The sequence below is a fragment of the Ambystoma mexicanum genome, chromosome 1p (genome assembly GCF_040938575.1).
Source record: "Ambystoma mexicanum isolate Mex_15411 chromosome 1p, UKY_AmexF1_1, whole genome shotgun sequence".
In the NCBI taxonomy this organism is placed as follows: Eukaryota; Metazoa; Chordata; class Amphibia; order Caudata; family Ambystomatidae; genus Ambystoma; species Ambystoma mexicanum.
In genome coordinates, this window is record NC_090921.1 from 1,332,304,844 (window position 1) to 1,332,376,932 (window position 72,089).

The following is a 72,089-nucleotide window of genomic DNA, read 5'->3' on the forward strand; positions in this document are numbered from 1 at the left end:
CATAAAAGAGAGGCTCCATAAGGCTCCATAATGGCTCCATAAGGCTTCTATAACCATAGCGGCCATTGTGGATCAATATTTTAATTCATTGAGCGGGACACGCGCAGTGTCGCGTTCAATGAATGAAAATACTTTTTATTAGCACCCTGGGTTACTGCTTTGGTAACCCGGGGTGCTAATGGCTTTAACACCCCATTCCAAGGGCTGGTACTGGGTTAACGGCCCGGCACCTTCGTTAACTGCCCTTGCTTCGCTCTGGCCGTTAACTTAGGCTGCCGGGCTGTTACGTCCTCATCCCCCCGTTCCCGCCCTTAGAACAGGGCGTTAATGCCATAGTGTTGATTTTCTTCTCAAGAGGTTAGATGCCCAACACAGTGGTAAAAGTCCATGACAGACCCCATTCTGGAGAAGGAACAAGTTACTTACCCTTAACTGTTGTTCTCCAGCATGTGTCTAGCATGGATTCACATGCTCATAAATATTCTCCGTCGTCAGACTGGGAATCCTCAGTAGAAAATAAAGAAAGCAGTCTTGCTTTAAAAGCTTGAAAACTCACATAACTAATAACTTTAGTCTGGGTCATACTGCACCCATCCAATGACGACCGTCTGCCTAAGCCCGACCCCCAGTGACCATCTTTAGATTTGAAAGCACGTGAAGTGACGGTATGTACACAGAAGAGCCACAGAGGGGAAGGAGGGAGGGTTCACATGTGAATCCATGTCAGACCCATGCTGGAGAACAACAGTTACAGGTGGGTAACTTGTTTCTTTTCCAGCATGGGGTCTGCTGTGTATACACAGGCTCATGAATACGAATAAACAGCAGTATATAACACAACCACAGGATGGGGCAAGGCTCAACAGAAGTACAACAACTTACCCCTGGAACAGACTCACCTCAAACAAACACGTTGCGTAGCACCTCCTGGCCGACTCTGGACTCCCCCGTGGAATCCATGTCGACGCAGTAGAATTTCGTAAAGGTGTGCACAGCCATCCACGTAGCAGCCCTGCAAATGTCCAGCAGAGAAACACCAGAGAAAAACGCTGTTGTTGGGCCAGCTAGGAAGAGGTCTGCTGGCCAGAGGATGACAGTGCATGATGCAGTCAGAGACACCTGGATATGGAAGCCTTCGATTCACAGGTCCAACATTTACAAAGAGTTCAGACGTCTTCTGAAAATCCTTTGTGCATGCCACATATAACTACCAGGCATATGCAACGTCCAGCGTCTGCAGCAACCTCTCAGCGGGCGAAGAAGGATTCGGAAAGAAGACTGAAAGCACCAAGAATTAGTTGAGATGGAATTCAGAAGGAACCTTTGGTATAAAGGTGGGGTTGACCCGAAGCACCACCCTCATATCATGGAAGGACAAGTATAGGTGCTTGCAGGAAAGATCCTGAATCTCGCTGACCCGCATTAGGCTAGGAATGCCATCTTGCATGAGAGAAACTTCAGCAAGGCCAGATGCAATGGTTCGAATGGAGGTCCCATGAGTTTAGTGAGTATGACATTGAGCGTCCAAGACGGGGCAGGAGCCTTCACTTGTGGAAAAGTCCCAAAGAGGCCTTTTAGAAACTCTTTGACGAGTGGGTGAGATGCCCAGTGATGGCCTGCCTGGCGACCTCGTGTCCTGGGAAATTGCTGCCAGATGCACCTTGATGGAGGCGTGGTGCAAACCAGCCTTGGCTAAAGACAACAGGTCCGGCAGAAGCTGTGAGGCTGTGATGCGCAGAGGTTATAGTCTTTTGCGCCCTGCACCACACAGTGAAGCGTTTCCATTTGAGGCCATAACACGACAGTGTAGAGGACACTCCAGCCTTGACCAGGAATGCCCTACATTCTAGAGGAATGTTATAATGCCCAAAATCTCAGGCGGCAGAAGGCAAGCCATGAGGTTCAATGACGCTGTGTTGTGGTGCCGTATTGTTCCGTCTTCTCTGGAGAGGAGGTTGGGATGAGGAGGCAATCAGATGGCCAGCGCTATCGGCATGGGGAACAGCTCTGGGTACCAGATCTAGCAGGGCCACGCCGGGGTGATGAGTATCATCTTGCCACAACAGCATTTGAGTGTGTTTATCACACGTAGCAGCAGAGGGATTGCCGGCAACACATACAGGAAAAGACCCTCCCATGTGAACAAGAATGCATCTCCCAGGCTGGGGAAACCTGCTAGCGAAAGCCTGGCACTTCGAGTTGGCTGCTGTTGCAAAGAGATCGATCCGGGGTCGGCCCCACATGCTGAAGAGATGTGAAGTCTGGGCCTGGGTGTCACAACCCCGATCCCTGGCTATGGGTCTTGGGAACCATGGCCTCCACCTCAGTACCGTTCCAAGGCCAGAAAGGCCCACACTAGCCCGTCGCGGGTGCCTTGGACACAATCCTGGCGCCGTTTGCACCAGGCGTACTTGGCAAGTATGGTTTCCAAAGGACAATGGGGGAATACGGCTGCCCCCACAAGGATTATCGGGGAACTTCAACAAGCAGGCTAGCTTCTGGGCGGGGTCCACCCCTGAGGCACCTGGGATACCTGCCGGGTATTTAACCACCCCTGACCGAGGCACGTGCTTCGCGTTATTCTGCTTTGCAGCGTGACGTTCGCCGGGTCCTGCTCTGTATCCTGGCCCGCTCGGGTGGACAGCCTGGAAGAACATCGCTATTCTTACCTGCTCAGCTCCAACTCTTCATCCAGTAGGAGCCTTCGAGGGTATCTCCATCGGTCCTCGGCTACATATTCAGGATTACGAGAGGCAAGAACAAGAAGCTACTTACCATCTCACCTGGAAGGCCTCTGCCATTACGAACCTCACCTTTGGCGCTCAGTCCCCCAATCCATCGTCACTTCCAGGAATTCTCCGCGACCTGAAAAGAAACAAGGCACAGGTCAGCTCATTTGCAAGGACGCTTTCAGCGCCGCATCTAACGCATCCTTACCTTCTCGCACTCTGCAATCAGCCTCGGTCTCCATCAGCCTCAACAAGACAAAAGAAGAAGGTTACTGGGACATTCATCAACATAGACTTTTTTCAAAAGAAACATTAAAAGACTTACCTGAAAGGAGGAGTCGCAGCCGGTCTCGACTCCAGGCGAACACCAGTGAAGTAACTCGGCGGACATCGCCAACAACAACGCGCCCCTGCCAAGCGCGGCAGGACGGAGATTGCAGCATAACGGAAATCAAGAACTGATCCCAGGGAGAATATCGGGGGAGTTGCAGACCTTGTATCCTTCTGGATACAAGGTGAGCGTTACAGAACGCGAAGCCATACTTAATAATCCACATGGGCGTCTAGTATGGAAACCTCAGAGACAGATCAATTGGCCAAATTGTTGGGGCAGTTGCGCACAGAGGTCCACTCGTCGTGGCAGGAAACCAATGCCTTGAGGAGAGAACTAATTGTGATCAAGGAAAGGACGGACGACCTTAGTAGACAACTTCTTCAATCACAAGCTGGGCAAGCCCTGTTGCCTGGGGTTGCCCCCTCTACATCAATGCCAGTTAGTCACCCGGCCCAGATCAACCTATGTGGAACTGTGCCACTACCCCCTCCGGAGCGTTTCTCGGGTGACCCCCGACGGTATGCGACCTTTATGAACCAGTGTCGCCTTCATTTTCTATGCAGGCCTGGGGCATTCCCAACCGGCCAGTCGAGGGTGGCCTTCGTTCTTTCTTACCTCAGTGGGAGTGCAGCTGATTGGTCGGTGCCATTCATCAGTCGGGATGATCCCCTATTGCAGGACTTTGGCGGGTTTCAGCGGGAGCTGGAAAAGCTTTTCGCCCGACGCCACCATGGGCAGGCGTTAGATAATGAACTTCTGTCCCTTCAAAAAGGGAACCAGGACCTGCTAACATATATCGCCACTTTCAATAGACTGGTGGTAGAGACAGATTGGCCAGAAGACTACCTTGTTCCATCGGGGCCTACGAGGTGAGTTAAAGGATGTGTTAGCTCAAGTGGTGGACCCACCCCGGGATTGTGCTGAATTCATTAGCCTTGTACTGCAACCAGATCAATGATTGCAAGATCAAAAAAATGATTGTGGCAAGGCTAAGGCCCGTCCTGTGTTTGTGCGACCCAAGGACCAAGTACCCCGAAGGTCTGAAGGTTCCATCGAACCCATGCAGATAGGAGGAGTCAGACCTCCTTCAACCAAAGTGAAACGGGAAAGAAGGAGAGAGTGGCAGTTGTGCTTGTATTGTGGCAAGGTGGGCCACTTTCTAAAGGAATGGCCTGTCAAACCGCCTAGGAGAACCGTTGGGGCTACCGACAAGGAGAATCCCGGTGAGGAGTCGGAAAACTGCCAAGCCCGGCAATTGTAGGGATCCAATTGTCGAGCAAGGAAATTCATCTACAGACCTCCCCTTTTGCTGTGCCTGTAATCCTAATTCCTCACCAGCACCAGTCGGTCATGCAGTCAACAGAAACCTATATTGACAGTGGAGCAGTGGGGAACTATATTGATAGGACGTTGCAGCAAAGATGGGGCTACCACTCTGCCCTAAGCCAACCACCAAGACGGTCACAACTGTTGACGGCACCGAGATCGCCTCGGGACCTGTGTCTGAATGCACCACAGAACTCACTCTCTTGTGTGAGGATGGACATCGTGAAGTCATCACCTTTGATTTAATCAAGGCACTGCAGTTCCGATTAATCCTGGGAATGCCGTGGCTAGTCGCGCACAATCTGCGAATCAACTGGCGTGCCCGTGAACTGGTTTTTGGCCATAGTTGCACGCACTCTTGCTACCCTGGGGGTCGGAAAGGGAAGCACGCCAAATCCCCAGTGCATGAGGATTCGGTGAGAGTCCTGGGGGGGTCGCTACATTGCCTGTCCACTATCAAGACTTTTGGGACATTTTCCAGAAGGAACAAGCAAATACTCTTCCCCCCTCACAGACCTTACGATTGCCAGATCGATCTGTTGCCTGGAGCCCAGATCCCGTGTGGACGTATCTATGCGCTCACAGAACAAGAAAACCAGCACCTGAAAACCTAAAGCAATACCTGGCCAACAGCATCTTCCGCCCGTCTAAGTCATCGACCGCAGCCCCGTTATTCTTCGTGCCGAAAAAGGAAGGGGACTTGAGAACGTGCATTGATTATCGTGCCCTGAACCAGATTACCATCAAAAACCGCTATCCTTTGCCGCTGATTCTGGAGTTGGAAGACCAGGTCAAAGAAGCCTAGATTTATACTAAACTGGATCTTAGAGGGGCCTACCACCTGGTGCGTATTAGAGAAGGGGACGAGTGGAAAACGGCATTCTGCACCAAGTACGGCCTATACGAATATCAAGTAATGCCGTTCGGGCTGTGCAATGCCCTAGCCGCATTCCAATACTTCATGAATGGCGTGCTTAGAGAACTCATTGATGTCTGCGCTCTAGTGTACATTGATGACATCCTGGTGTTCTCGACATCGGAGCAAGAACATATAGGGCATGTACGGGCCGTCCTGACCAAGCTTTGACAACACCACCTCTACGCCAAGCTGGAGAAATGCTCGTTCCATGTCACGGAGGTGGAGTTTCTGGGTTTTGTCCTTTCACCAAGAGGAATACGCATGGACGCTCATAAAGTTGATGCAGTACTCAACTGGCCAGAACCAACTTCCATCAAGGGGATCCAGAGTATGCTAGGTTTTGCGAACTTCTACCGCCGCTTCATCCCCGGGTTCTCTCAAATTGTGCACCCAATTACTTCACTCTTACGGAAGTGTAACAAGACCTTTCGCTGGACAGAAGAGGCGGAGAAGGCGTTCCAGGAACTCAAAGCGAAGTTTATCACAGCCCCGATCTTGCAGCATCCACACCCAGACTTTCCCTATATTGTAGAAACAGACGCATCCAGCATGGCGATGGGTGCAGTACTGTCGCAGAAGGACCCCGCTCACAGGCCAACTGCATCCAGTGGCCTTTTGGTCGCGGAAGTTCATGTCGCCGGAGCTCAACTATGCCATCACCGATAAGGAGCTACTGGCCATTAAGGCCGCATTCAAGGCTTGGCGATATTACCTATTGGGGCCAAGGCATACCATCACAGTGATAACTGATCATCGAAATCTCCAAGATTTGAAGGACGCGAAATCTCAGTCCTCTCAGCAGCTACGTTGGGCTCTTTTTTTTGCAGAGTACGATTTTGTAATCATATATTGACCTGGGGTTAAGAAGGGCAAAGCAGGTGCCCTTTCGCGGATGGGCACCGAGGAAGCGGCACTGGTACCCCCAATCCTGTGGCCATTATCCCTAATGACAGAATCCTCGCCATCACCACCACTATGACCCAGGATGAGCGCTTATACGAAGTTCGGCAAGTGCTAACTCAGGAACAACTACAAGAATGGGGCTCCAGAGGCGAGCACTTTCGTGTTAAGGACCAACTGCCGTACTATAGGAACTGGTTCTTCGTGCCGGTGAAGGAACTGCAAGAACAAGTTATATCTGAGTACCATGACTCTCTTATAGAGGCACACCCGGGAATTGCGAAGACCTTGGCCAAGGTGAAAAGGAGTTATTGGTGGCTGACATGGCGCAAAGACGTAATTGAATTCGTCACGTCTTGTGGAATCTGTGCCCAGAACAAATCCTCCAAACAGAGACCCACAGGACTCCTCCAACCTCTGGACATTCCGCCGGCTCCGTGGCACATGCTTTCCCTAGACTTTATCATGGACCTCCCTTCTTGTTACGGCTACGACACAATCCTAGTGGTCGTGGACCTATTCTCCAAAATGGCTCATTTCTTCCCATTCAAGGGTTTGCCCAATGCCTCCGGCCTCCCTCGGATCTTCCTCGAGCAGGTAGTGCGCTTACATGGATTCCCTTCGGCCCTAATATCTGATCGCGGAACTCAGTTTGTGTCCAACTTCTGGAAAAAATGCTGCTCTCTAGCCCAGATAGACATCCGACTGTCCACTAGTCACCACCCTCAAACAGACGGTCAAAACGAGAGAACGAATCAGACCCTTCAGCAGTACATACGCTGCATGCTCCACCAAACCGAAGGGGATTGGAAGGACCTCTTATGGATTGCCGAATATGCCTACAATAACTCTTTACACAGCAGCACGGGACAAACACCGTTCTTTACGGTTTACGGAAGACACGCGCGCACGTCTGAACTAGATATTCCAACAATTCTGGAGATGCCAGCCATCACCACTCTCCACACGACCATCACCCAGGCCTTCAAGAGGGCTCAGGAACATCTGAAACTAGCCAAGGCACACCAGAAAAAATATTCAGATCAACATTGCATCAAGGCTCCGGACTACCAAGTAGGGGACCAAGTATGGCAAGCCTCAAGACACATACCTATTAAGGGGAAAAGGACATTTCGCCCATGGTTTCTAGGACCGTACCCAGTGGAATCTGTCATTAACTCAGCTGCTGTTAGGTTATCATTACCTGCCCACATGAAGATACACCCAGTATCCCACGGGTCACTTCTAAAGCCAGTAAAGTTGGGAACCCGGCTCACTACACCACCAGGGCCTATAATCTTCCATGGAGAACCGGAGTATGAAGTAAAGGGCATCCTGGACTCTAAGTATGTGAGGAATAAACTGTACTACCTGGTGGACTGGAAAGGCTACGGTCCGCGGGACAGAATGTGGGAGCCCAGTGAATGTATCAATGCTCTGCACCTGCTTCAATGTTTCCATCAAGAGCACCCAGACAAGCCAGGCCCGGACAGGATGGTCACCGCGAGAAGGGCCTTGGGGGGGAGTGCTGTCACGACCCCGAGCCCTGGCTGTGGGTCTTGGGCACCATGGCCTCCACCTCAGTACCGTTCCAAGGCCATAAAGGCCCACACTAGCCCGTCGCGGGTGCCTTGGACACAATCCTGGCGCCGTTTGCACCAGGCGCACTTGGCAAGTATGGCTTCCAATGGACAATGGGGGAATATGGCTTCCCCCACGAGGATTATCGGGGAACTGCAACAAGCAGGCTAGCTTCTGGGCGAGGTCTGCCTCTAAGGCACCTGGGATACCTGCCGGGTATTTAAACCACCCCCGACCCGAGGCACCTGCTTCGCATTATTCTGCTTTGCAGCGTGACGTTCACCGGGTCCTGCTCTGTATCCTGGCCCGCTCGGGCGAACAGCCTGGAAGAACATCGCTATTCTTACCTGCTCAGCTCCAACTCTTCATCCAGTAGGAGCCTTCGAGGGTATCTCCATCGGTCCTCGGCTACATATTCAAGATTACGAGAGGCAAGAACAAGAAGCTACTTACCATCTCAACTGGAAGGCCTCTGCTATTACAAACCTCACCTTTGGCGCACAGTCCTCCAATCCATCGTCGCTTTGCGGAATTCTCTGCGACCTGAAAAGAAACAAGGCACAGGTTAGCTCATTTGCAAGCACGCTTTCAGCGCCGCATCTAGCGCATCCTTACCTTCTCAAACTCTGCAGTCAGTCTCGCCATTCTCCATCAGCCTCTACAAGACAAAAGAAGAAGGTTACTGGGACATTCATCAACATAGACTTTTTTCAAAAGAAACATTAAAAGACTTACCTGAAAGGATGAGTCGCAGCCAGTCTGGACTCCAGGCGAACTTCAGTGAAGTAACTCGGCGGACCATGCCAACAACGACACGCCCCTGCATGGCCACGCCGGGGTGATGAGTATCATCTGTGCCTGCGGGAGTTCCCATTCGTGGCAGGATCACAGCTCCCTGCTGAGGGAGTCAGCTATGGTGTTTTCGATGCCCACCAGATTAAATGGGACGAGAAACATGTCCTGAAGAATTGACTAGTGCCACAGGGTCTGTGCCTCCAGGGAAAGAGTGGGGGAGTGGGTCCCGTCCTGCTTCTAGATGTAAAACATAGTGGTGGTGTTACCCATGAAGATCCTCACCAACCACCCTCGCAGAAGAGGTAGGAAAGACTTAAGGCCCTAAAACATGGCCGCAGCTCCAGAACATTGATGTGCAGAGCCTTCTCCTCCGGCAGCGAGAGGCTTCTGGCATGGGACTGTCCAGTGTGAGCCCCCCATCCGTCCAGAGAGGCGTCCGTGGTGACCAAAGCCTGGAAATGGGGGACCTGGAACGGTGCTCCTTGTGTAAGTTGCTTGCGTACTCCACACCATTGAACGGCTTGTTTGAAGTCTTGGTTGAGGTCAATCCGGTATGTCTACTTTCCTGTGATCTGGAGCGACCTGGCATCCAGAAACTCCTGCCGAGGTCTCATCTGTAGCCTTCAAAACCGAATCAGGTGAATGCAGGATGACATCATGCCCAGCAGGGATTTGACGGCACGCACCACTGCGGATTGAACCATAGATTGCGATTTACCTTCCCCAACATAGCTGCCACTCTCTCCTCTGAGGGGAACACCAGAGATGTCACTGTGTTGAGGTGGGCACCAAGAAACAGAGCGTTCTGTGATGGCACCATGTAGGACTTCGGACAGTTGATGGAGAATCTGTACTCTGTTAGAAGGCGTATGGTCTCCCTGGTGTGCTGCACCACCAGGGCCTGAGGGGGCGACCGAACGAGCCAGTTGTCCAGGTATGGATAGACATATATGCCCTTGAGACGTAGATGCATTGCCACCAGGGCACAGCACTCTGTGAATATCTTTGGTGCCGATTTCAGGCCAAAGTGCAGAGCCTTGAACTGATAGTACTGTACCAGAACAACAAATTGCAAGAACCTCTGATGCTTTGTATATATGTATGGGGATGTGGAATTAGGCATTGCTTGGAAATCCCCTACTTCCAGCTGGCCGAGTACTTGCTGCAACATGACCATGCTGAACCTTTGGGACGTCAGGTACTTGTTGAGGCGTCGCAAGTCTAGGATCGGATGCCACCTCCTGACTTCTTCTGGACCAGAAAGTATCTGGAGTTTACTCCGGAGCCACAGAGGCACAGTGGGATGGGTTCTGTTGCCCCTTTTCTGAACATGGCATGCACTTCCCATAGCAGCTGGGCCATGTGCATCTTCTTTTTTGCTACAGCGGGGATGCAAGGGCACCTGTGTTCGAATTCCAGGGTGTGCCAAGTATGTCCAGCATCCACTCATCAGTGAAGATGTTCTTCCACTCGTTGATGAAATGCGTCAGACAGCCCCCGACTGGGCTGCAAAAGCGGGGATCTGGACCCTGGGCTGGGTCAGGCTTGCTTCGGTGTTTGCATCCTGGCTTGTGGACGACATCGACACTGTGCCCCTCTGCTGAAATGTGTGGCCTTTAGCCATCCTTGACATCTGAGTGCCGCTCCATTTCCCATTTGGCAAAAACCTGAGTTGGCAAAATTCAGCGCCACTGTGATGGCGCGGTCTGAGGCCACTTTGCCCTCCTGGAATAGCGCTAAAGCCTCTGTCGTTTTGTCATCAAGCAAGAAATCCAGGATCGGGCTCAGCTTGAACCGCAACTCCCTGTCATGGTGGCTTTCACCAGTGAGGCAGTGTTATAGATGATACGTTTGCCCATTGCATCCAGCTTTTCCCCTCCTGGTCAGGGGGAACATGGATTTGGAGGACAGGTTTGTTGACCGCTTACTGGCAGCGGCAGAAAACAGAGAGTCCGGGGAGGGCTGTGATCTGAGGCATTTAGAGGCTGAGTCAGGCACCCTGTACTTTTTCTCAAGTCCAGCCCGTTTTGCTGGTGTAGAGCTTGGGGGCCTTCATGAGAGCTAGGCCTTCTTCCCAAACGTCATCCACTAGAGGAATGGATGTTATGGTCTTCCTGGATGACGTACGTCTCTGCTAAAGAAATCCCTCCTTTTTCTTTTCCTTGGGCACTCAATTGAAGAGTGTAGATGCCCTTGAAAGTATGGAGTGGAAGGAACGCACCTCATCAGGAAGCGATGCTCTGTGGGATCATTGGTACCCAGCGGTTTTTCATCCAGTGGCACAAAGTTATCAAACTCATCTGTCTCCGTAGTGCCTGTATCCATGCCCCTAGTGTCTGTATGGCGTGGATCCACCACTCGTAGAGCCCAAGTGGAGGTTGGCGTTGGCTGCTCTGGTGTTGGAGGATGCTTTGGACCCACATGGTGGGGTCTGTGCTGTGGTCTTGGTGGGCTGAGCCTGGGAGAGATCTGCACCGGATTCATCATGGGGGGGAGCAGCTGTTGTATTTCTGACACCAAAGTGAGCAGTGTGCAGTTAGAATATCTAGAGAAATATCTTTCGGGCTCTGTTGAGGTACCTCTGGGGCTGGCACTGATGGAGGTCTAGTGCACCTTGCTCGGATTGATAGTGGGTTCTGTACCACTAGGGGGGTCTCATCACCCATTGGATTGTCCCCTCCCTGATCCGAGCAGCAGCCTTCCTGCTAGAACTCTTTGTCCGTGTAGATCACCATGACACGATTCCTTGCTACCTCCTTTAGACCCACCATAAGCCTGGGGAGAAACTCTGTCGGTGGCAACAGTCCCTTTGATCTTCCTGCCTCCTTTGGGAAAGATTAAATGACTGGGGCCTTCACAGACTGAGTAGTCGTGGTCGAGGCAGTTGTAGTCGTGGCTGGAGCAGTAGTAGTCGTGGGCCAGGGAGGTAGTGTTGCCCCTCAGTGCAGATTTTGATGTTGCCACGTTCGTCGACGGGACAGTCATCAATGGAATCGCTGATGGGATCGTTGATGGGGTCACCAACGGAGATTTTGCAGCGGTGGTCAACACGGCAGTCGTCGACAGGGTCGTGGATGTGGCTGTAGTTGATGATGGTCTCGCCGACAGGGTCTGTGCTTGTGAGACGCTGACAGTGTCATCACAAGTCTTGGATGGAAGTATAGACTAGGACCTTGGAGCGCCCTCCTTGCGAGTGTCTTTCTTTGGTCTATCCTTCGACAAAGGGCGATGCTTGAAAGAGAGATTCAGTCACTTTGATGACTGTTAAGATGGATTTATGAACTCTGACCTGGTGGACAGAGGTTCAGAAGGCCAGCCTAGTTTCTTGGAACAGGGTAACCTTCTGGACAAGCCAGACCAATAAAGGTAGCATTGGCGGCGGTCAAGACCAGGTCTCAGTAGGGGTGAGGGTGATTGAAAGTCCACAATGAGCACACACAGTAAACGACACCACAAACTACTCTTAGTCAGGTGTATATATCAAAAAAACATATACATTTAATAAAGGCCTTTTAAGTCAAACACAAGATGAAACCACAGCAATATTAACAATACTAACACAACACTATACTAGGAAACATATATACAGTAACTATTGGCCTAAAGTAATATTAAACAAGTAGAGATCCACAACCTGAAACATAAGGGATTCAGACAGTGCAAAAATACTTTAGGCAGTTCTTCAACAACCCAAATCCTAACTAAGAGGAGGACCAATCCCTACAAAGTGTGGAGCCTTGTGCTCAAAAGTACGTTCCGCCTGGCAGCACTCGATTGTGCAGTTAAGTACAAAACGGGGCTCTTCAAGGGGCTGTAGTGGCTCAGGAAGATGGGTGAGGTGATGAAGAATAAAGTTCCACTATTCAAGGAGAGTCTTCACAAGAGGGCAGTGGTGATTTCCAGGAATCCTAACAAAGGATAGTGGCCCTTGGGGGACACTTGTGCGTAAAAGTCTATGGATGCGCCAGGGGCCCCCAGTAAGTGTTGCAAGTACTCACCGACCCTCGATGCAGTCTGGACCAAACGCCAGTCAAGTCCAGTTTGCACGCAGGTTCAAGTCCAGCAGTTGCGCATCTCTCCGGCTTTCAGGTGCTGCATTCCGTACCTCAGTCCGTGGTGGGACAGTGGCCTTTACTCCGCTTCTGGGGAAGGGATCAGGCCAGTTCTAATGCACATCGTCTTACGGCACAAGAGGGCACAGCAGCAAGGCAGTCACCACGCTTGTCACCACAGCGGGGCAACACAGGACCGCACAGGCTTGGGTTTAGGCAGACTCTCTTAATTCCATACCTAGGAATGTTAGATGTACGAAACTCAGCAGGAGAGTGCCTTCTACCAAAGGTTTATGGTTCCCAAAGTCTCCAGTCGAAACTCGAGACGGCGGCGGTTCCAAGGCAAAGGTCCCATTCGAGCTGGTCAGTACACTGGGCGGTCCAGGAACACTTCCGAAGAGGCTTGTTTGCAAGTTAAGCCGGCGGTGCTGAGAGTAGTTAGTCCCACTACTCCAACAGATCACAGCAACATTGCAGGCCTTCTATGATCGATGAGAAACAGGGGCTTAGACGGGACAACAACGGGGACAAGTTGCTAAACCTTCCAGGGGGACACCAACAGTTCCACTGTTCTGCTTCTTCAGTTCATGATACTGATATTTACCAGCATCTGACTTCCTGGTGCCACCAGGAGATTACAACCCCGGTGGCCCGGAAAGCCAAGCGCCAGTAAATTGTAAGTTCCCATTCCCATAGATTTCCATAGGGTTAACGGTGCCGGTGCTTGCGTGACTTGTCTGCCTACTGTGGCCGCTGTGCCCGGTAGGGTCAGATTTGTCGGGCACAGCGGCTCCGGCAGGCAGACCTGTAAAATGCCAGTCCAGAAACAACAGTGCCGGTAAAATTACCGGCACTCTTGCTTCCAGACCGGCAGGGTCATAATGAGGCCTGTTGTGCACAGATAAAATGTTGCCAAGAAATGGCAACGAAGTGAAAGACTAAGGGAAACAAAGTCTCACAGTACTGACAGTCTGAAGGGCATGTCGGTTTCCCCTTATCAAGATGAGCAAAAGCCCAGTGGAGTAAAGCAGAAGGGTGGGCTCCACTGGTAAAAGTCAGGCTAGGATGGTCAGAGAAAAGCAACAAGTTGGGGGTTTCATAACTGGAGGGAAAATTACCCATAAATGGACTTCTTTTCTTCCCTAACAATGGCACAGCACCCACCGGCAGGCTTACCATGGACGGGGAAGGTGATAGGGAGCGGGCGTTCTCCAACCTGCGACCCGCGGCAGCAGCAGCCTGTGTCGTCCGGACTTGGAGGGGCATGTTCGCACCCAGAGGCCATGCTTGGAGCCCTTTCTTCCTTCAGCCATGCCACTAACCTGTGGTAATGACCTCGATTCGTCTTGGTGGCGAAACCTCGGCAGATCTTGCTCCTGTCCTCGTCATGATCAGGATGCAGACAATAGAGGCACCTCATGTGCTGGTCTTCGACGTAGATGTTCCTCATGCCACATCTGGCACAGAGCTTGAAAAGACTCCTCCTGCCTTCTTCCGCCATGGCGAGGCACGAACTAGGCCTCAACTAGGCCTCCTGAATTGGGAAAATGAAGATACAATAGTGTAGCATTCGACCTTCACCAGCAACTTGTCCCCGCTGCCGGCAGTGACCAACGATCAGCGAACGAGAAAGGCTTTGACAAAAATAGAACAATGTATCCATGGAAAACATACAAATATGGAAAAATAGCACAAAGAGCAACTCAAGAGGACTCCCAGCACTGAAGCTTGCAGTACAAATCTGAAGATGGCCACCGGGGATGGGGCTAAGGGAGACCATCGTCATTGTACGGGTGCAGTATGAGCCAGACTTCAGTAATTGGTTAATGGGAGAAGGGCACTTTTCAAGCTTTTGAAGCAAGACTGCTTTCCTTTTTTTCCGAGGATTCTCGGCCTGACGACAGGGAATATTCATGAGCATCTGAATCCATGCCAGACCCCATGCTGGAGAATTGCTCTTCTGCTCCAGCCGAATTCTTTTGTCTTCTCATTTTAAAGTCTGAGAGGCAAATAATGGAATGCAGATGGCAAAAGAAAGGAAATGGAAATGTACAAAGTCTGAAAGCATTCCTGATTTAAATAAAAGACTGAGGTGCATATATTTGTTATATCAGATTGGAGGAGTGGTGAGGAGGAGTGAAAGGTGAGCATGGTTAGTTCCTATGAGAAAAGTATATGTAGAAAATGGAATTCTGAGGTAGTCAGTTACATTTCAGGCAGAGTGATGTGCCCTGCCCACAAGGTCTCTGAGGAACCTCATATTGGTAAATCTCTGCAGATACACTGTGGGTCAGTCTTCCAGACACAGTACAGAGTGAGAGGCATGCAGACCCTGTATTGGACATTGTCAAAAAGCTAGGCACTGTTGGTGATATTGCTAAAACAGGAGGGTCTTTGGAAATCAGAAGGCTTGCCAAAATGTGACTGCCTCTTCTGCATCAGTAAGGCTGGGGATAAGGCAGTTACATTACTAGCAGAGCAAGATGTGGCCAACATTTCCCAACCAATATTGGCCTTTTGGAGAACTTGATTATTGGGAAATCTATTGAATAACATTATTGGCTATTAGTACCCGGTGGGGCATGGCCTAGTCCTCCGAGCCAATGAAGATGCTCCCAGTGTGGAGATTACCATACGGTAATCCCGCTGCTCCGAGCCTCCTCAGTGCTGAAGGCCACCATCTTCCCCCACCAATAAAGTGCTCCCTGTGTCCTTTTCCACCCCATCCCAAATCCCTTTTACAGATATTTCCCCTCCTCCCGTCCCCACTTACCTTGTGCTGCCTGGTCCCTCGCTGGTGCCGGGAACAGCAGCTATGCGAATGATCGCCATGGAAAGTGAGAAGGGACTATTGATAGTCCCTTCTCCCCGTTCCAAGGCGGCCATCTTGTTTGTTTCTTTTCTTTTCACTTTTGAATGGCCACCATGGAAGGGGAGAAGGGACTAGCGTAGTCCCTTCTCCGGATCCATGGTGGACATCTTTTTTCTTTTTTTTCTTTTTACATTGAGAAACAACTGCGTCCTTTCTCAACTCGAAAAATATATATTAGTATCCGATACATCATGCTGGATGCTAATAGCAATACTACCCTCACAGAGAGGGCATTACCAGGCCTGGTAATTCTCTCCTGCTGGGGTATTATTGCTTAAGTATGTCCCAACAGGAAGCATATGAGAGACGACAGAGTGATAGAGAGTGTTGTATCTGCTGGTGTTGTGGGCTGGAGGTTTGAAGAGTGAGAGACAGAAAAAGCCTTAGAGCCTTGAATCCTCTGGTGGAATGGAAGTAGGATAAATTGATGTGAACTGGTATTTTGTGGAAATGAGTGACTGCCCAAGAGGCAAGTGCTATCTTAAAGCTTGTAGGATTTTGGCACATTAAGTCACATGTCAGAATTTCTTACCTCTTCTCCAACACCCATCAGCCTCTTTCTGAGGCTCCTCTTCCATTTTTAGTGTTTGGGGGAAGCAGTCCCCTCTATATAAATAGTAGAGAATTGCAATCCACTTGCCTAACATGTACCCTCAACTTGAGACTTGCATGAGTGAACAGAAACTATTAATACATTTATGTGTGAGCTAGAAGGACGGTTTGAAACTCACTTTCCATGTAAGCTACCTTGCAACTTGCAAGAGATTGGCATGTGTGTCATCCTCAATGGCAAATGTAAATTTCAGCATCCATTTTACACTTTGCTTTCGTGAAGGCTGCCACTTTCCGTAGTACTGGTTTTGATTATGCATCATCCCTACATACATGTGATCCCTGATTTTTTGTCAATCTGTTCTTTTTTGGCTTGTTTGCGTTATCTAAAGATGAGATGTTAATTATAATAAAGAGAAATAAATGAAACTTGGGAACACATCCTTAAATAGTGCTTTAATCTTTTTATAAACAGTGTAATTTTTAAGTTTGGAACATGATTTATTAAAACAATATTCAGCTTTATCATTGACTTCGATTTGCAAACTCTTTGGTATTGGGCCAAATACTAAATATGTTATTCGGTACACCCCTACTCTAGAAATCCTGCAGAGAGCTCATTACAGGCCTGTAAAAGGTTTAGGGCAAAGTCGCTAAAAAGTTGAAGGGTAAAACGTTGTTGTGCCTATGCCATGGTGGCAGACAGTGCTGACACCTTTAAAGCAGAAGTCCTGGAGGCCATAATGAACCAAAGCATGACTCCAAAGAGACCTAGTCTGAAAGTGCTCCCAATTCAGGGAAAGGCCTGTTGTTTCCACATGGGGTGAAGATCAACCAACGCACACTGCTTCTTTGAAGTCGAACCCTGTCTCCAAGAACTGCATTCAAAAGGTTAGAGGAAAAAACATGGCATGCATAAGACTGGTTTGTAGAAACCATAAACTCCACTGGCAAACATGATGAAAAGGCATGCAGAGGAGCAGTCAATGAGCTGAAGTCACACTGAATGCTGTAGTCTGGCGTTGACACCAAAAAAACATATGTCGCAGCATTAACTAACAGGGCCTCAAGAGAACATTCATTTGAGGAATACAAGCAAGTATGGGACTGTTCACAACACACCGTGTGGAATTAACAAGCAATACAAGACCTGCAGCGATACATGCATGTTGTGTAAACATCTTATTCCCTTTCAACACCGAAAACACAGATGTAGATTACACTGAGCTGGAAGAATACTTATCTATGAGTATCAGTTACAGACGCATGGACAGAAAAAAAGGTTGCAAACTCTCTCACATATATGGCAGTCTTGTAAGACTCTAACACTGAAAGGGGAAGTTCGCTCAGAAGTGTTATTGTTCCAATTGATCGGCCGTGTATTTTTAAGCATACTGTGATCGATTTTAGAAAAATGTCCTATGCATCTTACTTTAGTTTTGCTCACATTTACACATGTGAAAACAACGGGTTGGCTGCCATCTTGTGCTAATCATATCCGTTGATACATCGCCCTAAGTTCAAGTGCCCTTGCAGCAAGAATATAGATCGCCTGCCCATCAAACTGACATCACTAGACACTTACGCCCCTTTTCACAACGCCAATGCACGTCTTGCATCAACGTCTTCTGTGTGCAATCTATTGACGTGTCTCCATGGAAATGACAAGACGCCTTTTTCCTCGACAAGCATAAACAAACCATTTTCGATCACACAACATTAGAGTTTCTTTTTCCTTTGTGTAAGTGTATTTCATTTCGAGTCTCTGTGACTTGTTTCTGCTCTGTTCAGCTATCTTCCTCGTTCAACGCCCTGCAATTAGGTACTTACACTATCTGAATTGATTAAACTCATTAGTTGCTTTTTATTTAAACATTTCTTATATTATGTGCAAATGTCTTTGCCAAACCATATTTAACTTGTATTTTTACAAAGCTTATTTTGGAAATGTGTGAATGCGAAATTTCATAGTTTGTGCCTATTGTTCATATCTTTTCAGTATGTTTTTTTTTTTTTTTTATAACATGACAGTGTGTTCTCTTCTCCTTCTTTAACAGTAGTTCTTGTATACAAACAAGCACATTCTTATTTTTCTGACTGCTGACTTTGTACTTATTCAATATTCAAGAACTATGGCAACAATACAGCCATACCAGTATGAGCACAAATATTCAGAGGAGGAATTAATTGAAAGAGGAAGAAGCGGTAACTATGGGGCATCGGATGAGAGTCGTGATGATCAATCACTGGAGCCTGAACCCAGTCGCATGGAAGACGTTTATACCTGGTGTACCTGCGATCGTTGCAAGGTTATGCCAACCGATGTGGATAACTTCTGCTGTCGAGAAGACTTTGGATGCTTGGCCTACATAGCCGAAGAAGACACACCACTGCTATGCGTTACAGAGCTGCAGGACTTCAGGGCAGCATGCCTCACAAGATCTGTGTTGCAGATCATGATGGTCCTTATGCATGAACTTCGAGTGACAGTTTGCTCTCATAATCCAAGTAACGAGTAAGTTTACTCTAGATCTGATGCATGTTTGACAACTGAGACGGCTAACATTTGATGTTGTTCTCTCTCCTACATCATTGTAACTTCCATCGATCACTGACAAATGTTTTTTTTTCTGTGAATTCTGTACATTTCTCATACTAATGTAAAACCAGAGTATTCATCACTAGATTTAACATCCAAACAATTATGTTTCTTTCACTTTGAACTTAAAAACTACATTTTCTTGGGCCCCAAACTGTTTTTGCTTCAATGGGCGTTCATTTTTGTAATTTTTCTATACTTCAAAACACAAGTACTTGATTCTGAAAGCTACTTTTTTTTAAGGGTAACAATGGCATCAAATTTAGGGGCCGTCTCAAACTAAATAAGTACAGTTTTCTGGTTCATTCTAGTAAAATATTTCTGTTTCTCTTTCACAGGTGGTACTGACTTGTGGCCTATCGTGTGTTTACATGGTGGATTCATGAAAGGCTTGGATTCCGCGTTCGACGAGTAATACCTGCTTGTGTCGATCGAGCCATTCATGCGAAATACTGTGACAACAGACAGTATAAGGAATTTTTACATACAGTACCCCAACCGCACCAATACAATTTGTAGTTTGTTTGTGCCATCTACATTACCAAAGTCAATCAAAAAAAGTTAATATGAATAGTTGTTTGAATTTTTCGGTAAGTCAACAACACGTCCAACCGTCTAGGAGGAACATGAAAGAAGTTTGGTAGTGTTTTGCACTCGCCTCATGCCCATCCATCCCCTCCAGAGTAAATGGCAGTTTGCACCTATGTCTGAGTGCTCCTGAAGGGGCTGGGTGGATGGGGACGCTCAAGGTGCCAAACACCATGTACACCTCAAAGTGGTCTACTGCACTGCGACCATTGTCCACATGGCCTCCCTAGACCCAGTCTCTCCAGACTCCCCTTTGAAGACCCGTCCCTGCAATCAGCATATATATGTATCCCTTGAATATTGTTTTGGGCCATTTGCGGTCTCCTCATGCCCATCCATTACCCCTCAAGTATCAATGGCAGGTTGCATCCCTGGACATGCGCTCCTGAGGGGGCTGAGTGGATGGAGACGCTCAAGGTCACCATGTACACCTCAAAGGGGTATACCACACTGCAACAATTGTCCACATGGCCTCCCCAGACCCGATGTCTCTAGACTCCCCTTTGAAGACCCTGTCTCTGCAATCAACATATGTATGTATCCCTTGAACATTGTTTCGGTCCATTTGTGCTCAACTCACATCCATTTATCTACCTCCTGTATCAATGGCAGTTCACACCTATGACCGTGCACTCCCGAGGGGGCTCAGTGGACGGGGACGCTCAAGGTGCTGAGCACCATGTACACCTCAAAGGGGTCTACAACACTCCAACCAATGTGTACATGGCCTTCCCAGACTTGGTGTCTCCAGACTCCCCTTTGAAGACCCTGTCCCTGCAATCAGCATATGTATGTATCCCGTGAACATTGTTCTGGGCCTATTGTGCTCGCCACATGCCCATGCATCCCCCTCCAGTATCAATACCAGTTCGCACCTATGACCACACGCTCCCGAGGGGGCTGGGTGGATGGCGACGCTCAAGATGCCGAACAACATGTACACCTCAATGGAGTCTACAACACTGCAACCATTGTCCACATGGCCTCCCCAGACCCAGTGTCTCCAGGCTCCCCTTTGAAGACCCCGTCCCTGCAATCAATGTATGTATGTATCCCTTGAACATTGTTTCGGGCCATTTGCGCTCGCCTCATGCCCATCCATCCCCCTCCAGTATCAATGGCATAAGGATATCAAACATTGGCATCTAGGCTTGGTGGGTGTCAACGAAACTTCACACATTCACATACATAACCACTTTTCTAAGCCTTTATAAGGTCGGGAAGGGGGCTTTCCCCCCCCCCAGGCACTTTGAAGTAAGGCGAAATGCATTTGAGGGAATGTGATGAGCCAGGGGGGAGGGAGGACAGTGAAAGGGACACCTTTCCGTCCAGCAGGACCCCATGGTTGTATAACCAATTATAGTTTAACTACATGGTGTGACCCAAGGTGGCATTGCCATTTTACTTAGATATTAGTATTCCTAGGTAGAAGGGAAGGCTTGCATGGCCAATGCGGCATAACATGCACTAGGCTGAAATTCACGAGGTCACAGAAATCTCCAGCCATGCCCGAGCTCCTTTGAGGACAGTTCGCACTGCCACCCGCCACACTGTTTATTCATTGTTCTTGAAAGTGTTGCAAATATGTGTTTTTCACCCAAGAGGAATGTGCCCTACAAGGCCGCGATCAGAGACCGGCACCTGGTGTGCAGGTTATCTCACGTTGGCCAAAGCTGACCCGGCCCTTTCCCGGTGACCACCAGTTATAGCCCATATAACTGACTAAACCTTAGCTATTCGACAATCAGATTCTAAAGGTAAAGCAAGCTTGGGAAACACCATTCCCGCCGACGTATGGTAAAGGTACATAGCTAAAAAGTATCAGCTTCCTCTGCGCTTCGCTGCTGTTGAGTTTCGGCTAACGCCGGGTTCAAATTCTCAACTTTCCAAATGGTCAACTCAAGATATTGAGTGGGCAATGAGCAGGTTGACTCACTCGAAAGCACCAGGGCCAGATGGCATACCGCCCTGCGTATACGCGGCAAATCCAGCCTTATGGGCAGGAGTTCTTAAAATCTAATTTGACCTAATTGTGTCATCTGGTAACATCCCGGAGGAATGGGGAACCTCAGTAATAGTACCAATATATAAAAAAGGAGACCAATCTAACCCTGACAACTATCGTCCTATCTCCCTAATTGATGCTGTGGCAAAAATGTTCGCCATTTTGATCTTGCATGAGCTGGAGAAACATATCAACCTTCACAGCATCCTGTCCAAATCTCAAACAGGATTCAGGAGAGGTATGAGCACTGTGTTAAATGCAAATATAATGTCTCACACATTAACTGGCACCAAAATTAAAGGTGCATGTCCTGTGTACATGGCATGTATTGACATGTCCGCAGCATTTGATACAGTTGTAAGAAACTTGTTATGGGGCAAAAGGAGCAACCCAGGAATTCCTTTGGCCTTGTTCTATTGGATTGTATTGCTGCATAATCATACACCCTATAAGGTAAGGGTAATGAGAGAGGAGGCTCACACTGAACCAGTTGGGATGCTCATAGGGCTCAAGCAGTGCTGCAATTTAGCGGCAGCGCTTTTTAACCTTTACTTGTGTGACCTTGACCATCAGTGGAAAGAGGCAGGAATGTATGCTGTAAAAGTAGGGACTCTGCGTCTGCACTGGTTAGCTTTCGCAGATGACACATCTTGTTGGATCTCACACCATCAAGTCTACAAGCAAAACTCAACTGTTTTGAAGAATTTGCTCATACTCACAATCTCAGGCCCAATGCCACAAAAACCAGCATGATGGTGTTTAGCGCAGCGAAAAAGTTGAAACATTACAAATCGAAGATTGATGGAGCTACTATATGAGAAATGCATCTTCCATCAAACTTTGGAGTGGCAGGCTGCATTTGAAAGCTAGGTCTTTATCATGTCAAATGAAGGTGATCTTTGCAAAGTACTCCAAATTCTCCCTGATTCCTTTACGCGACTTCCTCCTTCTCAAAGTAGAAGCTGTGCTGCTTTATGCACTTGACATGTGTACGTTAGATTTGCATAAACAACTTGATAGTATCCAGGGGTGCTTAATAAAAAAAGCACTACATTTAACTCTCTCGATACCCAACTGTGTAATCCGACATAAGTTTGGGCTGATTTCATTGTCTTGCAGAGCTGAATGGCGAGCTTTAGCTAATTATTCCAAATTTCTCAACCCTCCTAAAAATTCTCTGTATCAGGATTTGCAACAAGTCCTTCAAGCAAATGGTGCGACTTCCATAATGCAATATGAGACGAGAATGCAGGGTATTCTTGAAGACCTCGAGGTGACAAATTTAGACTTATGCCTTAGACCAGCATTTGTGAAAAACAAAATGTATTTGAGAGGAACTGGAGTCGTATGTTAGATCGGCTCAAGGAATATAGTTCGTACAGGGACTATGCGAAGTACACCCGGAAAAGGGTGCCATGTTGGGCATATATCAGTATCTTTCCCTGTATGCAAACCCGTGCGTACTGTTTGCATTTCAAATTTAATCAATTTCCCACTTGTGAATGGTGTAGATATTGGGAAACTAGCAAGTGTAAAGATCAACAAGAGAACTGTCGATGTCAGGATTGTAAAGAGCCAATAGAAACACTCAAGCACTTAGTGCTTGAATTCCCACAGTTTAGGGTTCCCAGAACTAAATTCTTGATGAAATTTGTTGAAATCCTCTTTGAGGACTCTCTTGAACTCTTATGGGCAAGGATGATGGTGGGTAATCATAAATCTCTTATTTTTGCCTTCGTACACGTATTAAAAATCATCGAATTCTATCTAACGATGAGTTTGTAACTGACTGTGAAAGGAGAGATGTCTTACACTGGCATTCATGAGTTGTAAGAACTTAAACATCTATTATGTGTATGCAAAGCCCAAATGTCATACCATCGCTATATGAATTGCTGGTCTTATTGGCATCAAGGCAAATATTAGTCTTCTTAGCCTATTGTAATGTATAGTTACAGTTGATGATGCTTCTGAGACACGCACGTAAGGACAAGTATGCAACGATAATGAAACGATAGGCAAATTCGTAATCAATGAAAATGAGCTCTTATTTGTTGATGTGTTGTATCATGCTTGTAATCATTTAAGGATTTAACATGTATGTAACGAGCAAGAAATGAAGGGGGTCTTACATGAATTGTGTAACAGCTTGTATTCTAACCCAAATGGTAAACTGATTTCTAATGTTTTTATGTATGTATTCAAAATTGTATATATGAAAAAGTCTTTGTTTTGGAAAGGTTTACTTTAACCATAAATAAATGAAAAAGATTTTTTAAAAGAAGGTAGGCCAACAGCCTGAAAAAAACAAAAATAAACAAAAAACCTTAAGATCCCCAAATTCCATGACACCAGGTGCCCTCTTTCCACCAACCCCAAAGTAATAAGTCCGGAAATGTTCAAAGAGGATGGACAGGGCACATCGTTGATCGACAATCATGTGATTTGTATTGTGGGGTGCTGGGAGGAATACATTATAGTTCAAACCGAGGGTGGAGACTTTGGAGCCTTTGGAGACTTTGGAGCCGGATGGCGGGGATGGAATGAGTGAAATGTGTGCGCGAAGGATAGAGTGCTCCAGAACCTCCTGTGTGTCCGTCTTGAGGCCTGACAAGTGCACAGTATGAGTGATAAAACAAGCTGTATAGCAGGAGTAGAATTAATTTGTTTTCTGACCTTCAACATGAGAAGAAGATGAGCCCTGCAGCACCCACGTGATGGAAGGGGGACGAACTGGGATGGGACCAATAAACTGCCATCCCTTATGAATAAAGGTGGTACCTGTATAGGGTCCATCCAATCAGCCACATAGGTTTTTTCTGTATGTATTGTGTCATTAATGATGATGTTTTGCTTTGTAACATTCTGATTGTACTACTTTTCCGCAGAACGTTCTTAGCAGTTCTTTGCTGTTACTCTCATCTGTGTGTGAGAGTAAACTTGTTATCCTTACAAGATTGACTTGGGCCTTTCTTCCCTAGTGGGTTGTATTCTCTCTGGTGTGAGCGTTCAGGGCGTGCCTTCAATGTGTGACCCCAAGGTTATCCAGGAAGAAAGACCTTGGCTGTGAGGCCAGCGGTGTGGGCTGCACACCCTAATTACCACAGTGAGGTGGTATAACTTGGTGATTTTTGTACTAAAGTACTGGCATCTTGTTCAAAAAATTGCTTCAACAAATTCGTAAAATGTGATTATCTGAATTCTATTTATTGTTAATTTATTCGGCAGATATATTACATTGTTGGCCTATGCATTTCCAGCAATAATGTCCTTCCTCAGGGCCTGTGATAATATATCTTTCTTATGTCAGACTATAGTCGTAAGTCACAATACATGATGATATGTGTGCAAATTTTCATATCATTACAAACAAGTCATAAGCATCAACGGAATATCCCATCATGGTTGTACATTTCAAACAGTGCAGTTTGTCAGTATCGCAAGGATATAATATTTAAATAAGTCAACAGTTATAAGGTTTGCCATCGACATTCGCAATCCGGTTGATGAACATGCATGTGTGTGCACATCGTTATATACATTACCAATATGTGTGTCCAATCGAATCATAAGTTGCAAAAGAGAAGACAAACACGCAAAGACAAATGAGAGAAAAAATAGAGAAAAATGACAAAAAATAAAAACTCAACTAAGTCTGTATTGCTTCCTTTAACAGAGTTTAAGCGTATGCATTTCCACCAATATTAACGCTCATCTGCCTCGCTAACCTGCTTATAAAACTGTCTTCACGATGTTCTCTGTGAAAAAGAGCAATGTGTAGATACATAAATCTATTTGCTTCTGCTAATGTTTCAAACACATTGCGTTAGAATTTTCAACGGTCTTGCCTATAGCTACTGCGGATCACTTCCACCACGTTACCCAAAACCACATGTTTGAGCTTCTATATGGCATAGTTATCTAAAACAAATGTGTAAAGGCCCCTTAGTAAGCCATTTAGATAAAATACATCAAAAGCGTACGCTTCTGATGATACTCTCTCATACCTGATCCATAGTGTATCAGGTTCTGCTACTTTGCAACGCTGTCGCGCGCGTGCACAGTCATTTCTTTGCTTTGTTGTATCTGGTTACCTAGGGAACCACTACTAAATCGCGGCAGCCATTTTGGAATGTCTACCTCTGTACTTAGTTGTGTCCTGTTACCTTGGAGATGACTACAATATTGTGGTGGCCATTTTACAGTGGTCGATGTATGCAGTTCCAATTGATACTTATTGGAAGAAAGCTTTGGCTGCTATTGGCTGCTATCACAATTGTAATAAAATATCTTACGTGTTGACAAGAATTCTGGATACAGCATGGGCGGGCCAATCCTGCAGCTGTTCGAAGTGCATATATAAAAAAATATATAGAATATAAAGTATATGGAATATAAAGTATATAGAATATAAATAATAAACCACCTAAGTACCATAAACCATAAATAGCAAACATATAAAGAGCCATGCTTAAAAAGGAAAATCATGTGGCCTTAATGTGTAAAAAATAAAATCTGTTGAGAAGAATGTAAGAAAATCCAGATCTCGGTGAAAGATACAGATTATTGTTTCATAAAAAACAACTTAGATTGAACTGTTTGTTCATTGCTTCCGGGGCTAGAGAGCCTAATTTTTCGATCCATTTGCTTCCTTCTGTGCTCTTAGTCTTTTCATGTCGATACTTTGTCCTTTTCTGGGTATAACCTCTAATACTGCAAATCTGATTTGTGCAACTGTATGCCCATTTTGGTGGAAATGTCTGGCCACTGATGATGAAATGTCTGACCCGAAGGTTATCCCAGCACCCCTGTACCTGCAGAGGCTTCCAGGCCACTTCTCCAGAAGGAACCACTCCCAGGTACAGCAACCGGCCCCGAAAATCACATGTTCCGAGTGGCTTAGCTGGAGCCTTTTTAAGAAAAGTTCTCTCTGCTCTTTGAAGCAAGGTGTGGCTCAGAGGATAGTGCAGGCTGGTGTTGGAACTTCGTGACGGAGGAGTTCGGGTGAGCACAAACATGTGAGTAGACTCTTGTAAGTGATAACAAGTAGGGGACAGATACATGGGGAAGTGAGAAAGGTGTGAGTACGTGGAGAAGCGAAGTCATCGACGTGACGTGGATGAGGTCAGGGGTATTTGTTGTTAAGATTGGTATTATGAAGGAAATGTTTCACAAAAGTATTATAAGGTAAGGCATTATAAGGTAAGGCAAAGGTAAGGCAGGGAGCCCCTCCTCGGAAGGGGAGGGAAGGTGGTACCACAGGATATTATATTATTAAAAGGAGGAATATAAAAATAAGAATAGTGGTTTCATATAAGTAGTAGATCTGGAACAAGCAGTTGTTGCTAGTTTAGCATATTGTTTTAATGTATTGTCTTTGTGCTTTTTGGGTATGGAACAGGTCATTGAAGGGGCAGTGATTGTGTGCGTTGCAGTGTGGTGTGGTGTTGGATGGTCTTGTGAAGTGGTGTGTGTGTGTGCAGGGAACCGTGATAGAGAAGGGTGGGGGTTCATTTTCTTGTTTTTGTAGTTACAAGGAAGCAACAGCGTGCGCCGCAGGTTAGAGGGGTTTTGCAGGGTTAGTAATAGATAGAGGTCACTAGCATGGGGGTGAGGATCACCAATAGAGAACATGTCCAAGGCCCTGCTACTGTATCATGACAGGATGGAGAAATATAAGCAGTGGATCGCAGAGACAGGCGGAGAGGGATGCCCTGCCCATGGCCAGCTCACACAACAAGAGCATTTTGGAACACATGTCCACATTTCTAGTAGCAAAATGTAAGGGGAAGCAGCTACAGAAGAGAAAAGAGATTCTCGATCTTTGGCATATGTTTGAAGATGCAGAAGATCAAGGGAATGGAGCGGAGGCACATAGACAGAATGATGGGAATGGCAGAAAGGGATAAGGAGAAGGCAGGGCGCTAGTGGGGGTAGGGGATTATATCTCTTGACAACATATCCCGCAGAAGTATACACTAATCCAAGTTACGTACCCGCTGTGATAGGGACCTCTTCTGCTGCTGTAGGGTCTCCTGATATACCCACCCACCTGAAGTACCGGCATCGGCGGGTTACATGTCTAGGGAGTTTGAAGATAGGTTGCAAGGATTACTAACGGAACTGAAAAGGATACAGACATCCCCAGGAACAGTGAGGGATATAAGTGCATTGAGAGAAGGATCGGGAGAGTGGAAGTCAGGAGAAGTGCTACTTAAGATGGATACTAAAGGTATAAGACATGTAGATTTTGAGAAAGAAAGGAACCAGGTGGGTGGATTATTTTAGGAGAGGATAATACGGTGTTGGGAGAGGATGTGGAGGAAGGGGATGTTGGTATGTCCATGGAGAATCAGGGCGAAGAAGAAGGGAGGGGTGAAGAGGTGGCTGAGAATACCCCCCTTGGAGGAGGTTTATGGGTGGGGGCAGAGGTTGAGGAATAGGGCCGACTGGATGGCATTGGTAAAGAGAAGAGGAATTACGAGGAAGGGTGTTGTAAGTAGAGCAAAGATGCAGATGCCTCTCATCTATAAGGGGACAGGGAGGACACAGTATGTCTCCTGGCCCCAAATGGATACAAATAATTTAATTAAGGCCCTCCCACAGCTCACAGTAGGGGTGAGAAAGTGGATATATTAGTTTGAAAAACAAACAGCAGGGATGCCCCTGGCAATAGGGGATCTTAAGAGCCTGTTGGTTACCGTAATTGGGGATCAGGCTGGGGACGCGTGGGTTAAGGCCGATTCCTCGGAGTAACTCTGGGAGACGTTGCACATGATGGAGCATCATTTAATGAAGTTAGAACATTGGTATGGGAGGCACTACGTAGGGCCTTCCCGGATACTCCCGATTTACAGTCTTTGATGCAGTATACCATGGGTGATGATGAGGACCCAGCTATATTTATTCTTAAAATGCGAGAGAGGTGGAGAGCTGAGACGGCAGGGCTGTGGAACAATCAATACCAGTCTTCTATTTTATTGTAAAGAAGGGTTTGCTGAAGGAAGTGCAGAAGGCATTGGAGAAGATTGTGGGTATTGAGGTTGAAGGGATTGTGCCGGAAATACAGAGTACAATAGAGCATCATTGTAAAAGGATTAAGGATTGCAGCAGGAAACAGCGCAAAGGCTTCAGGGGGATGAAGCAAAATTGGTGGATAAAAAATTGGCAAAGGTACCAGTTCAGGTGACTGTGCCAATGGCTGAAGGAGGGCTAAGACAGTGGGGTGGGTGCTGTAGTGATACACAAAATTGCAAATTTGCCAATCAGGGCTTTAGATGACAGCATTAGCCGCTGAAAGCCAATAGTTTATTCAAAGTATGTGCCAAAAATACTGACAGTAGTCTGTTGTAGCACCTCCGTTACGCAGTAGTGAGCTACAAGGAATATGCAGGCCTAGTAGGAATGGTAGGTCACATTATGCATTGTAGATAGACAGGCAGGGCGAAGGCCCCAGTTCTGTAGCTAATAGACATTATTGGAGTGTTTGGAACATTATGGCACCTATATAGCGCTTAGATAGCCAATCTTAAGCGCTATGAACACTAAGCTATGAGTGCATGCCTTTTAGAGCTTGCTCACATAGGGTTAATTCATCTCGACTTCTCTTAGAATATTCTGCCTTTCTAACTGTAGCCCTGCATGGTTTCGTAAACAAATCCTCTTTTCTCTGGGAAGGCACTGATAAGACATTCCTGAGTTTTCGCGCAGATGGGCTCCAAGCAGGGAGGGGCACAGAAAAGGAGCACAGTGGAAATTCACAGAGTTGGGTTTTTCCATGAGCAAGCCTATATTTTGCACAGGGAAGGTTCTGGAACTGTGCGTCATGGACTGACAGCACAAGATTATAAAAATGCATGCCCACATGACTCAGGTGGGAGATCGATCTGTGGACTTGTTATGAGCAAAATCGAGTGTCCGGAACCTGCTCCTCTGTCGGCACCCTGCAGCGCTGTCCTCTGAGCGGGGCTGGCTACAGCTAGCTTATGAGGGCCAGGGTCTCTCAGTGCTGATTGAAGGGGCGTAAGACTGTGTTTCTCTATGTTTCTCTAAGTTCTATGTTTCTCTGTATTTTGCATTTCTCTAAGTTTGTGTTTTGTAATCTTCTCTAACTTGAATCCCAAGATGTTGCTGAAATTCACTGTTTAGAATAAATGCTAAAACCTTTTGAAGGTGTTATTTGTCACTAGCATGAGTTCACTGCTCGGCACAATAGAACCTGTATTTTCGGCTGAATTGGGTAATTTTTGCTCTCAAGGGCTGGTCCCGAGAAAGATTTTCCCAATATCAAGACAGTTGCAACAGTACCCTGGCCCACAGTGGCAGTAAGGGGGCCCACAGCGAGGAAGAGGGCCATTTCGAGTAGCAAGAGGAGGAGGGTTTGGACCCAGGGGAGGTGGGTACGGACAGTCTCAATGTTTAAATTGTTTAAGGTGGGGGCATTTCGCAAGGGAATGCATGAGCAGGTCTGCAATGGGGTATAATTATGGCCCAAGTGGTGGGCGAGCCTGTGCCTCGGGCCGCCCGGTGCTTGCACACATACACCCACGCTCGAACAAGGAGACACAGGACACGCGTGTGTGTCGTCGGGAGTCCCAGCGGCAACTGCCGCACGGTCATTCTTTATTACTAACGCGCATGCGCGACCCAGAGCGATGCTCGCGCATGCGTCGTTCGTGGTTGCGACATCACATCCCTTTTTTCTCTAATCAAAAACAACACAAACATTGATAATGCAAAACAGTGCAAACTGGAAATACAGAACATGTGACCCAACGTAGGTTGTGGAATGGCTGTAACCTCGGCTCAGTCTCCAGAGTCCAGCACGTAGTCCTTGAAACGAGCGGGGAGTCTGCGGTCTCGTCGCACAGGATACCGCGGGTACTTGAGGAGACTGTGCTGAGACTCTCTACTAGCGGAGCGTCGTCCCACACTGCGTCCTCCACGGGATTCTCTTGGACGGTTTCGGAGGACGTGCCTTCGCCAGGATCACTTGCGTCAGTTGACGTGTCCACCTTCTTAAATAAGGACCTGTTGCGAATGACCGTCCCTCGTGCACATGCCGCCGTGACCATCGTTCCCTTCACGTGCGTGACTGTCCACGGGTGAGGTTCATAGGGAAGGGACAGTTTGCCTTCTGGTCGGCGGTTCTGTACTAGCACGGAGTCACCCACCGCTACTTCCTTATCTTGTAGGCCCCTACGTTCGCTCTCCCTCAGGTTGCGTGCTGCTCGCTCTTCCCTTACTCTCTCATTGTCAATGACCCCCGGTCCCCAGCCTTCTATTTCAGGTATCATTTCGCGGGGACAGCGCCCGAAGAGCGCGTCCGTGGCGGCGACACCAGTTGACTGATGAGGCATGGTCCTATACTCTCTCAGGAACTCCACTAGCTTCTTCTGTAGGTCCTCCCCTCCACTTTCAGATATATATCCTCAGCACCTTGTTCAAAGTGCGCATGAGCCTCTCGGCTTCCCCATTTGCCCGAGGCCACAGAGGCGACACCCTCCCGTGCTGGATGCCCCTCTCGTTAGGTATTGAGCAAATTGACTACCCGTAAATGGAGGGCCATTGTCCGAGCACAATAGTTTGGGGAACCCATGTGTTGCGAAAATTCTGTCCAGGACCCTGGTGGTGTATGCAGTAGCTGTGCCTTCCACTACCTCCACCTCGGGGTATCTTGACCATTGGTCTACCACAGCCAAAAAATACATGCCTCGCCCCGTGGACCCAAAATCCACATGGACAGTTCCCCAGGGTTTTTCGCTCCGTTCCATCGAGCAGATCGGCGGGGCTTTCTCCCCCGGACTCGCTGCTTGGCAAGGTAGACACCTTCTCACAAAGAGCTCAACCATTCCCTCTAGGCCGGGGAACCAAACTTTGGGTCGGAGTCTCGCCTTGGTCTTGGCGACCCCTTGATGCCCTATGTGGGCACAAGTGCATTACACGAGTTCTCAGCACTTGTGGGATCACGATTTGCCTCCCTCTCAGCAGTAATCCGTCGTCTGAAATGGACAGTTCGTCCTTCAACCTCCAAAGTGCCTGAAGATCTCTTTGGGCATCCGTCTGCCGCCTCAAGTTGTTCTGAAGCACCTCTCTCCAGTCACCGCTCCTCACTGCCGTTCTGATGATGTGAAACACTTCATCCTTGGACGATTCTGTTGCTATGGTGAGCCTGGACAGTGCCACCGGCAACGCACCCTCCACCACGTGACACAGCAGCCCTTGACAGTCAGAAGCCTCCTTGGTCTGTTCTGCCTTCTCCTGGTTTGGGTGGCGAGACAGATAGTCCGCTGGATTATTGGTCCCCGGTCTGTACACAAGCTTGACCCCATATTCCATGAGAGCCAACATCCATCGTTCTATTCTGGGCGGTGGCTTTGATGACACTCCCGCCAGGATGGGCAGCAGGGGCTTGTCATCCGTTACGACCACAACAGGCTTGCCCAAGATGTATAGACGAAAGTGACGACAGCCCCAAAGAATTGCCAAGGCCTCTCTTTCTATTTGCGAATACCGCCTTTCAGTGTTTTTGAGTGCTTTGCTCGCGTAAGCGATGGGTCGCATATCCCCTCTGTTGTCCGCCTGCATCAGGACCGCCCCTACACCCACCGGGGAGGGGTCAATAACAATTTCAGATTCTGCAGTGGGATCAAAGTACGCCATGGTATCCCCATCTGACAGGGCATTTTGGATGGCCTGAAAGGCCTCCTGCTCCTCCCTGTCCCAAACCCACGCAGCGTCATTCTTGGTTAGTGCCCTGAGGGGTTCCGACAAGGAAGCCAGGCCCTGAATAAAACGCCCACAGTAGTTGACCATCCCCAAGACGCTCCTTACCTCCGTGGGGGACTGGGGTGCTGTGGCCTCACGGATCTCCTTGACCTTTGCAGGATCTGGTGACACGTGGCTGGCATGAAAGATTAAACCGAAAAAGCAAATCTTGTCCTTTCAAAACTCACACTTTTCACGGTGCAGGGTAAGACCCAACTCCTCCAGTCTCTTCAGGGTGAGTTCCAACCTTCGCATGTGTTCTGCTTCAGATTCGGCAAAGACCAAGATGTCGTCGCTCATATTTAATAAACCTTTCAGTCCCGCTAGCGCCCCTCTGATTGTATTTTGGAAAACTTCTGCAGCAGATGAAATGCCGAAGCTCAGGCGCTTGAACTGATAAAGGCCATCATGCGTCGTAAACATTGTGATATAACGTGAATCTGGGTGCAGCTCAAGCTGGTGATAGCCCGACATCAGATCCAACTTCGAGAACACTCTCGGCCCTTTCAGCTCCCCAATAATGTCATCCAGAGTGGGTGTTATATGCCTCTCCCTTTTGATAGCCGCATTCGGGAGGCGCATATCGACACAAATGTGCACCGCTCCCGGCTGTTTTGGCACAGGAGCTACCACTATGGGTGAGACCCAGGGCGTCGGACCTTCCACCCTTTCAATGATGTCCATTTGGATCAGTGAACGGAGTTCTTCCTCTACCTGATTCCGGAGATGAAACGGGATCCGTCGATGTTTGAGAGCTGTGGGCCTGATGGTCCCGTCAATGTGCAGCCGGACAGGAGGAGCCTTCAACTTTCCCACTCCCTTGAAAATGCCTGAGAATCTGGCCAACAACTGGTCAATATCTATTTGATAAACTTCAACCGCAAAGTGTACGAGGTCCAATGCCTCTGACGCCGCACAACTGAGCAGAGAGTGGGGGCTAACGTCGGTGATGAAAAACTGGGCTTTTATGGTCCTGTTGCCCCTGGATACGGGCGCCACGAACACACCTTGAATGGGGAGTGGTGTGTCACCGCCAAAAGTGAACATCTTTGCCCTGGAAGTGTCCAGTGGAGGTGGATCTGTAGCAGAGTCCAGCCCGCTCCCTCAACACCTGCCTGCGAAGCTTGCCTGAGCTGCAACCCTGGATTACTTGATGTCTAATCATGGCCTCATCGTTGTCCCATCTGCATGACGTGGCCATTTGTCGGAGGCGCGCACAGAATTGATCAAGAGACTCCTCTTCCCGCTGTTTCTCGCCACTGAAAAGGAATCTCTCATAGTCTACATTGGACAAGGGAATTAAATGATTCTTTAAGGCAGTTTTGACTTTGTCATAGGTTGCCACTTGCAGGTTGAGAGATTCATAAATTCGTAGAACTTCCATACCTGCAGAGTATAGCAGAGTCGCCCTTTTTGCGTCGTCGTCGGTTTCTCCTGTTGCAGTACAGTACATGTCCAATTTCTTTATCCACAACAGCCATTTCGGGCCCAACTTCGAGGGGGGGCCCGATGTGTCGAATTCTTGCATGGGTAACAAAGACCCATGTTGTCTACGCACCACCACCTGCGCTGCCTCTGCTTCTCCTTCACTTCCCGCCATGTTCACAGGTCGCACAGGCACCTCCTACCTGGTTCAGATGCCGCAAACCTGACTTGGACACACAAATGGATGTACCTCGACCCACTGCGCCGTGAGGATTAACGTAGCCGTCGGACCTTCCGGTTGTTTGGTGTTTCTCCAAAATGTGGGCAGCGCACGATCACCTTTCCAGGCCGCTACTGCCACACACTATTCCTGGAAAAACATCTGTTTTGCTTGCGTTGGATTCCGGGAACGCAACGGTATCCCGATGCCACGGTTGACACGTAGCGTTGTGTGAACAAAACGCTCCGTTCGTATCCCGCCTCATCGCCAGATGTGGTGGGGAGCCCGTGCCTCGGGCCGCCCGGTGCTTGCACACACACACACGCTCGAACAAGGAGACACAGGACACACATGTGTGTCGTCGGGAGTCCCGGCGGCAACTGCCGCACGGACGTTCTTTATTACTAACGAGCATGCGCGACCCAGAGCGATGCTCGCGCATGCGTCGTTCGTGGCTGCGACATCACAGCCCACAGCAACAGAGCCAAGGACCACAAGGAACAGGGTACCAGCAACAGGGTCAAGGATGCCAGAGTCAGGAGTATCCACAGGGACAATACCAACTTTAAAATCAGCAGCCCCAAGCGCCGGACGCACAAGCACGGCACCTGCTGCAACAAAAGCAGGGTGGTGGTGTCTGGTGAATAGTATGCCAAGTGGGGCTGCTGCTCCCTTTGGGATAGCAGCAGTGGTAGGAGGCAGCCACTTTTCTTTCTCTGGAACGAACACATACCGGATTAGAATAGCCCATAGAGAGCACTCGCGTGTCTGGTCTTATCGACAACTAACCATCCTGAAGAGGAACAATTGGTGAGGGCAAAGATAGGAAATAAGCAATTCATATTCATGGTGGATTCTGGTGCAACTAAATCATGTATCATGAAGGAAACTTTCCATTATCTGGAAAATATCTTGAGACACAGGGATTGTTTGGGGCTATTTCTAAGGTTCCATACTTTGAAGAGTTGGATGTAAAGATGGGAGGGAAGGTAGTATGGGCGCCCTTACTATATTCTGAGAGTTCCCCTGTCAATTTACTGGGTAGGGGCCTGGTCAGTAAGTTAAACATGACTATATCCTTTACAGACCACACAGTGTAGTCTGTTCCACGCCTGGGATGTGCGCTGTAAAATCTATGTTGCTAATACACACAATGACAACAGAGGTGGGTGGTAGTGCACGGGATTCCCGTAGACCCAGTCCTGGTCATCTATGGTGTTACAGTGCTCATGAAGGCGGTGCCCCAGATTGCCGAGCAATGCTGCCCAGTTTCCACTGATGATATTTTTCACCAAGCTGTGTCGCCCGAGCTGGTGACAGGAGTGATAGTATCGCTGGACCTACAGGGGTTTCTGGTTTAGGACAAAAGGGTTGTCCGATTGGAAATGTATAGGGACAGGTGTGAGTGGCACACAGTGTTCTGTGTAGAACCAACAGTGCAGCTAAAGGAGGTGATGGATGACAAGCTGTTCGGGAATAACGACAAAGAGGGGGAAATGATACTAGAGATTTGCATCCCATGTGACATAATGATACAGTACCGAAGAGTGCAGTTTCCCTTAATGGCAGCATTAACTCCCCATTATCCCCATTCTGTGATGAAGATTTACAGCACATGCCTTCACAGTTGTAGACTACAAATCCTCATGAAGTAGGATTACTGAAAGATGTAACACCTGTGCGTATAACATTGAAGCCAGGTGCGGTGCTGCCCAGGGTGAGACAATATCCACTGTCAAGAGAAGCAGAGGAAGGCATGAGAAAAACAATACAGGGCCTACTGGACCAGGGGATTATGGTACCATATACTTCCCCATGTAACACAGCAAAATATCCGGTTAAAAAGTCAAGGGGGGGCAATTGGAGAATGATCCAGGTTTTAAGCCCGCTAAATGATGTGGTGCAGAAAGAGTATCCGGTAATCCGGAATCCTGCAATATTTTATGCAGCATCCCCAAAGAAGCCACATATTTTACTGCAGTGGATTTGAAAAATGCATTCTTCTCGATTCCACTCCATCCCGAGTCGAGGTACCTCACAGCATTTACACAGGGCCATATGCAGTTCAAACACACTAGATTACCCCAGGGGTACTGTGAGAACCTGAGTATATTCAACCGAATACTCCATGCAGATCTTCGGAATATTCAAGTGCCTAGCATGATTATCCAGTAGATGGACGATCTGCTAGTGTGTAGTGACAGTGAACAGCATTGCCGAAGGGACTCCATTGCACTGCTACATTTTTTGGCCTGTAAAGGTTACAAGGTTGATAAGGCCAAATTACAATATTGCCAGCAGGCAGTAATACATTTTGGGCAGTTCATATCGGCGAATGGGAACAGGATACTACCCGACAGGGCAGAGTTTGTACGCGCCACCCCCAGACCCACCTCAGTTAAAGAAATGCAGAAGCTCCTGGGCCTGTGTAACTACTGCAGGGCCTGGATTCTAGATTACGTGGCATATACAAGGCCACTTCTACAGGCCCTTAGGGAAGCACAGAAAACAAAGGACCACAGGTTACAGTGGACGGCAGACATGATCAAACAGTTTGACGACTTAAAAGAAGTCATTAGTTAGGCACCCGTACTGGCCACCCCAGATTATACACAGGAATTTTATTTGTTTTTGCATTCTGATGGTCAATTTATGCCAGCAGCGGTGACACAAAAAAGCACTATGGGCCATAAGCCATTGGCCTATTATAGTGGCACTCTGAATGAAGTGATGCAAGGGCAGTTTGCATGCGAGCAAGCATTAGCAGCTGCTGGCTTTGCCATAGAGAAAAGTTCTAGGATCGTAATGGGGTGTTTGTCACGACTGCTGGCCCTACCACCGTTGGCCTTGCCCCGTGCCCCTGTCCCAGCGTATCAGTACGTGGGTGTGCACACAGCTCAGGGTCTCCAAAGTACCACTGGAGGTCTTGTATCAGGCTGAGAATGGGAAAGAGGAAAAGCTGGGCCCAAGCTTGGCGCCACGTGTGACATTCATGGGTTAACAGTAGCCAGCCAGTAACATTCATGGGCAGCCACTTCCTATTCCTCCAACATGGAGGCGGATAAATCCAAGCAGCATCCACCTGCTGCATACTTGCCTTTTGGGTGTGGCCGGGTGTGGTTGGCTATTTAAGCCACACCAAGGCAAGGAATCCCTGCTTCACGTCATTCTACTGATGCAGCGTGACGCTCACCGGCTTCGCTCCTGAAAGAAGAAAGAAGAACAGCTGATCAGACGAGCACTGTACAACGGACCTGATTCCTCGATCCCCAGCAGCACCATCTCGTGTTGAATCCTGATCGGCGAGCCCTCGCTTCAAGGAATACCGGCTCTTCACAACGCTTCAAAGGATATCTGCTCTTCGAGTTTCTCTGCCGCTGATTCCCCGGAAAAAAGAAACACAAGGAAAAACAGTTAGTATTAAAACAGCATCATGCATGAGGAATAGCGGCGCTATAGACAGCAAGGACATCGCGCTTACCAATTGTACAACATTTGAGGACCGTGAAGGCAGCATTACGTGCAATGGCATAACAGCACTATAGAACGCATCAACATAGCACTTACCCAACTTGGCAGTATGTAAGGACAGAGAAGGCATCATTGCGCACAATGGATTAGCAGCACTACAGAAGACACTATCATAGCGCCTGTAAACTGAACAGTAATATAAGGGCGGTCAACAACCAAAAGAACCCCAACAGAGCAACGCACATGAGAAGGCAATGCCCTGCAACAACACTTGTGTAAAACCACCACGCACCACCAGAAAGTCTATACGCCCGAATAGAAGCAGTGTGTGCGTGATAACGGACTACAGAAGCCCTATTGAACAAAGCGCATACAAGAAGATGCGCACAGCCAACCAACAGCAATCCACTCCTTAAGAACAACATCCACGCCGTAAGGCAAAGGACATTTATCCACGTCGCAGCAGGACTGGGGGGACATAGAACCACATCCAGTGATGTAACTGGCTCCACACCTACTGCGCCCCTGCTGAGGAAATAGCAGGATGGAGAGCTTCTCTTCTTAATAAACTAGGTGAGCACAGACCACATAAGTTGAGAGGCCAGGGGTACACAGGGTGGAGGGTGGATTCCTATCAACCATCTTTATTTACACAGTCTTGTGCATTCTTTCTAGAACTACGCCCAGGGGTCAGTCCCTCCAGAGAGCCCAGGCACAGATTCCGGACAGGAAGAGGTTTCCAGGTGTCCAGTGTTCAGTAACATTGGATGTGGAACATTCTTTGTTTGCTATTTTGGAAAGATCAAAATGTACCCTGACTACGCAAAGGTCATCGGCATATGAGAACACCATCTCTAAACCCCATATTCATGTGGTTAGGTGTAAGGCAGTGAATCCTGCCACCTTTTTAACAGACCTGCCCACTACAGAGGACCTGATGGCTCATGTTTGTGCCACATATGAGAGGGAGGAATGACATTCCTAAAGTGAGGGACTGTGCATTGGCAGAAGGTGAGGTACTTTTCATTGATGGGTCCTCCACAATTGATCAGGAGGATGGGCAGAGACAGACAGGGGCAGCAGTGGTACGACTTGAGGAAGGAGAGTACAAGACGGTGGTCATGAAAAGGTTGCCTATGCATTATTCTGCATAAGCGGCAGAACTCGTGGCGCTCATCGAAGCACAAAAGCGTTGCATGGGTGTCATGTCTCCATATATTCTGACTCGGCGTATGTTACAACAACCTTACACGACGGTCTCTCCCGGTGGAAGAGGAGGGGGTTTTGGAGGGCGGATGGATCCCCAGTGCAGCATGCGGTGCTGTTAGAAATGCAGATAGAAGCGTTATCGCAGCCATCTGTTGTGGCGGTGGTCAAGTGCGCCACCCATACTCTAGGGACAAACAAAATATTGAGGGAGAACGCAGCCACCGATGGGGCAGACAAAATGGTGGCATATCTGCCAAATGAAGTACCCGCTGAGTACGTTTTAACTGTTGCAACGGAAAACGAACATCCAGTGATTTACACAGCATTGCCCATCTCCCAGATTATTAAACTACAGGGAAGGGCACCTTAGATGGAGAAGCAGTTGTGGTTTTCGGAGAGGGTCTAAGCAATCTCTGACAGATCTGTTATGGAGGCAAAAGAGCTCTGGGAAGACAGAGATGCCCCAGGAACTGCAGTAGCATTTGAACAATTGCACTACCGATCACACAGTTTGAAACAACACATAGTCACAGACATACAGGAGGACTGGTTCACACCAAACATCCAGGAAAGCATTACAAATGTGGTCATACATTGCACCACATGTTAAAGTGTTAGTACAGGGATGAGACTACGAATGTTACAGGGTACCTTGCCCTGGCCTACTGGGCCGTTCCGTGAATCACACATAGACTACACTGATATGGGCGAGCATTGTAATGGATCCAGGTACCTAATTGTGGTGGTCTGTCTTTCTCAAGGTGGGTGGAAGCAGGGCCATGTGCGCACCCAGATGACAAGTTTGCTGCAAGGTTTCTAGTGCAGGAAGATTTCCCGCGCTGGGGTGTGTGTGAGGTTTTAAGGTCAGACAATGGCACACATGTTTTCAATGCGTTATTCCTTTTTTTAAAAACTTTTTATTGATATAGTTGACAACTTTACAATAATTTAATACAAAACATTCTAATAATGAAAAACACCCACACCCACCGGGCTGGCGTCAACAACAATTTCAGATTCTGCAGTGGGATCAAAGTACGCCATGGTATCCCCATCCGTCAGGGCATTTTGGATGGCCTGAAAGGCCTCCTGCTCCTCCCTTTCCGACATCCACGCAGCGTCATTCTTGGTTAGCGCCCTGTGGGGTTCCGACAAGGAAGCCAGGCACTGAATAAAACGCCCACAGTAGTTGACCATCCCCAAGAAGCTCCTTACCTCCGTGGGGGACTGGCGTGCTGTGGCCTCACGGATGTCCTTGACCTTTGCAGGATCTGGTGACACGCCGCTGGCATGAAAGATTAAACCGAAAAAGCAAATCTTGTCCTTGAAAAACTCACACTTTTCACGGTGCAGGGTAAGACCCAACTGCTCCAGTCTCTTCAGGGTGAGTTCCAACCTTCGCATGTGTTCTGCTTCAGACTCGGCAAAGACCAAGATGTCCTCGCTCATATTTAATACACCTTTCAGTCCCGTTAGCGCCCCTCTGATTGTATTTTGGAAAACTTCCGCAGCAGATGAAATGCCGAAGCTCAGACGCTTGAACTGATAAAGGCCATCATGCGTCGTAAACATTGTGATATAACGTGAATCTGGGTGGAGCTCAAGCTGGTGATAGCCCGACATCAGATCCAACTTCGAGAACACTCTCGCCCCTTTCAGCTCCCCAATAATGCCATCCAGAGTGGGTGTTATATGCCTCTCCCTTTTGATAGCCGCATTCGGGAGGCGCATATCGACACAAATGTGCACCGCTCCCGGCTGTTTTGGCTTAGGAGCTACCACTATGGGTGAGACCCAGGGCGTCGGACCTTCCACCCTTTCAATGATGTCCATTTGGATCAGTGAACGGAGTTCTTCCTCTACCTGATTCCGGAGATGAAACAGGATCCGTCGGTGTTTGAGAGCTGTGGGCCTGATGGTCCCGTCAATGTGCAGCCGGACAGGAGGAGCCTTCAACTTTCCCACTCCCTTGAAAATGCCTGAGAATCTGGCCAACAACTGCTCAATATCTACTTGATAAACTTCAAACACAAAGTGTACAAGGTCCAATGCCTCTGACGCCACACAACTGAGCAGAGAGTGGGGGCTAACGTCGGTGACGAAAAACCAGGCTTTTATGGTCCTGTTGCCCCTGGATACGGGCGCCACGAACACACCTTGAATGGGGAGTGGTGTGTCACCGCCAAAAGTGAAAATCTTCGCCCTGGAAGTGTCCAGTGGAGGTGGCCCCGGGATTGACTGATAGTGATCGGCGGCAAGCACGCACACCGATGCTCCTGTGTCAATCAACACTTGTGTCAGCACCCCCTGAATGTCCACGACACACTTGGGGTGCCTCTTTTTCTTTGCCCCTGTCTCTATATTCGAAATGAAGAATACTTCATCTTCCTCCTCTTCCTCTTTGGCGATGTTCAGGTCTTGCACATCCTGTTCCAATGTCGCAATGCTCCTTAGCCTCCTTGAAACGGCGCCTATCGGCCTGGCCAGACCCCTCTGTATAGCTATAGGTGCCGGAGCATGACACATTCGGGCATAGTGCCCTGGACCATTGCACCTGCCACAGGATCTCGATTTGGCGGAACAGTCCTCAGAGTGCAGTAAATCATACCCGCAGTATTGACATATGGACGCGGCCTCATGCGTTGGACCCACCTCCTGGCGTTTCTGGCTCCACTTCGCCTTCGACGACGACTGCTTCCCGATTGCAAATGCCTCTTCTGACCTGCCAGGACGCACTGCCGCATCCATTTTGGCACCCCTTGATTCAGCCAGTTCATATGTTCTCCCACTGTCCAGGATCTGTAGAAGAGTCCAGCCCGGCTCCCTCAACACCTGCCTGCGAAGCTTGCCTGAGCTGCAACATTGGATTACTTGATGTCTAATCATGGCCTCATCGTTGTCCCATCTGCATGTCGTGGCCATTTGTCGGAGGCGCGCACAGAATTGATCAAGAGACTCCTCTTCCCGCTGTTTTTCGCCACTGAAAAGGAATCTCTCATAGTCTACATTTGACAAGGGAATGAAATGATTCTTAAGGCAGTTTTGACTTTGTCATAGGTTGCCACTTGCAGGTTGAGAGATTCATAAATTCGTAGAACTTCCATACCTGCAGAGTATAGCAGAGTCGCCCTTTTTGTGTCGTCGTCGGTTTCTCCTGTTGCAGTACAGTACATGTCCAATTTCTTTATCCACAACAGCCATTTCGGGCCCAACTTTGAGGGGGGGCCCGATGTGTCGAATTCTTGCATGGGTAACAAAGACCCCTGTTGTCTACGCACCACCACCTGCGCTGCCTCTGCTTCTCCTTCACTTCCCGCCATGTTCACAGGTCGCACAGGCACCTCCTATCTGGTTCAGATGCCGCAAACCTGACTTGGACACACAAATTGACGTACCTCGACCCACTGCGCCGTGAGGATTAACGTAGCCGTCGGACCTTCCGGTTGTTTGGTGTTCCTCCAAAATGTGGGCAGCGCAAGAGCACCTTTCCAGGCCGCTACTGCCACACACTATTCCTGGAAAACATCTGTTTTGCTTGCGTTGGATTCCGGGAACGCAACGGTATCCCGATGCCACGGTTGACACGTAGCGTTCTGTGAACAAAACGCTCCGTTCGTATCCCGCCTCGTCGCCAGGTGTGGTGGGCGAGCCCGTGCTTCGGGCCGCCCGGTGCTTGCACACACACACACGCTCGAACAAGGAGACACAGGACACACGTGTGTGTCGTCGGGAGTCCCGGCGGCAACTGCCGCACAGACGTTCTTTATTTCTAACGCGCATGCGCGACCCAGAGCGAGGCTCGCGCATGCATCGTTCGTGGTTGCGACATCACAGCCCACAGCAACAGAGCCAAGAATCACAAGGAACAGGGTACCAGCAACAGGGTCAAGGATGCCAGAGTCAGGAGTATCCACAGGGACAATACCAACTTTAAAATCAGCAGCCCCAAGCGCCAGACGCACAAGCACGGCACCTGCTGCAACAAAAGCAGGGTGGTGGTGTCCGGTGAATAGTATGCCAAGTGGGGCTGCTGCTCCCTTTGGGATAGCAGCAGTGGTAGGAGGCAGCAAGTTTTCTTTCTCTGGAACGAACACATACCGGATTAGAATAGCCCATAGAGAGCACTCGCGTGTCTGGTCTTATCGACAACTAACCATCCTGAAGAGGAACAATTGGTGAGGGCAAAGATAGGAAATAAGCAATTCATATTCATGGTGGATTCTGGTGCAACTAAATCATGTATCATGAAGGAAACTTTCCATTATCTGGAAAATATCTTGAGACACAGGGATTGTTTGGGGCTATTTCCAAGGTTCCATACTTTGAGGAGTTGGATGTAAAGATGGGAGGGAAGGTAGTATGGGCGCCCTTACTATATTCTGAGAGTTCCCCTGTCAATTTACTGGGTAGGGACCTGGTCAGTAAGTTAAACATGACTATATCCTTTACAGACCACACAGTGTAGTCTGTTCCACGCCTGGGATGTGCGCTGTAAAATCTATGTTGCTAATACACACAATGACAACAGAGGTGGGTGGTAGTGCACGGGATTCCCGTAGACCCAGTCCTGGTCATCTATGGTGTTACAGTGCTCATGAAGGCGGTGCCCCAGATTGCCGAGCAATGCTGCCCAGTTTCCACTGATGATATTTTTCATCAAGATGTGTCGCCCGAGCTGGTGACAGGAGCGATAGTATCGCTGGACCTACAGGGGTTGCTGGTTTAGGACAAAAGGGTTTTCCGATTGGAAATGGATAGGGACAGGTGTGAGTGGCACACAGTGTTCTGTGTAGAAACAACAGTGCAGCTAAAGGAGATGATGGATGACGAGCTGTTCGGGAATAACGACAAAGAGGGGGAAATGATACTAGAGATTTGCATCCCATGTGACATAATGATACAGTACCGAAGAGTGCAGTGTCCCTTAATGGCAGCATTAACTCCCCATTATCCCCATTCTTTGATGAAGATTTACAGCACGTGCCTTCACAGTTGTGGACTACAAATCCTCATGAAGTAGGATTACTGAAAGATGTAACACCTGTGCGTATAACATTGAAGCCAGGTGCGGTGCTGCCCAGGGTGAGACAATATCCACTGTCAAGAGAAGCAGAGGAAGGCATGAGAAAAACAATACAGGGCCTACTGGACAAGGGATTATGGTACCATATACGTCCCCATGTAACACAGCAAAATATCCTGTTAAAAAGTCAAGGGGGGGGCAATTGGAGAATGATCCAGGATTTACGCCCGCTAAATGATGTGGTGCAGAAAGAGTATCCGGTAGTCCGGAATCCTGCAATAATTTTATGCAGCATCCCCAAAGAAGCCACATATTTTACTCCAGTGGATTTGAAAAATGCATTCTTCTCGATTCCACTCCATCCCGAGTCGAGGTACCTCACAGCATTTACACAGGGCCATATGCAGTTCAAACACACTAGATTACCCCAGGGGTACTGTGAGAACCTGAGTATATTCAACCGAATACTCCATGCAGATCTTCGGAATATTCAAGTGCCTAGCATGATTATCCAGTACATGGACGATCTGCTAGTGTGTAGTGACAGTGAACAGCATTGCCAAAGGGACTCCATTGCACTGCTACATTTGTTGGCCTGTAAAGGTTACAAGGTTGATAAGGCCAAATTACAATATTGCCAGCAGGCAGTAATCTATTTGGGGCAGTTCATATCAGCGAATGGGAAAAGGATACTACCCGACAGGGCAGAGTTTGTACGCGCCACCCCCAGACCCACCTCAGTTAAAGAAATGCAGAAGCTCCTGGGCCTGTGTAACTACTGCAGGGCCTGGATTCTAGATTATATGGCATATACAAGGCCACTTCTACAGGCCCTTAGGGAAGCCCAGAAAACAAAGGACCACAAGTTACAGTGGACAGCAGACATGATCAAACAGATTGACGACTTAACAGAAATCATTAGTTAGGCACCCGTACTGGCCTCCCCAGATTATACACAGGAATTTTATTTGTTTTTGCATTCTGATGGTCAATTTATGTCAGCAGTGGTGACACAAAAAAGCACTGTGGACCATAAGCCATTGGCCTATTATAGTGGCACTCTGGATGAAGTGACGCAAGGGCAGTTTGCATGCGAGCAAGCATTAGCAGCTGCTGGCTTTGCCATAGAGAAAAGTTCTAGGATCGTAATGGGGTGTTTGTCACAACCGCTGGCCCTACCACCGTTGGCCTTGCCCCCTGCCCCTGTCCAAGCGTATCAGTACGTGGGTGTGCACACAGCTCGGGGTCTCCAAAGTACCACTGGAGGTCTTGTACCAGGCTAAGAATGGGAAAGAGGAAAAGCTGGGTCCAAGCTTGGCGCCACATGTGACATTCATGGGTTAACAGTAGCCAGCCAGTAACATTCATGGGCAGCCACTTCCTATTCCTCCAACATGGAGGCGGATAAATCCAAGCAGCATCCACCTGCTGCATACTTGCCTTTCGGGTGTGGCTGGGTGTGGTTGGCTATTTAAGCCACACCAAGGCAAGGAATCCCTGCTTCACGTCATTCTACTGAAGCAGCGTGACGCTCACCGGCTTCGCTCCTGAAAGAAGAAAGAAGAACAGCTGATCAGACGAGCACTGTACAACGGACCCGATTTCTCGATCCCCAGCAGCACCATCTCGTGTTGAATCCTGATCGGCGAGCCCTCGCTTCAAGGAATACCGGCTCTTCACAACGCTTCAAAGGACATCTGCTCTTCGAGTTTCTCTGCCGCCGATTCCCCGGAAAAAAGAAACACAAGGAAAAACAGTTAGTATTAAAACAGCATCATGCATGAGGAATAGCGGCGCTATAGACAGCAAGGACATCGCGCTTACCAACTGGACAACATTTGAGGGCCATGAAGGCAGCATTACGTGCAATGGCATAACAGCACTATAGCACATAGCACTTACCCAACTTGGCAGTATGTAAGGACAGAGAAGGCATCATTGCGCACAATGGATTAGCAGCACTACAGAAGACACTATCATAGCGCCTGTAAACTGAACAGTAATATAAGGGCGGTCAACAACCAAAAGAACCCCAACAGAGCAACGCACACGAGAAGGCAATGCCCTGCAACAACACTTGTGTAAAACCACCATGCACCACCAGAAAGTCTATACGCCCGAATAGAAGCAATGTGTGCGTGATAACGGACTACAGAAGCCCTATTGAACAAAGCGCATACAAGAAGATGCGCACAGCCAACCAACAGCAATCCACTCCTTAAGAACAACATCCACGCCGTCAGGCAAAGGACATTTATCCACGTCGCAGCAGGACTGGGGGGGACATAGAACCACAGCCAGTGACGTAACTGGCTCCACACCTACTGCGCCCCTGCTAAGGAAATAGCAGGATGGAGAGCTTCTCTTCTTAACAAACTAGGTGAGCACAGACCACAGAAGTTGGGAGGCCAGGGGTACTCAGGGTGGAGGGTGGATTCCTATCAACCATCCTTATTTACACAGTCTTGTGCATTCCTTCTAGAACTACGCCCAGGGGTCAGTCCCTCCAGAGAGCCCAGGCACAGATTGCGGACAGGAAGAGGTTTCCAGGTGTCCAGTGTTCAGTAACATTGGATGTGGAACATTCTTTGTTTGCTATTTTGGAAAGATCAAAATGTACCCTGACTACGCAAAGGTCATCGGCATATGAGAACACCATCTCTAAACCCCATATTCATGTGGTTAGGTGTAAGGCAGTGAATCCTGCCACCTTTTTAACAGACCTGCCTACTACAGAGGACCTGATGGCTCATGACTGTGCCACAAATGAGAGGGAGGAATGACATTCCTAAAGTGAGGGACTGTGCATTGGCAGAAGGTGAGGTACTTTTCATTGATGGGTCCTCCACAATTGATCAGGAGGATGGGCAGAGACAGACAGGGCAGCAGTGGTACGACTTGAGGAAGGAGAGTACGAAACGGTGGTCATGAAAAGGTTGCCTATGCATTATTCTGCATAAGTGGCAGAACTCATGGCGCTCATCGAAGCACTGAGAGCGTTGCAAGCGTGTCATGTCACCATATATTCTGACTCGGCGTATGTTACAACAACGTTACACGACGGTCTCTCCCGGTGGAAGAGGAGGGGGTTTTGGAGGGCGGATGGATCCCCAGTGCAGCATGCGGTGCTGTTAGAAATGCAGATAGAAGCGTTATCGCAGCCATCTGTTGTGGCGGTCGACAAGTGCGCCACCCATACTCTAGGGACAAACAAAATATTGAGGGGGAACGCAGCCACCGATGGGGCAGACAAAATGGCGGCATATCTGCCAAATGAAGTACCCGCTGAGTAAGTTTTAACTGTTGCAACGGAAAACGAACATCCAGTGATTTACACAGCATTGCCCATCTCCCAGATTATTAAACTACAGGGAAGGGCACCTTAGATGGAGAAGCAGTTGTGGTTTTCGGAGAGGGTCTAAGCAATCTCTGACAGATATGTTATGGAGGGAAAAGAGCTCTGGGAAGCCAGAGATGCCCAAGGAACTGCAGTAGCATTTGAACAATTGCACTACCGATCACACAGTTTGAAACAACACATAGTCACAGACATACAGGAGGACTGGTTCACACCAAACATCCAGGAAATCATTACAAATGTGGTCATACATTGCACCACATGTCAAAGTGTTAGTACAGGGATGAGACTACAAATGTTACAGGGTACCTTTCCCTGCCCTACTGGGCCGTTCCGTGAATCACACGTAGACTACGCTGATATGGGCGAGCGTTGTAATAGATCCAGGTACCTAATTGTGGTGGTCTGTCTTTCTCAAGGTGGGTGGAAGCAGGGCCATGTGCGCACCCAGATGACAAGTTTGCTGCAAGGTTTCTAGTGCAGGAAGTTTTCCCGCGCTGGGGTGTGTGTGAGGTTTTAAGGTCAGAAAATGGCACACATTTTTTCAATGCATTATTCCTTTTTTAAAAAACTTTTTATTGATATAGTTGACAACTTTACAATAATTTAATACAAAACATTCTAATAATGAAAAATTACATTTAAAAAAGTAATTCTAAATATAAAAGGTAAAGGATAAAACAAACACGTCATTCACAACGCATTAAAAACCTAAAACCTAAAGCCTAAGAACCTAGAACATTCCATAAATTAACAGACAATACATTTTTTCTTTTTAAAAAGAAAAAGAGGGGGAAAAGACAAGAAAATTAGTCAAAGATAAATTATTATTATTACACCTCAAAAAAGAAAAAAAAAGAAAAAATGTTCCCACTAAATTCATCAAAGAGAAAGAAACAGAAATATATCTTGCATTACATGTGTAAAATCTGTTTAAACTACGTATGTATTTTTCACACATATCAAGATTTACACTATTTCTAGGTTCAAAGCTTTTAAAAATGCTATTGCATTAATTTGCTGAATAGTTACTTGTCCATGAAAAATATGTTGCCAATGAGATTCTGCATTTATATCCTTGTACATTTTGAACGTTGCACCCAAGTGATGTATTCGTTGGGGAATCAGAGCTTCACACGTAACTAATAAATGTTTCAATGTTTCCTTCTTAACCGTGCTCTTACAGAAACGACAATTGGCTTCATCAGAGTTCACCATTTTGCACCTTGCCTGGATTTCTTTGGTAAGCCATAAATTAAATCGTAACCGCATAAAGTCCTGTCTATGTTGGGGCAATGGTGATTTCTTAAGATACATTTCAGGCACAATATATTTTTTGTGTCCAAATGGTTGAACTACGAAGTCATGATATTTTAAGCATGTCTCTCTTGTTTTTATCCAATCATTTAGAAACAATTTAGTTTTGACTCTTACAGGGTTCTGAATTAAATCATCTGTTGTTACATTAGCATCTGATAAGATGTGTAGGACCTTAGATCTCCATTTTGTAACAAACAGATCGTCTACTTCACAAATGTATTCAGCTAAAGTTCCCAATATTGACAGGGTTTGACGAGCTATTACACACTTCTTTAATACAGCCACCAGATTCTACCAATATCTGGCATTTAAAGAAATAAGCCCTAGTTTGAATCTTATCCATGAACCAGGTACACAATAAGGTAGGAGTAATAGTCGTCGCCAGTATTTTGCTTATAATCTGTTCCATACTGATTCTGCTATGAATTTTTTGGTTTCCGCTCCATAAATAAATATGGGAGTAGTTTTCTGGATAAAGAAACCAAGAAAGGGATTGATTGTAAATTTGCCATATTTACTTTGTATCAAGGCTGCTTGAGAGATGAACATGTTTAGTTTCGATTCACAGTGTCTGCAATGTACTTTTTCATCATCCCACTCTGCCAGGGTAACCCCTAAATACGCATATTGGGAAGCATGTTCTAATTGTGTTTGTTGTAATGACCAGTTGTAACCTTTTAATGAGGCTCTCTTCTTCATTTTACAAACCATTATCTTTGTTTTATCTAAATTTATGGAAAGGAGATTGGGTTCAACATACCTCTGAAAAGCAGTCAACAAGGCTTGCAATACTTAGGGAGCCTTTGACATTAAAACTAAATCATCAGCGTGTCATGACCCGGCAAAATTGCCCCTTCTGGACCTCATGGTCATTGTCACGAAGGGCTTGTACTCCTTGTTCCTCCCAACATGGCCTTACCAAGCTCCGTGCTACGCACTAGCTTTCACGTCGTAGCACGTACTATAAATTGGTCACGCACTTGCGGGTCCGCGCGTCTCAACGCTATCTTCGATAATGACCCGGCGTGTGTTTGTTCTCTACATTTGCTTCCTTGATCCTCTTACTTCCTTCCTTGCATTTTTTCCTGTTCCTGGACTTCCCCCCTACATTGCTTGTTTATCGCTAATCCTGGACACCCTGGAACCACAAACTTCCCAGAACTCTGAACGCGCTCTGCAACCTGACGAGGCTCGGGTGAGCCTATTCAAGACCCAAACCACCCACAGGAAGAGTCCTGCGGCTGAACAAGGGAGATCCCGATCACAGATGAGACGGGGGGAGATTTACGACACAGTGTATAGTAAAGTGTTAACAGGTCTGCCAGCTATTTTAGGGGGATCGGCTGTTATGTTTTGGAAAACTCTTTGTACATCAGAGATGAAATAATTAAATAAAGCTGACGCAAGTGTACATCCCTGTTCGAGCCCCCGCCGGGTGTCAATGCAGGGGGTCAGGTCGGCTGCCAAACTGGTTATCACTTGAATTTTAGTGTTCGTTTGTAATTGACGAGTCAGGTTAACTAAATACAGGGGGCAGCCTTTACTTGTCAGTTTTTTGTACAAGAGTCTCTTGAGACTGAGTCGAATGCTGCTCTCAAATCTCCAAACGTCAAGTATATCATTTACCTTGGAGGTGTGGTGTTCAATGATTGCCTTAATAGTTAGTAAGTTAATGGCTGTGCCCATGCCGGGAATAAACCCTGTTTGAAAAGGGTCTCTCTGAGAATTTGCAATTGTCCATGCATTAAAATCTCTTAACACAAATTTCGAGAATATTTTGCCAGGAGCATCAAGAAGCGCAAACAGGGACAACCACTGATTTTTTCCAGGACTCTGGAATGACACTCTCACTCAGTACTCTCTGATAGACCTTGAGCAACATCTTTGACCACATGATTGGGTGCGGCTTAAACATATAGTTTGTCAGCCCATCCGGATCCGTGGCCCTCGAGCAACTGGATTTCATAATATAGTAATAAATATCTTCTTCTGATATTTCTAGACCATTCAATTCGTGGCGGCCAGTCTCAAGATTATTTAGGAGAAGAGTGTCATTCTGAGTCTCTGGACATTCATACATTTTAGAAAAGTACGAGATCCACTCGTGTTGGTGCACTGTGCCTGTAACTGTCTAGCATGCACGGCCACATTCAATAAGGCCCAAATTTCAGCAATATTCTTTGAGTAAATAGCCTTTAACATGGACTCACCATCATTCCGATATAATTTTGATTTATACATACAAAGGCAGTTTTTATATTTGCACTTTAAATTGCGAATCATATCTGCCCACTTGTGTGAAGGTAAAAATAGAACAGCTTTTTTTTCCTTGTGGAGTGTGGATTTTCGGATTTGAATTTCTCGGTCAAAAGTGTGTTGTGGTTTACAATAGACATAATTTCCTCCTCCAGAGGTTTGGGTTCTATATTGAAGCAACAGAGAGGTGTACTGTTCACCTACCCACATTATATTCAACTCATTATTATTTAGTTTTTGGCTCAGAGAGAACAAGGACTCTGCGTTCCACCGAAAATGCATTTTAGCAACATTAACACTCACTCTCATCTGATATTTATCGCCAATTGGTTCTACACCCTCTTGCTTATAAGTCCACTGTATAGCAAGCTGTTCGTGGTCACTGCTTTTTTGGGGAATTACTTCAAAGGTAGATGTTACACCAAATGTATGTCTATCTACAAAAATGTAGTCTATGGTTGATTCACTCTTGCCTCCTTTCCACGTGCTCCTTGGAGGATTATCTTGCTTAAATGTTCCATTTAGCATATAAAATTGGCATGTATCAATGAGTTCTAACCATGTTGAAACTAGCATATCTTTATTGAGCTTCTTATCAGCAAAACATTTTAGATTAAAGTCACCCACTAAAATTGCGTTAGTTATATTTGGTTCAAGTAAAATAACATCGATTAGCTGTCTCAGTTCTGATAAAGGTTTCGTACCAGATATTGCTATCGGGTTCTGATATATGTTAATTAAGGCTATTAGACCTCCAAGATATGTAATTTTTAACATTTGTAGGTAAATATTCGGGGAAGCCCACGGATGGATCTGAAACACTTTATTGCTGTCAACGGCCACAAGCAACCCAGAAGAAGGACGAACATGTTTATTGGATTTAGCTGGTAGGAGCAGAACTTCATGGCCCTCCCATGCAGGTTGCTCCACAAACCAGGTTTCTTGTAAGGCCACGATGTAGTACCCTGCAAGAATGGAACAACTGGAATTGAATAGATGAGCAAAGCCACAAGTGTTCCAGTTTGCACAGGTAACTCGGTTTTCATTTTTGGGGTGATCCAGTTATGATCTACCGTTATTCAACCAACTTGTTTGGTTACTAGTCAGCCCATTTCTCATCGGTTTATAGATTTTAAGTAGCCTTACAGGTGTGGCGGTTTTAGCCATTGACCCCTGATCCTGTGATGTCATTTTTTTAGTAGTGAGGGATCTTCAGCTAGTATAAAACCCAGCGCAAACGTTCCATCTTAGATTGCCACAAGATGTTTCTTACTACACTAGATGGAATCCAAACTCTCACAGTAGATAAGATTTCCTCATTTGAGAATTCATTCTGTTTTATGTCAAAGGTGCTAACATCTTAGAGGCCTTGTATATCTTTAAAGATGGCCAAGACCGAGGCTCAGTTGAGATCATAAGATGGAAAGGGAGCGGGCCTGCATTTAATTATGACACAATGATTAAAATGTTGTGTGTCAATCTGGGGAGGTTTATTGTTTTTTCCTTGTAGACGTGAGACAAATGTCAGCTTCTCTTGTTTAGCGTCATCTTTTCTAGTCACACGCTGCTCTTGCAACGGAGTAGCTAAGGTCGAATGCATCTGCCCACTTTTACACATTTGTATTTGTTGGATCCTTAAGAAGTCATCAAGTAAGGATTAAATCATTCCTTGTATGTGAGGCAAAATGTCTCCAATGAGTTTGTTTGTGCAGAATTACTAAGACCAGTCTCTTCGCTTTGACAAGATGTATTTTAAGGACCAGTATTTTCATTATTAACGCTATCTCTGTTGACCAGTAGTTCAGTTTGTAACTGAGCAACCTGTTTGTTGGCATTGTAACACGGTTCAGAGGTACCCACCGCCATAGTTGCTATTAAATCATCTAGTGGCGGGTGATCTCTTTCTCCATCATTCATTTCCAAGGATATAATTTTACTCTGTGATTTAGCCACTTTTTTTGTATTTATTTAGAATCTTTTGATAGGTATCTGCTTGAGGCACCATCTTTGTGGTGATTTGCTTCACGAAATGTTTAACATTAGTTTTACAATTTTGAACTATTTTAGCACATAAAGACTTTAAGATCGGGAGTCCCGTAGCTTTTTTCTCTAGGATGTTTGTTTTGGAGGAGAACATAGTAAAAAGGTTTGAAGTGTTATCACTTGCTTTAAGCAAGTTTCTTCCATTGATTTTTCGGACGAGTTTGTTAGGTTGCGTGGTTAAATCCATGATCTGCTCTGGCTTCTCAGGCATTTCTATGTTTCCCATTTTGATTTGGGACTTCATTTTATAATCAGACACCCTTGTGGGTAAAGCAGTCTCCAGCTCGCTTTCATTCACATGAGACCCCTTGTCCCTGGTCTCGCCACACAAACTGGCAACTTTAATTGAGGCCTTCTTATTTAAGGCATTTTCTTTTAGCTCAAGTGTTTTGTCAATTTTAGCCATCCAAATTACAATTTTGTCGATCTGTTTTGTTTGCATAGTTAATTTATTGTCTAATGTCTCGTAAAGTTTCATTAGCGATGACATGGCAATATTTACCGTATTCAATGTTACTTCAACCAAGGACAAGTGGCTCGCATGATTTGATTTCGAGGCTGCGCCCATCAGCGGTCTTCGGGGGGGTAGGCTGTATGTGCAATGCAGAAGAATCTAATACTGTATGTATAGATTGATCAAACATACTATGCGACATATTCACACTAACTCGTGGGCATGGCGGTTCTTTTGCTATTGGTGAGAAACACGCTGGAACCCCAACAGACTCGTGATTCAGGTCACTCACGCCTTGACCACACATTACTTGCGGGACTTGGCTAACATTCAAATTCTCCAACTCGTGAGTTTTCACTGGCTCTTCAATGCCATTATGAGGATTTTGATAATTATATCCTCAATGAGAGGTAACACTGAGAGTAAGCACTCAGGTGTCTCAGCCACCTTAACACAACCCTCCAGCGGCTCATGGGCCTCTACAAACTCTACAATTGGCATAATGCCAGAGACAAGTTGTGTATCAGTTAGTGAATTATCTACTGCTAGCCGTGGCTGCACAGCACTATCTGGAATATTAATGGGGGACTGGTGATTCTCTAAAGGAGGCAGACAGCCGCCATGGGTTTCCTTTAACATAGGCTTGCGTGGTAAACAAAAATCGCGTATGTCTGCTGAATTGGGTCTCTTTTCTACTACAAAGGACGAGACCCCCATAAATGTGTTTCTGCTGGCTATGGTAGGAGAAGCTTTAGCAGGTGTAGATTTAAGCGTCATGGAAGCTCGCAATACCATAATATTAACAGGCATGTCAGTTCTAAGGGTATACAAATCTCTAACCATAATAAATAAGCCTACCAACTAGACTCAACAGATAGTGCCTTTACCTTGTAATTCTTGTCTAAGCACGTGTTGACTACTTGCCAACTTGCCCTAATCAGCCCTAACAGCCACAACAGCTCTTGTCGGACAGCTCTTTGCCCGCAATGCGCGCGCAAGCATGCGCGTGCACACTAATGTTATAGGAGTTGTGGGTAGGGGCAGTGTCTTCCACAGTCCAAGCAAATCCTCACTTTTTTTTCCGCCTAGTTGCTAGGCTGTTACTTGGTATTTCCAAAGTAAGAGTCTTTTTTCTCTCACCGCAATGCAGCCCATTCAGAACACGCCATCTTCTCAGTAAAGTTCATGGCAAAACAGCAAAGTCACAGCAAAGTCTAGGAGCACTCCAGCCACAACAGCTCTTGTTGGACAGCTCTTTTCCAGGAATGCGCATACGCGGATGCGCGTGTACACTAATGTTATAGGAGTTGTGGGTAGGGGGAGTGTCTTCCACAGTCAAAGAAAATCCTGTTTTTTTTTCTACCGCAATGCAGCCAATTCAGAACACACCGTCTTCTCAGTAAAGTTCACGGCAAAACAGCAAAGTCACAGCAAAGTGCAGGAGCACTCTAGCTACAACAGCTCTTTGCCCGGAATGCGTGCGCGTGGATGCACATGCACACTAATGTTATAGGAGTTGTGGGTAGGGGGAGTGTCTTCCACAGTCAAAGCAAATCCTCGCTTTTTATTTTCTGCCGCAATGCAGCCAATTCAGAACACGCGGTCTTCTCAGTAAAGTTCACGGCGAAACAGCAAAGTCACAGCAAAGTCCAGGAGCACTCCAACCACAACAGCTCTTGCCAGACAGCTCTTTGCCCGGTATGCCCGCCAATGCGTTATTCCAACACTTTACAACACTTCTTGGCATCAAACATTGGATGTGTTCAATTTATCACCCTCAGGCCAATGGAGTTGGGGAGAGAATAAATGGCCTCCTCAAGAGTAAGTTGTCTAAGTTGTACACCATATTGAAGAAAAACTGGGTGCACTGTTTGCCACTGGTCGTTTTCAGTTTAGACACGCGGCAAAGTAAAGATCATCTGTCACCTCATGAGTTGGTCTGTAAGAAGGGCTTCTGATGCACACAGGCTCTGCAGCGGTGTTAGGAGAGGAATTCAGGGAATATTTGACTACACTAACTCGGGCCATTAAATGTGTCTCCTGACAGATTGCACCTCGCAGGATTGTGACTTCAGAGATGCCCGATGTTGCACAGACAACAGGGACAGATCCTGAGCATATAATGACTTGACCACTGCTGTCGGGGGAGTATATCTACATTTGCAATTTTGTGCACAGGTGGAACAATCCTCGGTCCCAGGGCCCGTACGAGGTGGTGTTTTGTACTACCCTCGCTGTGAAAGTTAAAGAATTACGCTACTGGGTTGACCTCTCTGACGTTCGTAGGGCACCTCCAGAGAGCACAGTGGCGCATCAGTTATCTTAAAAACAAGAGGGAACAGTCTGTGTACCCCGATTACCTCAACGGTCTGTCCAAGGGCGATACGGATGTGGTGGCACATCCAAGTGGTAGGCCAAAGCTCAGCTGCTAGCTCCGTATTTTTCTTTTTCTGGGGGCGCTTTTTTTCTCTCTTTTGCTTTCTTCTTTCTCTCCCTCTCTCTTTCTCTTCTCTTTTCACTCCCCCTCACGTTCCTTTTTTCTTTGTGTATAGAGTACGTCTTATACGTTTTCTTCTTTTCGTTGTTTTGTGTGTATGTGCTTCTATTTCAGGAAAGAAGAAGATAGATGCAACTAATGTACATAGTTTGTTAAGTAGGGGCCCGAGGCGTAGAGACACGAATGAGAGATTGTGCACATATAGCTATTATAGTGGGTCAGTAGTTGCTAGAGGATTGTGTGTGATATTGCTAGTACTACTGGGAGTGTATTGGGAGGGGTATTATAGCGGGAGGTCCTATAAACAGGGGAGTGGGGGAAATCGGATTGTATATTATCCAAATGGAACGATACATATAAATCTTAATAATACGAGTGGATTTATCAGTACTAATGTAAACACTAATAATAATAATGGAAATTGATTTAATGACTCTAATATGCAGGTTACGTCTGTGAAGAAAGAAGAGAACAGGTTGCTTACAATAAGTATGGTATTGCCTACCACTATGGAAAGGTATAATGTTATTTCTGACAGTACTTCTAAAGCAGCCATCCTTGAGAATGTGTATAGAAGAATGGAAAGAGAAGTATGACACAAGTATGATACGTATCAAGGGCTTAGTTTTGATGTGATTGAAGATATTCATCACCCCAAGTTCACTAATATATGGTACTCTGATATGAGTGGTGTGCAGAGAAACGCTGTGAATGGGAGCTGTTATGTGTGTTCACTCATTCCACATGCGTCAGGGGCTCCCAAGTTATTAGTACCACAGGCAGTCCCAATTATAGAGACACAATGCCCGGTTTATCTTGCGCTATGGAGAATTAAAGGAACGTTTCAGGCACACAGTGTGGAACTGCAAATGGTGGGCCCAGATTTTGTAAAATGCACCGAAGACCTGAGAAACATCAAGTGTGTGGAGTTACCTCATCTGATGGTGAAGGGGCCGAAGTACGTTAATAATAAATTCCAGGATAGCGCACTACCTTCCTTGGCAGAAGGACAGGTAACATATAGCAAGGAAAGGATAGAACGAGTGGTTAACTTCTGTGTGCAAATCTGGACAGAGCATATCACAAAGCTGACGTGGATTGCTACGATGGAAAAGCCAGTGCGAATGCACAAGGAAGAAGAATATAAATTCTGTTTCCGCAGCAAGGGTACAGTATTTGTTGGCATAATCGAAAATTGTAATAAAGCTCTCTTGATCACAGACACGAAGAAAGGAATGGCAGCGCTGATGGATTACTACTGGATCTGTGGCTGACAAGCTTACCTGCACATCCCTGCATCATGGAGGGGCTGTTGTTCGCTGGCCACATTGCATTCAGCGCTATAAATAATCGCAGAAGAACACCTGAAGGGGGGAGTGCTGCCTACAGAAGGGCCAACCGGTTTTCCCACAGTGAAGATAGGATCTTGGTGCCCACACAAGAGCCCCATGTCCAGCTAGAGAAAGAACAGTTCCAGCAACCGCAGAGGATGAAAAGATTGTATTACATTTCTAAAGACTCTTCCACATTGCTTGCTGAAATACCAGCGGAATATAGGCTTTTCAGTTCAGCAGAATCTTTTTTCGCCTCTTTACTCATGCCGGGAGTGCAGACTGTAGCCAATGCCAAATGGCTGCAAATAGTTAGGTGGCAACTAGTCCAGCTCACGAATGACACAGAGAATGGGTTCAACGTGATCAAGGTTGAGTTGCAGGCTTTGAGACTTATGACAATGCAAAATCGCTATGTGCTGGATATGTTACCTGCAATGGATGGTGGGGTTTGCCAACAATTTGGCAATTCATGTTGTACATTTGCGCCTCCAGAAGACTTGGAGAATGCATCATTATCCCACATCATTGTAGCCGTCCATGGCCTGGGTATTAGCATGAAGGAGGAGGGAGTAATTCAGGACAGCGATTGGCTGACTATGACAATTAACTGAGCCCTGTCGTTCATCCTGGTCATTTTCTGCACTTGTCAACTGGTTCTTCAATGCTGTGCCTCTGTGGCACCTGACAGCGCAAGAAGGATGGTATCAATTGGGGGTTCAAAGCACCTCGCAAAACAAAAAACATTGAAGAACAAACCGATATCCCACAGAGTGGCCCAAAGTATGAAATGTTCCCCATCCCGTATGGAGATGAAGTTGATCTTCTATACCACACTATCATTTCCCCACCCCCTGATCCAGAAATTTTAGACAGAGGTTCGGGAGTACCTGGTGGGGGAGAGGGGATGAATTTACATGACTTGTTCATCTGAAGAGTATGCACGTCGGGGGAGAGTTTGAGATCAGTGTGCAGGGCGTGGGTGCCAGTAAAAAAGTGTAAGCCATATGTGTATGCAGAAACTGGGGAGGGGGAGCGCAGAAGCATTTCAGAGTTAGTTACGATAGAAGTAACAGAAGTGGGGAATGTTGAGAAGGGGGCGGACCCGTCCCCCCAAGACGCTTTAAAGTAAGTCGAGATGCATTCGAGGCACTGTGATGAGCCAGGGGGCAGGGGGAGTAGTGAGAGGGACACCTTCCCATCCAGCAGTACCCCATGGTAGTGTAACCAATTATAGATTTAAGTACATGGTGTGGCCCAAGGTACGGGTGGCATTGCCATTTTGCATAGATATTAGTAATCTTAGGTAGAAGGAAAGAGTTGTGCGGCAAATGCAGCATTACATGCACTAGGCCCAAATTCACGAGGTCACAGAAATCTCCAGTCATGCCCAAGCTCCCAATAGGACAGTTTGCACCCCCACCCGCCACACTGTTTATTCATTGTTCTTGAAAGTGTTGAAAAGATGTGTTTTTCACCCAAGAGAAATGTCCCCTACAAGGCCGCAATCAGAGACCTGCGCCTGGTGTACATGTTATCTCACATTGGCCAAAGCATGAGCCGGCACATTCCCGGGTGACCAGGAGTTATAGCCCATACAACTGACTAAACCTTAAGATCCCCAAATTCCATGACACCAGGTGCCCTCTGACCACCAACCCCAAAGTAACAAGTCCTGTTCATAGGATGGACAGAGCACATTGTTGAGCGCCAATCGTGTGATTTTTATTGCGATGTGCTGGGTGGAATAAATAATAGTTCAAAACCAGGGTGGAGACCTTGAAGACGGATGGGGCGGAGGGAGTGAGGGAAATGTGTGTGTGAAGGTTAGATTGCCCCAGAAACTGCTGTGTGTCTGTCTTGAAGCCTGCCAAGTGCACAGTGCGAGTGATAAAACAAGCTGCATAGTTGGAGTATAATTAAAGGAATGGTTCGCCCAAAACATTTTATTGCTAAAAAAGATGGGCAATAATAAAAAAAAACAATTGGCACTTTTTTTTTTAAGTCCCTATGTAAAATTTTGAGAAAATGAAGCTCAAAATTTAAAAAAGGAAGCACATGGGGACATCCATTTTGTGAAATGGATGCCCGACTGTGCTTGCTTTTGCGGCACTAATGAAGGAAAAGCTAGCCAGCTGTAGTAAACAAAAGCTACCACTGGGTGGCTTTTCCTTCATTGGTGCCGGGACTCGGAGGACGCAGACCGGAGACTACAGGCAGAAAAGCTGCAGCTGCATCTCGGTAAGTACTATTTATTTAAAAAAAATAAGCAGTAGCTGCGTTTTTTTTTTTAAAGTTTTCCGGGCTGGAGAAATAAAATCGCAGCTTTAAAAGCGTTGTATTTATGTTTGCGGTAGCTTTTGAAGCTACCGCAAACATAAATACAGAGTTTGAAAACGCTGCGGTTTTTCTTTCCAAGTTTCTCAGGCTCCTCCAGCTCGGAGGAGCCTGAGAAACTTGGAAAGAAAAACCGCAGCGTTTTCAAACACAACCGCGTTGTGTTCTGTGATAATTAGACATGGTTACAGAGTTTTTTCTTTTTATTTAAAGCAAAGTTTACAAGCAAAGCTATGTGATTGTTGCTTTGCTCAGAGTGATACTTTATTAATTATAATAATTATTTATATTTTATTAACAGATCTTATGGACATTTCATGAATGCCTTCATGTATCGTTTTTCAGTGCCCTACTTTGAGCCATGTCAAAACTCCTGGCACAGTCCTGCATGTATTCGCGAAAGTTTTAGATTTAATAAGAAGATGACTTTCAAATTGTGGATTTCCATTGTCTGAGATTGAAAGTAGAGCCAAGGATGTCTTCGAACATATAAGGGGCAATAGATTCTGCGTCTGCAGCATGCACTTCTCAGACGATATGTACGAAGCATTCCACTACACTAAACAGCGTCACCCGAGACGCCTTTGCAAATTTCTTAACAATGCAGTTACAACTAAATTTCAGCACAGGCTGGCTTCGGTGAGTAGTGGACGATTAATTGGTTATCTATGTTTGTATATAAAAAGAGTGCTCTCTATACATATGTCTTCTAAATGATCTCTCAGTCTAATGAATTAGCATATGGAAAAGGTAACATGATGAGCATTTTCTACTTTTTCTGGAATATTTTCATTGATGTTATATTACACAAGTTGCCCTGGCACCACAATGAACTGTATTTTTAAAATGTTTCACTTTAGACAACTTTGTCTAGCCCAACGTTTGCTGACTCGCTTAATTTTTTAAAATGTGATGGTTAACATTTCTTTCTTTACGTAGAGCTCACTGATGGAAGTACAGACCTTTAACAATGCGGAAACCACAGACACGTCGATTATCCCAATGGTGAGGCCAAGCGACATGCACGTAGTAATGTTTTAGACCATTTGATGTTTTAAAATGTATAATACTAATGTACCTTTTCAATTGTACTCTTTTCTGAATATACACATAAAATGAAGGAGCAAGATTCATCATCGAACGTTATTCAGGAGTCAACAGCAACCTCACTCACCTATCAAGTAATTATTTTACAATAATCCTTTGTACGCGACGGAACAAGATATACATGTGGTCTACTTCGAATTGAAACATAATGAAGATTATTATGTATAATATTAGTTATTGACACAAAGTGGCGTGTACGGTTGTCTCTCAATATGGGCCATCATCTGCATCTGAGGTATTCTTTTTAATTTTGCTTTTACATCCGTTTTAAAACAATTACTATGTTATAGGAGTTGCTGGAACTTCAACGACAATCCCTTCCTCATTTGCAACCGGTCCAGAGTATAAGGTATGCGTAGTTAGAATTTGCATTACATTGGTAGTTGTGAATCTACTTCTTTTGGTTTGAAATTAATATAAGTGTTTTATTTTTCAAAACATTTACCATATGTCGTGATACACAAAAGTGACAATTTGCCAATCAGGGCTTTAGATGACAGCATTAGCCGCTGAAAGCCAATAGTTTATTCAAAGTATGTGCTAAATGCTGACAGTAATCTGTTGTAGCACCTCCATTACGCAGTAGTGAGCTACAAGGAATATGCAGGCCTAGTAGGGGTGGTAGGTCACATTATGCATTCTAGATAGACAGGCAGGGCAGAGGCCCCAGTTCTGTAGCTAATAGAGACATTATTGGAGTGTTTGGAGCATTATGACACCTATATAGCACTTAGATAGCCAATCTTAAACGCTATGGACACTAAGCTATGAGTGCATGCTTTTTAGAGCTTGCTCACATGGGGTTAATTAATCTCGGCTTCTCTTAGAATATTCTGCCTTTCTAACTGTAGCCCTGCATGGCTTCGTAAACAAATCCTGTTTCCCTGAGAAGGCCTGGTACGGCCTTGCCCACATGCTGATAAGGACATTCCAGTGCTTTCGCAGAGAGGGCTCCAAGGGAGGGGTAGGAGCGAGCAGGGAGCATCTCAGAGAGAGTTGGGTTTTTCCATGAGCAAGCCTATATTTTGCACAGGGAAAGTTCTGGAACTGTGCGTCATGGACTGACAGCACAAGATTACAAAAATGCATGCCCACATGGATCAGGTGGGAGATCGATCTGTGGACTTGGTTCGAGCAAGATCGAGTGTCCGGAACCTGATGCTCTGTCAGCACCCTCCAGTGCTGTCATCTGAGCGGGGCTGGCAACAGCTAGCTTATGAGGGCCAGGGGCTCCCAGTGCTGATTGAAGGGGCGCAAGACTGTGTTTCTCTATGTTTCTCTAAGTTCTATGTTTCTCTATATTTTGTATTTCTCTAAGTTGTGTGTTTTGTAATCTTCTCTAACTTGAATCCCAAGGTGCTGCTAAATTTTACTATTTATGCTTTTTTCTAATAAATGGTAAACATTTTGAAGGTGTCATTTGTCACTAGCATGAGTTCACTGCTCGGCACAATAGAACCTGTATTTTGGGCTGAATTGGGTAATTTTTGCTCTAAAGGGCTGGTCCCGAGGAAGATTTTCCCCTTTTCAAGACATTTGGTGGCAGCTTGGGGATTTGTGCAGAGCAGTGCCTTGCTGTGAAATTACAAATTGTGTGAGAGAACATAGTGCAGAGTGAGGAGCAGGCTGTCACATTTCCTTGGTGGTCTCACTGCAGCTCTGAGACATCAAATAGACAGCACTTTTGTATTGGCTTGCCGCGGCCGATAGCTTGTGTGGTTAAGACTTTCCCCTTCAGTAAATCAGTCGTGGCTGACTTACTGCTTGGGAACGGAGCCATGGAGCACAGGGTGATAAACAAGCGGGAAATGGCTATGTTTAAAGTGCTCCGATGAATGGTGAAGAAAGATTTATGTTCAATTAGGAAATAATTTTTTCATGCGGTTTTCCCCAGTTAAAGTTGTAATTTGGATTGCAAAGTGAGACGAAAGCTTGCTCTATTTTGGCATGAGGGCAGAGAAAAGGAAAAATAGTTGCGAGGATTTGACATGCAAATTGTGAATAGTGATTTAAACATTGAGATCCAGCCCCAGTGTGCTAGCGAGTGGGGGGCTGTAATGTAAGGAGGCGAAGGTTCGCTTTTTATAATGTATGCTTTTGAAGTGTTGACATTCCTGAAGATAACGTGGGAATGAACAGAGTTTAGGAGAAAGAGTAACATCTGTGTTGAAAGCCTAAAGGATTTTTTTTTTTTGGCAAATGTAAATTCCATGTGCTGGTGGTGTATTCTGTTTAAGGAAAGACACTAAAATGGATACATTGCATTTTAGCTGTGCCATGCTTACAATGGGTGAGAGACTCACTTAAAAAAAGAAGTGAGTGAATGGCATTTGAATTTTCGATTTTTGTGTATTGATTTGGAATTGCAGAATCAGTTTGCAATGGTTTGGGGGAAAAGACAATTTATATTTTCTAAACTGCCCCTAAATTGCCCCTAGAGTATGTGACTGCTTCCCACGCTACGCCATGGATTTGCTGCTAAAAGACAAAAGTACTGTTGCTATTAAGTGATGTATGTTTTGGAAATAGTGACCTGTTGACTGTGATATATGGTGAAAAAAGTTGTTGACACATTAACAGCCGACAAGCAATATAGAGTGTGGGTTGCTCTTGCAGAAAACGTGCAGGGAGCTGCACTACACATGACATGTTTTAAATGCACTGAAATAAGTGGTTGCATTCTGGCAATGGTACAACAGAATGAAAAATCTGTGTGTGATAAAACAGTACAAAGATTTAGTGGGTTGTGGGTTCTTTTGAAAGATCGCACATTGCATTGGAGTGAGTTTGTGAAGCCAAACTACAAAGTCACCAGAAAGAAACATGATTTTACATGGGACATTGATCAGTAGCCTGCTTTTAAACAGGCTAAAAGACACTTTGCAGATTTGCAGAATTACATGGAGTTGAATCTGATGACAAGAAAAAGTGCCTCTTTTGAAAATAAGAGTCTTGCTGTGCAGAGCTCGTGCCTTGAAGATAACTTGCACTGTCTTGGGCGAGTTGCTTCAACAAAAAAAAAACTGTTGGAGGAAGGCAGGAAAGCAGAATGCCGCACTCCTGTTCAGTAAAATGGTGTTTACAGAAGCTGGCAGATATGGGAGTTTTTCTGAGTTCCTGGAGCAGCGCAGAAAACAGTTAATCTGGATGAACTGTCTGAAACAAGTGCCTTCCATTGAAGCCGCCCCAGCTTATGAGTTATAGGCAAAGAGACAAGCTTGCTGTGTGCGTATGGCGCTGCCATGTGCACAGGAAAGATAAACAATGACATTCCTGCATTCTATCCCCTGTGAGAGACACCGTCAGTGTGAGCAAAGACAGAGGTGGGGCTGCGAAGCCAGAATGCTGAAACTGAACTGAAGGCAATAATTGCCATGAGTGAGAAGATGAAAAAGAGCGCAATCTACCTTACACATGCTGATGTACGCATGCTTTCTGACACTGGCATGCAATAACAGAGCTGATCAGAAGTAAAGAATTTGCCCAGTATCAACACTGCAAGTAAAAGAAATGCTGCATGCAGATGGCAGGCTGGGCACATCGCGCATCTGAATATTTGGGGAAACTGTGCATCTATGAATGGGCTAAGAAAACAAAGCTGCCCATTTCAAGAGACATTGCCGTGCAAGCTGCATCCCCGTGCCCCATGTGATGTGAAGTGAAGAGACATTGCCGTGTAAGCTGCATCCCAGTACTCCATGTGATTGAACTGAAGTAAAGCGCTGTGCACTGGAGACGAAACCTCTAGGCGCTTTGAGAAGTGAAAATACACAGCTGGCAAAATGCAAGCTACATTGCCAGGGCTGGAGTAACTGACAAAGACATTATGGCGTTCCAGATGGAAGCAAAACTGACAAAGGTAGCCGTTTTGCAAGAGGCAACATGCAGAACTGAGTATACCAAGAACACTGCACAATAGCCATGATCCAGAAGCCTCACGGCTTAGTGCAAGAATGAATGATTTGTTGAAGCAAATAAAGAAACTGACTTACAATATTGCTTTCAAAGGGGTGGCCCAAGAAATCAGCAGACACCCTTTGGGAAATGACAAGTGGAAAACCAGAGGCTTGAAAGACACTAGCTGTATGGAGAAAAATAAACAAAGCTGCTTGTGCAACTGCAGGCGGTATTGGACTGAAGGACCTTACCTATGAAATATGGAGTGATGCCACTTTGAAAAAATGGAGTGATGCCAGCAGGGCAACTGTAGTGATACACAAAATTGCAAATTTGCCAATCAGGGCTTTAGATGACAGCATTAGTCGCTGAAAGCCAATAGTTTATTCAAAGTATGTGCCAAAAATGCTGACAGTAGTCTGTTGTAGCACTTCCATTACGCAGTAGTGAGCTACAAGGAATATGCAGGCCTAGTAGGAGTGGTAGGTCACATTATGCATTGTAGATAGACAGGCAGGGCGAAGGCCCCAGTTCTGTAGCTAATAGACATTATTGGAGTGTTTGGAACATTATGGCACCTATATAGCGCTTAGATAGCCAATCTTAAGCGCTATGAACACTAAGCTATGGGTGCATGCCTTTTAGAGCTTGCTCACATAGGGTTAATTAATCTTGACTTCTCTTAGAATATTCTGCCTTTATAACTGTAGCCCTGCATGGTTTCCCGAACAAATCCTCTTTTCTCTGGGAAGGCACTGATAAGACATTCCTGAGTTTTCGCGCAGATGGGCTCCAAGCAGGGAGGGGCACAGAAAAGGAGCACAGTGGAAATTCACAGAGTTGGGTTTTTCCATGAGCAAGCCTATATTTTGCACAGGGAAAGTTCTGGAACTGTGCGTCATGGACTGACAGCACGAGATTATAAAAATGCATGCCCACATGACTCAGATGGGAGATCGATCTGTGGACTTGGTTCGAGCAAAATCGAGTGTCCGGAACCTGCTCCTCTGTCGGCACCCTGCAGCGCTGTCCTCTGAGCAGGGCTGGCTACAGTTAGCTTATGAGGGCCAGGGTCTCCCAGTGCTGATTGAAGGGGCGTAAGACTGTGTTTCTCTATGTTTCTCTAAGTTCTATGTTTCTCTAAGTTCTATGTTTCTCTATATTTTGCATTTCTCTAAGTTTTGTGTTTTGTAAACTTCTCTAACTTGAATCCCAAGATGTTGCTGAAATTCAATGTTTAGAATAAATGCTAAAACTTTTTGAAGGTGTCATTTGTCACTAACATGAGTTCACTGCTCGGCACAATAGAACCTGTATTTTGGGCTGAATTGGGTAATTTTTGCTCTCAAGGGCTGCTCCCGAGGAAGATTTTCCCAATATCAAGACATTTGGTGGCAGCTTGGGGATTTGTGCAGAGCAGTGCCTTGCTGTGAAATGACAACTTTTGTGAGAGAACACAGTGCAGAGTGATGAGCAGGCTGTTGCATTTCCTTGGTGGTCTCACTGCAGCTCTGAGACACAAAAGACAGCAACGTTGGTGTTGGCTTGCCGCGGCCGATAGCTTGTGTGGTTAAGACTTTCCCCTTCAGTAAATCAGTCGTGGCTGACTTACTGCTTGGGAACGAAGCCAGGGAGCACAAGGCGATAAACAAGCGGGAAATGGCTATGTTTAAAGCGCTCCGATGAATGGTGAAGAAAGATTTATGTTCAATTAAGAAAGAATTTTATCATGCGGTTTCCCCATTTAAAGTTTTAATTTGAAATGCAAAGTGAAACGGAGTTCTGAACTCTATTCTGGCATGAGGGCAGAAAAATAGTTGCGAGGATTTGACATGCAAATTGTGAATAGTAATTTAGACATTGTGATTCAGCCCCAGTGTGCTAGCGAGTGGGGGGCTGTAATGTAAGGAGGCAAAGGTTCGCTTTTTAAATGTATGCTTTTGAAGTGTTGACATTCCTGAAGATAACGTGGGGAATGAGCGGTGTTTAGGAGAAAGAGCAACATCTGTGTTGAGAGCCAAAAGGGTTTGTTTTTTGGCAACTGTGAATTCCATGTGCTGATGGTGCATTCTGTTTAAGGAAACACACTAAAATGGCTACATTGCATTTTAGCTGTGCCATGCTTACAATGGGTGAGAGACTCACTTAAAAAAGAAAGTGAGTGAATGGCATTTGGATTTTCGATTTTTGTGTATTGATTTGGAATTGCAGAATCAGTTTGCAATGGTTTGGGGGAAAAGACAATTTATATTTTCTAAATTGCCCCTAGAGTATGTGACTGTTCCCACGCTATGCCATGGATTAAAGTACTGTTGCGTTATAAGTGATGTATGTTTTGGAAATAGTGACCTGTTAACTGTGATACATGGTGAAAAATGTTGTTGACACATTAACAGCCCACAAGCCATCTAGAGTGTGGGTTGCACTTGCAGAGAAAAATAGTGCAGGGAGCTGCACTACACATGACATGTTTTAAATGCACTGAAATAATTGGTTTTAATTTGGCAATGGTACAACAGAATGAAAAATCTGTGTGTGATAAGACAGCACAAAGATTTAGTGGGTTGCGGGTTCTTTTGAAAGATCGCACATTGCATTGGATTGAGTTTGTGAAACCAAACTACAAGGTTGCGAGGAAAAAGAAAAATGTATGCCTTTAAATGGGACATTGATCAGTTTAAAACAGGCTAAAAGACGCTTTGCCATTTTGCAAAATTACATGGAGTTGAAGCTGATGACAAGAGAATGTGTCTCTTTTGAAAATAAGAGTCTTGCTGTGCAGAGCTTGTGCCTTGAAGATAACTTGCACTGTCTTGGGCGAGGTGCGCGAAAGAAAAAGAGAAAAAAAAACTGTTGGAGGAAGGCAGGAAAGCAGAGTGCCGCGCTCCTGTTCAGTAAAATGGTGTTTACAGAAGCTGGCAGATATGGGAGCTTTTCTGAGTTGTTGAAGCAGTGCAGGAAACAGTTAATCTGGATCAACTGTCTGAAACGAGTGCCTTCCATTGAAGCTGCCCCAGTTTAAGAGTTATAGGCAAAGAGATAAGCTTGCTGCGTGGTATGGCGCAGCCATGTGCACAGGAAAGATAAACAATAACATTCCTGCATTCCATCCCCTGTGAGAGACACCGTCAGTGTGAGAAAAGACTGAGGCGGGGGGTGCAAAGACAGAATGCTGAAACAGAACTGAAGGCAATAATTGCTGTGAGTGAGAAGATGAAAAAGAGCGCAATATACCTTACACATGCTGATGTACGCATGCTTTCTGACACTGGCATGCAATAACAGAGCTGATCAGAAGTAAAGAATTTGCCCAGTATCAACACTGGAAGGAAAATAAATGCTGCATGCAGAATGGGCGCATCGCATCTGGACATTTGGGGAACCTGTGCATCTGTGAATGGGCTAAGAAAAGACAGCTGCCCATTTCAAGAGACATTGCCGTGCAAGCTGCATCCCCATGCCCCATGTGATGTGAACTGAAGTAAAGCGCTGTGCACTGGAGAAGAAACCTCTAGGCGCTTTAAGAAGGGAAAATACACAGTTGGCAAAAATGCAAGCTACATTGCCAGGGCTGGAGTAACTGACAAAGACATTATGGCGTTCCAGATGGAAGCAAAACTGACAAAGGTAGCCGTTTTGCAAGAAACAACATGCAGAACAGAGTATAACATGAACACTGCACATTAGCCATGATCCAGAAGCCTCACGGCTTAGTGCAAGAATGAATGATTTGTTGAAGCAACAAAAGAAACTGACTTAGACTATCGCGCTCAAAGTGGTGGCCCAAGAAATCAGCAGACACCCTTTGGGAAAATGACAAGTGGAAAACCAGAGGCTTGAAAGACACTAGCTGTATGGAGAAAAATAAACAAAGCTGCTTGTGCAACTGCAGGCGGTATGGGACTGAAGAACTTTACCTTTGAAAAATGGAGTGATGCCAGCAGGGCAACCTAAATCAAGATCATGAGACACTGGAAGGAAGTTGGCGCCTGGCATTCGTGATCGCTCTGGTGACAAAGGAAAGCAATGATCCATTGAGAAGTGCGACCTGGGTACTTATTATATGGCTTTTGTAAAATCACAGATCAGTCTGAAGTACCATTGACCAACTATGATCGCATTGCACAAATAAGTTTGTGACTAGGCAATTGCACCCTGTATGGTTGAGTGTAAATAAGCCCCCAGTAACACAAAGAAAGGTGGCAAATAATTGTGGTAGCAATGATAAAGTGTGTAGTTACCTGATGAGACTTCTGAAGGTGGGGGTGGTGTTAAGGGAAGGGGTGGATAACGCTGATATTGTAGTTTTGCTGACATCCTAACGTGAAGAACAATGACATTGTACTTTTGATGAAATCCTAACATTTCTGTTTGTATTTTGCCTAGGCAAAAAACCAAGACAGTTGCGTGCCGTGATTGGGGTAGATGTGTGCAATTTGCGGGTGACACTGTGTAGTGATAAACAGTACCCGCACCTCCCTGGGATCCAGCCCTTTGTGCAAAGTAAATCACTCCTAATTACCTTCCCACACAAATAAGGTTTAAGAAGCACGATGAACTCAGTCTGGAAAAAAGCCAATCACACAGAATATGATGCTTGCATTTATTATCTACAATGACTAATGAAAACTAAGCAGCAATTTATAATAATGTGGAAATAGAGAGTGCAAGCTATATAATGCCAATTATCAATCACAGATGAATATGCAATTATTTGGTCTTACGCTCCTAATGAAATGTAGATGAAGATACGATCTGATCACATCCAGGACCCTCGCCGCTATCTGGTGCCCGGCACTCCTCAGCAGAGGAGGGGAGGACTGGCCAAGCCCCCACAGTCCTACACCAGAGCAGGGATGTGATGTTAGGAGCCTCGGCCCTGATAGCGCACAGCTGGTCGTCCAGGCACTGTCCTTGATACGCACGTCTTTCCAACAGTCCAGGATGAGTCCCCCCTCCCTGGTCCAAGTATAGTTCTCTTATTAGGAGCTGCACGTCAATCATCATGACGTGTCAGCTCTTCGAGAAGCTTCTAGGCTCTTCCCTCCTGGCAGTAAACATGTTTTTTGCTTGGAAAGTTACAAGACTGGAAACAGCCAGTCTTGGCTCCCAGGCTTCGGGCACTGTTTCTTTGCATTCTTGTCTTATCAGTGCACCTGACTCGCAGAGCGAAGACGGGCAAAGCAATGCCTGGCTCCCACGAACTGCATGGAGCCTCTTGCTAAAGCACGATGTTTTATGTCTTCAAAAAAGGCCTTTGCAATTAACCCCTTGCAAGCATGCAGGCTCACCCAGTTTGAGAGTCCTGGTTGATGTCAGCATTTTCCTCCACGCTTCGAATAGGCTCTAATACACACAAGATAGCTCAGTGGGTTAGTGCAAATGCAGGTTACTGCAAGCGCCTAGCAGCTTATCACTACATTCCACCCCTTTCGAAGTGAGGCCTGAAAATGCTGACTCAGTTCCATGATCTGGAAGCATGCACAGTGTGCTGTAGGCCAATTAAGCGTTTCTCTAGCGCAGACATTCTAGTATAAAGGAAAGACATTCTGCGCAAGAGTCCAATGAAGACGATAAGTATGAATATTAGGGAAATCAGCAACCACAGCAATGGGTGCAGTATTATATTAAGCAGTTTAGTGGAGGAGGGAGACCATCCAGTGAATATATCCCACCAGTGGTGAGTAGTAACAGATTGCAGATGGTCAGCAGTTTTGATTAATTGGTTTCTGTCTATTATTAGCTTGTACTCTGCAGAAATAACTGAGGTAGCTAGCGTCTGGAAATCTTTCCAAGCAGTTTGAGCAAATTGTCTAATAGCTTGAAGCCGGGCAGTAATCACTCCATAGGATAGAGTCCAGTTAAGCAAATGCGTGAGCTCAGCATGCAGAGTAGTGTGAGACCACTGGGTTAGAGAATATAGGGTATGAGTAACAATGTCTAGGATAGTCACAACTTGATCTACACAAAATACTTGAGGATTCCCTAATAACCTATAATTGTTAATAAGCAAGGAATGATTAGTAACTACGCAAGCTGTATGCTGATCTATCTGAAAGATGTCAGTCCCATTTATGTGGTATTGCATCCAGGTGCACTCCCCTGCTACGGGATGTATACATGGGTCCGGAACCCTCCCAGTTAGGGGACACACCCACCCCTGATCCCAGGGCATGCAGGTGTGACTGTGGATGGTGTAGTTTTGGCTGTCTAACCATTCCCCTCGTATTTGCGGAACCCACCAGGAACCATTGATTTTCATAGGCAGTACTATAAAAGGGCACCATATTTCTAGAGCATAAGCGGTCCTACTCACTTGCATTAACGCATGGCAGGTGTTATTCATGCAATCAAAAGCAAGCGGCTTAATCCATATGTCTGCTGGTAACTGTAGCTCTGTGTGCCAGTGGGTTGAAGATAGTCGCCCCCATTCGGAGCGGAAAGCTAACACCTGCTGATTTAGCAAAGTTTGCCATAAAATACATCGTGTGTCTTTAGCAGTTTTGTTGACTTGTCCTATGGCAGAGAAAATGTCTTCATAGCTGAAATTCTGCCACTTCCAATGGTTGCCAATACTTGTAGCAGTGTTGCGCAGGGTAGGACTTATCAATGGGCCCCACTGAGCCAGAAGTTTTATAGCGCCGCTGGCATCAGAACCCATAGTGGCTAACTTGTTGCGCACAGTTTCTATGTCAAAAGCATTTAAAGCCCCCGTTCCCACTCCCGCTGCACCCGCAATCAAGGAATCTAAACCCCTAGCTACGCGCAATTTGGTGATGGGCCATAGAAATTGACTCCATTTATAGCAGCTTGGTAGTACTAAGGAGACATTGCCCCGTGACAAGTCTATGTCTAAGTGTACCTCTGAAATAATGGAAGCGTGCATCACATGTCTGCAATTTAAATGTTGTCTTACTATTGGAAAATCTAGCAGTTTTACCAACTCCTCTTTGTGAGATTTGAAAAACACCATCCTCCAAGTGGGATGCCTACCAAGTACAATATTGGTTTTTGATACAAACACCATACTACCATCTGGTATAGGCTGTTTCAACGTACAATTATATGAAGAACATGTGGCTAAGTTATAGTCCAGAAAATCTTGGCGAGTACACTCGTTGCAGTTCTTGGGACAAAAGAAACATGAAACATCAAACAAATTATTTGATCCATTCACTGAAACTTTTGGACCTAAAATCTCGTAGGCGCCAGTCATATGAGTTAGTGATAAAAGGTGTCCAACAATGTGCCAATCTAGAACTCTTGCAGTTCCATGTGGATACTCATTTGTAACACTTTTCTCACAGGTTACGGTGCGGTTGTAGTTATCACGCAGGACTGGAGCATCAGGTGTAGTGCATGCGATTCTCAGAGTCCATGTAGTGTCTTGCAATAACCCACTCTTTACAGAGAAAGCGTTGGTTTGGCAGGCCAGGAGCACCCACAGCAAGGCAAGTCCCATCCCCTTCATACTGCTCTACGTTCGTGGTGTGAGCCTAGTAGCGGGAATATAAACAGGCACATCAGAATTATGCAAAAGTACAACATAAGTACTTCCAACACCTTGACTTAACACTTCCCCAGCCTCAGGCTTTTTGTTAGGATGGTGCACCCACACCTTTTTTCCTGTGCTACCGAAGCCTCCTTCCCCCCTCAATGTAGTGTCTGGAGATTGCTTGCTTTCTACTACTAGGGGGACAACTGCTTGTTCACAAATCAATTGTGCAATTCGGTCATATTTGGTTAATGGTACTGCAGATGCACCAGCATTATGTAAAAGTACCGAAACAGTCCCTCTATAATCAGGATCAATCACACCTCCTAATATGTCAATGCCTTGTTTTGCCAGGCTGGATCGTGCAGCAATGCGTCCATAAGTGCCAGCCGGCAATTTGATGCCAATACCCAGCGAGATGGATTTGGTTTGCCCCGCCGGTATAACACCATCTTCACAGGTAGATAGATCAAGTCCAATGCTGCCTGCAGTGGCTTGTACAGGCAGCTTAGCTTCTTTGTCAGTTTTCCACACAACAAGAGTCTTTGTAGATTCCACTTTCTCACTTGTCAGTCTCACAAAGGGTGTCTGGCGATTTCCCAGTGGACGATTGTTTAGTTCAAACAG